Source organism: Salvelinus sp. IW2-2015, linkage group LG6.2 (assembly GCF_002910315.2).
Source record: "Salvelinus sp. IW2-2015 linkage group LG6.2, ASM291031v2, whole genome shotgun sequence".
In the NCBI taxonomy this organism is placed as follows: Eukaryota; Metazoa; Chordata; class Actinopteri; order Salmoniformes; family Salmonidae; genus Salvelinus; species Salvelinus sp. IW2-2015.
Window position 1 is genome coordinate 9,243,261 of NC_036846.1, and position 72,089 is coordinate 9,315,349.

Consider the following 72,089-nt stretch of genomic DNA (forward strand, 5'->3'; position numbering starts at 1 on the left):
CTGAGAAACAGTAAGGTGTTTATTTTCCATAGCACAGTGCAGTGTCTCTCCCTCCCTCTCGTGCTCCCCATCGCTGTCAGACACACACATTTGGTTTATCCTTGTGAGGACCAAACAATTGATTCCCATTCAAAATCCTGTTACTTAACCCTACCCTAAACCCAAACCCCTAACCCTAACACTTTTTCCTTGTGGGGACCAGCGAAATGTCCCCACTTGCCAGAATTTTCCTTGTTTTATTATTCTTGTATGGAATTCTGGACCCCACAAGGACAGTAAAACCAAAAACACACACACACACTCTTACTGTCTCTGTTCACAGAGCCAGCGTAAGTGCCACACGTCATTACCACAGAGAAGGCCACAGAGCAACACAAAAGAGGCCTGTCAGTGAGTTATGGTCCTGGGAGGAATAGGGAAAAGGCCTCATGACAAAGGGAGAAATCTGCCATGGCTGCTTCTGCCTCTCATCCAAGGTTTGGTTTCTTTCTCTTGCCCTCTCGATCTTTCATTCTCTCGCTCTCGTGCTTTCTCTCTGGACCCAATGCCTCCGTCATTTCCTCTCTCCCCTTAATCTGTCTGTCTCTCGCTCTGTCAGTCTCAGACTCTCTACTGTCTCGCTCTCTGTCTTTCTCTCTCACTATCAGATAACTCATTCCAACAGATTTGGGCAGTTATGGCAGGTAGGCTTGAAGATTTACTGGTGCTTCATGTCAAGAAAGGAAAACACAAAATATCACTCTTCCATCTCTAGCCCAGGCAGTGTCAACAGTTAAATTCCAGCTCATGAGCAATGAAGCCACTTCATTGATTAAATGCGGGAAGTTAAGACCAATAAATAACCTTTATAGATCACTGCTAAGTGCATTTTTTAAATGGCCAGTGGCCTGGAGATATGAGCTCTGCTGCAGTGAACTGACTGACTCCCCTGCATCAAGTCATTTTGAAAGGCAACTGCAGAGTCGTGGCCAAATAACTGCTTCAAATCCAGTCAATTCAGTGATATCAATGGAATTCAGATGAGAAAATCGCTAGTGTAAGTGGGGCATTTTGTCAGGTCGAACACCATATCCAGTCTAGAGGTCGACCGATTATGATTTTTCAATGCCGATACCGATTATTGGAGGACAAAAAAAGCCGATACCGATAAATCGGCCGATTTATTTAAAAAAATACTTAAAAAATATATATATATATATATATAATACACACACATTTTTGTAATAATGACAATTGCAACAATACTGAATGAACAATGAACACTTTTATTTTAACTTAATATAATACATAAATACACACACACGCACACAGCTCTGAAGTGACAATGATAGTAAAGAGTCTGCTTAGGAGACAAATACTCTCAACTGTTTGAATAAAAATAGAGTTTAAGTTACCTGTGATGAATGTTGAAAACAAAAACTTTAATTTCTATATGCAGGAAATCCTGACAGTCATTGATTGATTGTTTTTTATAAGATAAGTTTAATGCTAGCTAGCAACTTACCTTAGCTTACTGCATTCGCTAACAGGCAGGCTTTCCTCGTGGAGTGCAATGTAATCAATGCAAGATTGGGTCCCCCGAGCTGACAAGGTTAAAATCTGTCGTTCTGCCTAGGCCGTCATTGAAAATAAGAATGTGTCTTTAACTGACTTGCCTAGTTAAATAAAGATTAAATAGAGGTGTAAAAAAAAAATAATAATAATAATTTTTTTTTTAAATCGGCATATCGGCGGCCAAAAATACCGATTTCCGATACTTATGAAAATTTGAAATCGCCCCGATTAATCGGCCATTCCGATTAATCGGTCGACCTCTAATCCAGTCCATTCCTGAGTTGACTTAAGTTGACCCCCAACTCTGATATGTAGCCTCTCATGCTGTCTTGTCTCTCTGCAGCAGACATACAGTAAGCAATATGTTTGGAACATCGACTCAGAATAAATCACGGTCTCAAATCGCAATACATTCGAATCCAAGATGGCGTAGCAGTCGGACTGTGTGCTTGTCTTGTCTTGTCCCGTGTAAATAGTCCTCGTATTTTCGTATACATTTCGTATATATTTTAATTTCACTTTCCATCTAGGAACTGAATATACATTCCTACATTCCGCCTCACCCAATGTGGTACGGACCTGCTATTTTTTATACTTTAGAACCGTAACCCAATCAGAAGCTAGCCAGATAACTAGCTACTAGCTAGTAGTCAGTTAGCCACTGCTGCGGTCTTCACCCTTAACTCGGACACAGCCAGCTTCAGCTCGGGCCAATACCTGCCAGTCTGCAAGCGCATATCAACCCAGAGCATATAGGACTGCTTTTTCTCTACCACATCACCGGATCCTGACGCAAGCTCTGGACAATTACACCGTATCATCACAGCTAGCTAGCTGCAACCGAGTGGCTACTACTGGCTAACACCTCTGTCCCGAAGCAAGCACCAGTTAGCCTTGAGCTAGCCTCGAGCTAGGCCCATCTGCCGGCTAGCCGAAGAGGTCTACCAGCGAATTCTTGGGCTACAATACCTCTTTTGCCAATTGGACTGGACCTTTTTTTGCCGACACAGAGCCCTGCCAATCCATCACAACTGGTCTAAATCAGCTACAAGCTAATTTAGCCATTTTTTGCCGCTGCTAGCAGCTTTTACCTTCTGCACAAGACACCAGCCCTGTTATTAGCCTGGATATTACTCACCAATTTACCAGCATCGGACTGTCTCTCGACAACAACGCCGGATTCCTGCCGTAATCCCTGAGCCACTACTTCTGATCCTCACAGCTAGCTTGCAGCTAGCGCAGCTAGCGCCACTGCCACGAACTAGCACCAGTTAGCAAACACAATTCTACAATTCACAACCTCTCTTTCGCCATCGCCATCCGGCTTGGATTCTCTGTCGACACGACCACGTCTGAGCAGACCCCCTCCGTCTGAGCAGACCACCCCCCGGGCTACTAACTTTAAACGCCGCGTGCTAGCTTAGTGGAGGCCTCCCTGCTCCATCTACGGCTGCCCCCTGGACACTATGATCACTTGGCTACATAGCTGATGCCTGCTTGACTGTCCATTAATTCACGGTATCCATTCTGTTTATTTGTGTTTTATCTGTCGGCTCTGTGCTTTAACTCAGGATCTGTGTGTAGTTAATCCGACCCTCTCTGCCTAGTCGTCGCCATTTTTACCTGTTGTTGCTGTGTTAGACTAGCACCCTGTTATTGCTGCTGTTATCTTACCTGTTGTTTTAGCTAGCTCTCCCAATCAAGACCTGCAATCACTTTATGCCTTATTGTATGTCTCTCTCAAATATCAATATGCCTGCATACTGTTGTTCAGGCTAGTTATCATTATCATTGTTTTGGTTTGCAATGGACCCCGTAGTTCCACTCTCCGTTACCTCTGATACCTCCTTTGTCCCACCCCCCAACATGCGGTGACCTCACCCATTGAGACCAGCATGTCCAGAGATACAACCTCTCTTATCATCACCCAGTGCCTGGCTTGCCTCCGCTGTACCCGTGCCCCACCATACCCCTGTCTGCACATTATGCCCAGAATCTATTCTACCACGCCCATAAATCTGCTCCTTTTATTCTTTGTCCCAACGCTCTAGGTGACCAGTTTTTGATAGCCTTTAGCCGCACCCTCATCCTACTACTCCTCTGTTCCTCGGGTGATGTGGAGGTAACCCAGCCCTGCATGTCCCCAGTCACCTTTATTTGTTGACTTCTGTGATCGAAAAAGCCTTGGCCTCATGCATGTCAACATCAGAAGCCTCCTCCCCTAAGTTTGCCTTACTCACCGCTTTAGCACACTCTGCCAACCCTGATGTCCTTGCCGTGTCCGAATCCTGGCTTAGGAAGGCCACCAAAAATTCTGGATTTCCATACCCAACTATAACACTTTCCGTCAAGATAGAACTGCCAAAGGGGGAGGAGTTGCAATCTACTGCAGAGATAGCCTGCAAAGTTCTGTCATACTTTCCAGGTCTATGCCCAAACAGTTCGAAACTTCTAATTTTAAAAATTAATCTCTCCAGAAATAAGTCTCTCACTGTTGCCGCCTGCTACCGACCCCCCTCAGCTCCCAGCTGTGCCCTGGACACCATCTGTGAATTGATCGCTCCCCATCTAGCTTCAGAGTTTGTTCTGTTAGGTGACCTAAACTGGGATATGCTTAACACCCGGCAGTCCTACAATCCAAGCTTGATGCCCTCAATCTCACACAAATCATCAAGGAACCCACCAGGTACAACCCTAAATCGTAAACATGGGCACCCTAATAGACATTATCCTGACCAACCTGCCCTCCAAATACACCTCTGCTGTCTTCAATCAAGATCTCAGCGATCACTGCCTCATTGCCTGTATCCGCCACGGGTCCGCGGTCAAACGACCACCCCTCATCACTGTCACAACGCTCCCTAAAACATTCTGCGAGCAGGCCTTTCTAATCGACCTGGCCCGGTACCCTGGAAGGATATTGACCTCATCCCGTCAGTTGAGGATGCCTGGTCATTCTTTAAAAGTTACTTCCTCACCATATTAGACAAGCATGCTCCGTTCAAAAAATGCAGAACCAAGAACAGATATAGCCCTTGGTTCACTCCAGACCTGACTGCCCTCGACCAGCACAAAAACATCCTGTGGCGAACTGCAATAGCATCGAAGAGCCCCGCGATATGCAACTGTTCAGGGAAGTCAGGAACCAATACACGCAGTCAGTCAGGAAAGCAAAGGCCAGCTTTTTCAAGCAGAAATTTGCATCCTGTAGCTCTAACTCCAAAAAGTTCTGGGATACTGTAAAGTCCATGGAAAACAAGAGCACCTCCTCCCAGCTGCCCACTGCACTGAGGCTAGGTAACACGGTCACCACTGATAAGTCCGTGATAATCGAAAACTTCAACAAACATTTCTCAATGGCTGGCCATGCCTTCCTCCTGGCGACTCCAACCTTGGCCAACAGCCCCGCCCCCCCGCTGCTACTCGCCCAAGCCTCCCCAGCTTCTCCTTTACCCATATCCAGATAGCAGATGTTCTGAAAGAGCTGGAAAACTGGACCCATACAAATCAGCTGGGCTTGACAATCTGGACCCCCTATTTCTGAAACTGTCCGCCGCCATTGTCGCACCCCCTATTACCAGCCTGTTCAACCTCTCCTTCGTATCATCTGAGATCCCAAGGATTGGAAAGCTGCCGCGGTCATCCCCCTCTTCAAAGGGGGAGACACCCTGGACCCAAACTGTTACAGACCTATATCCATCCTGCCCTGCCTATCTAAGGTCTTCGAAAGCCAAGTCAACAAACAGATCACTGACCATCTCGAATCCCACCGTAACTTCTCCGCTGTGCAATCCGGTTTCCGAGCCGGTCACGGGTGCACCTCAGCCACGCTCAAGGTACTAAACGATATCATAACCGCCATCGATAAAAGACATTACTGTGCAGCCGTCTTCATCGACCTGGCCAAGGCTTTCGACTCTGTCAATCACCATATTCTTATCGGCAGACTCAGTAGCCTCGTTTTTCTAATGACTGCCTTGCCTGGTTCACCAACTACTTTGCAGACAGAGTTCAGTGTGTCAATCGGAGGGCATGTTGTCCGGTCCTCTGGCAGTCTCTATGGGGGTACCACAGGGTTCAATTCTCGGGCCGACTCTTTTCTCTGTATACATCAATGATGTTGCTCTTGCTGCGGGCGATTCCCTGATCCACCTCTACGCAGACGACACCCATTCTATATACTTCCGGCCTTCCTTGGACACTGTGCTATCTAACCTCCAAACGAGCTTCAATGCCATACAACACTCCTTCCGTGGCCTCCAACTGCTCTTAAACGCTAGTAAAACCAAATGCATGCTTTTCAACCGTTCGCTGCCTGCACCCGCACGCCCGACTAGCATCACCACCCTGGACGGTTCCGACCTAGAATATGTGGACATCTATAAGTACCTAGGTGTCTGGCTAGACTGCAAACTCTCCTTCCAGACTCATATCAAACATCTCCAATCCAAATCAAATCAAGAATCGGCTTTCTATTCCGCAACAAAGCCTCCTTCACTCACGCCGCCAAACTTACCCTAGTAAAACTGACTATCCTACCGATCCTCGACTTCGGCGATGTCATCTACAAAATAGCTTCCAATACTCTACTCAGCAAACTGGATGCAGTTTATCACAGTGCCATTCGTTTTGTTACTAAAGCACCTTATACGACCCACCACTGCGACCTGTATGCCCTAGTCGGCTGGCCCTCGCTACATGTTCGTCGTCAGACCCACTGGCTCCAGGTCATCTACAAGGCTATGCTAGGTAAAGTGCCGCCTTATCTCAGTTCACTGGTCACGATGGCTACACCCACCCGCAGCACGCGCTCCAGCAGGTGTATCTCACTGATCATCCCTAAAGCCAAAACCTCATTTGGACGCCTTTCCTTCCAGTTCTCTGCTGCCTGCGACTGGGAACGAATTGCAAAAATCTCTGAAGTTGGAGACTTTTTATCTCCCTCAACAACTTTAAAAAATCTGCTATCCGAGCAGCTAACCGATCGCTGCAGCTGTACATAGTCCATCTGTAAACTACCCACCCAATTTACCTACCTCACCCCCCATACTGCTTTTATTTATTTACTTTTCTGCTCTTTTGCACACCAGTATCTCTTCTTGCACATGATCATCTGATGATTTATCACTCCAGTGTTAATCTGCTAAATTGTAATTATTCGATTTATTGCCTACCTCATGCCTTTTGCACACATTGTATATAGATTCTCTTTTTTTTCTACCATGTTATTGACTTGTTTATTGTTTACTCCATGTGTAACTCTGTGTTGTCTGTTCACACTGCTATGCTTTATCTTGGCCAGGTCGCAGTTGCAAATGAGAACTTGTTCTCAACTAGCCTACCTGGTTAAATAAAGGTGAAATAAAAAAAATAAAAAAACATATAGAATCGTGAGAAACACAATACATATCGGCACCTAAGTATGGTGATAATCTCGCATCGTGAGGTCCCTGGCAATTCCCAGTCCTAGTAGGCAGATACAAAATGTCACCCTACATGCACTAATGACAAAATGGTTTTGTTAAGAAAGGACACTGTGACCCATCTCAAGCCCTGGCCAATTAGGCTTGAGGGAACGCCACGTTTGAACCATATCTGGAGGGGTCTTTTATCTGTTCCTTCACCATTGACTTTCGTGGGGGTTTACCGGGAAGTACGCCTCATATTTGGCTTCCCCCATCTGCTGTGGCGTGCACAATGAAGCGCTTGTTTGTCGCAGCCTGTGTCCTCTCTCTGGCCGTTTTGTCTTCTTCCTGAAGCCACAGACGTTCCCAGTGCCATCCCATTGAAGAGTCTCCGGACAGACTGACTCGTCTGTGTGTCAGTGTATGTGTGCACGTGCGTGCGCACGCGCGTTGATAGCAAAGCACTAGTGGACTGACTCCATGGGAACTCCACAGCCGGCTTTACACTGTACAATAATTACACTGATAATGTAATTATTGTGGTAATGTAGACATTCAGTCATTCAACGAGTAATTGRGGATAATACATGCCATTCAGTGTATTGAACTAGGCTGATGATTAAAAATGGTGCCTATCTTTCCCATTCATTTAGGCTTGATACGTGCTTCCAGTTTTCAGAATAAGATGTGCTCGCAAGCAGTTGCCGTGTCGTGGTCATCAAGTCTGCAGTATTACGTTTATCAGGTAGAAAAAGTTTTAAACTTCATTTCTGAGATGAAATATCTAGCTTCCTCTTTCTCCAGTAAGAGCGACAACCTCAAAGAACACAATGGAGGGGGTGACAGCTCTGACCTGGTATCGACATATGAGAGGTATTAATATACAGTAATTGCATATACATTAGAGTGTAGAATATTAAAGCAATTTCCTCTAAGCAGAAGTAGTCCTTATGTTCCTAGTGTAATGGGTATATGATAGACAATGAAAGTTGGCCTGGTACTCACCTCTCTGACAGCCCTCTCAGACTCCCCTACATATTTACTGACTCTGGACCCTGAAAGACCGAGAGGGAAGTTGGTTCTCCTGTCCAGTAATTCATTGTAGTACCAGGCGATTTCCGTACGAGGAACCTAGTTATACAGTAGGCTATAACTATTCATTCATATCATTATAACACAAGTAATACATGCTCAATAACATTTAACCTAGCTAACCACAAGCAAAACTAGACCACTATCTAATATCTGACAGGAACACACCTCAATGAACAAACCACTGAGAACTTTTTGACAACCCGCCAAGAAATCTCTCAGAGATTAAAGGGATAGTTATTTAAGTGGAAGAGAGGGAAAAATTATCATTAAGAAGGAAGGCAGAGAGGACAAAGGAGGTAGGGTAAGTAAGGTTGATGGGGCCACTCTGCACTCTCCCTCCCTCCGAGGCGGATAAACATCCACTCAGGCCGTCGGGACGCACTTCCTCCCCCTGCAATCCCCCCTCTTCAACACCTCTGGGCTGGCAGGGAGACGACGCCTTTTGTCTCCTCAGAACACGACAATGTTGTGGAGACTGACTCATTCATCTGTTGATTTCTCTAGCCAGCTACTCACTGGGAGGGTTATATTCTATGTAGGTACATTTCTATTTGGCTAGAGTAACAGTCATATTGGTGTGTGAAAACATTTTGATCGAGTGTTAGGGTTTTACTGTACACGACGCATCTAGTAGTATGCATCTAGAAGTATGGTGAAGCAAGGGTGATGTGTCGGAGTCAAAGCTAACACATTGGGGGAAAATACATTATGATTTTGTCATTGAAAAAGTATTAGCCAACTTCTTACTATTTTATTTTGCTTAAACATCAAGTGTAACATAATATGAACAATTTGGGTTGGACGTTATTCACAAAAGCATCTATGAGAAAAACCTTTAAGAGAATTTTACACTGTAAGCAGTCTTTAAAAGGTAAGTCTTCCTTTGTTATATTACAGTCTATCCACTATCTTTTACCACTGACCCAATCGAATCAGGCTGGCTGACAGTTTCTGTCACAGCCCCATCGCACCCGGCAACAGCTTCCAAAATAATCGGCAATTAACAATCAGTGAAGTGATCAATCAATCTCCATCAAGGGGCCTGGACAGAGCAGGCCGAGGGAGAGGGGTGGGATGAGGACGGTGTCGTGGATAGTTGTGAATTGGGGTGGAGGGAGAGAAGGGAGAAGACGGGATGGGGTGATGAATGAAAAGGACAAACATGGGGTCAGAGGGGTCAAGTGAGGAGGCCTGTAGGTCTGCCTCCAAGGAAGCCAAAGATTCTGAGGTCCTTGAGATAATCAGGGACACATCCCTGTTTTTTAACTGGGGTAAAGCCAAGACAATGGCTGCCAGTGGTAAATCACTGGCCATAGCTAAGTACAGTATGTTTCGGAAAACGGAAAGAAGCCGTACTAGTTTTACTATCTATAGTTGTAGAATCTCCCTAGTTGTGGAAACGTCAAAGGTCCATGCTGTCAGCCATAAGAAAAGGAACTGTGCTTGAAGGCAATGCACACAATGCAACTGCAAAACTAAAGTATGCATTAAAGGGGTGGGATTTAGGGAACCCTGTAGGTGTAGAAAGGACTAAAATGGACTCTTCCCTACCTGTACATTGACCATCTGGTGGAGAATACAGGCAACAATCAAACTTTGAATGATCATCACCTTAAAGACAAGGAAGTTGAGTCCGTTCCGTTGGCCAGAGCCTTGGTGATCATGAAGCAGCCTGGGATCCATAGAGGAGTACTCCTTTACGGGGCTGGATGCCCATGCGGGTGAAGGCCTCGGGGTGCCTGAGAGGCCACTCCACCGCCTGCTTACGTTTCGGCTTCACCTGCTCCATGCCTCCCACATCCGACCAGCGCACCTGCAAGGGAAACAGACAAACAATTCGGACACAGCTGGAAACAGAGAAGAATACAGAGGTTTCATWCACAATGGAAAGAGAGACGTCCCCAATGGGCTGTATGGGGTGGCAGTTTTAATGGAGCATGGTGTCCAGCAGTGTTATGAAAGCTTCTTTAGAAACCGATTCAAGAAAACTAACACCTTTTCCATGATCAACGATTTTCAATAAAAAAATTATATCCTCATCGTGGGGCAAGAAAGTTGTGGCTTCAGTTTGTCCAGTGTTTATTTCTCTCTACAGCTGTAATAAATCAATTATCCAATCAAATAAATCAATGAAATACTGTTGGTATTTTTGCTCTGTGCGAATTATTTGGAATAATAGGCATACAGTACAAGAAAATGAAAATGTAGTATACGTCAGGAAAAGTATTGGGCCCGATCTGGGCTTAGGGTGAATCAGCAGACATTGAACAGAGCCAGCAGCTGTCCCTTTGACAGATGACGGGCCGAGGCGTACGACTACAGGAGATAAAACAGATAAGGAAAGCAGGGGTTGGCCAGAGCAGTCCCCCCCCCCCTTCATCAGCATGACTTTTCGTCTGTCTCCCCCCCCTCCGTTCCTCCCTTCCTCTGTGGTAACACATCCCAGGCAACCGGCGCCGTCTCCCGGGAACGGAGCACCTAATGGAAACCTGGCATCCGGCCACATACTGTAAATACCACATGCTGAACAATTTATGGAGAGAGAGAGGAGAGAGCGATGATAAAGATGGTGAGAGGGAGATGGGAAGAGAGAGCATGGGAGAGAGCATGGAAGGAGAGTGCGAGAGAGAGAGAGACAGCCTCCTCCTGCCAGAGTCTATGGGGTGTAAATCAAATCAGGCAGCTTCAGGTGCCAGGCTAGCAGCAGATGTGCACAGTAAAGATTTATACACCTCTTCTCCCCCTCCCCCCTATTTTGTTTTGTTTCTGTTCAGGTTTCCTGCAGACAAAAGAACATAGCGCTGGCGTAACAAAAAGGCACCATTAATTCCAAGGTGCTTTTGTCACGAACATGGCGGATGTGGAATTAGAGGGCGCCGTTTGAGTCACACCTTGCTGTGTCGATTTCATTCCCCCTGCCTCTTTTTCTCTCCCCGAGACCCAGTTATTATCTTTTACTGTTGTTGTCTGAAGTTTACAAGGAGCCTCTCAGGGTCCGGGCTTTGATGGGGTTGCTGGGGAGGTGGGAGAGGAGGAGGGTGGGAGGAGGAGTTGTGGTGGGTACTTCTCCTGACAAGAACTTGGGAGGAGAGAAAGATGAGGAAGAAGAACAACGGAACGTATCTCTGGACCAGATCAAAATATTAAAGGTCCGGTCGGCCTGAGAGAGAGGCGTGCTCTGCTCTTGCTTTCGCCTCACCCGGGATCCACTGGAAGTTTCTTATATAAATGGATTAGAAACAAATGTTTGCACTCATGTGGATATAATCAAGTCCGAGCTCTGCGGCCGACCCTTCAGCTGCAGTGCACTGGGGGAAGGAAAAAACTAAAGTCCCTATTTTGTTTCCAGGAACTGGCCGCAAGAACTGAACGTCTCGGGGTGAGCTCAGTGCAGAGGAGCATTAGGAGGAAGGAGGAGAAGGGCCTTTTTTTCTCTCGCACTCTCTGGCAGGAACCGACATCGACCCGATCTGCTTTCAATTAGTACTGGAGATGATGATAGCCTCTTCCTGTCCGTTATGTCTTGCACATGCAAAGTCCAAAAACATCATGGATGGCTGTCCCCCCATCTCCCCCGAGTGTGTGATTCATCTCCGTTTCAGGGAGGGCAGCAGTATGGCCTGTGGGTCATTTCCATCCGACGTTTCCTCGGTTTAAACCCCGCACGTCAACAAAAGTCATTGGGGATCTGAAAGCATCTTGTCTAATGCACAAATTACTTAATGCCTCACTGTACTATTGGTATAATAAATTGACTGGTAGTCCAATGAGTAATTAAGCAATTTTCGCTGCTGAGAGATGATGCGGGGCGGCAGGGTAGACTAGTGGTTAGAGCTTTGGACTAGTTACCGAAAGGTTGCAAGATCGAATCCCTGAGCTGACAAGGTACAAATCTGTCGTTCTGCCCCTGAACAAGGCAGTTAACCCACTGTTCCTAGCCTGTCATTGAAAATAAGAATTTGTTCTTAACTGACTTGCCTAGTTAAATAAAGGTTAAAAAAATGATATCTTTCAATCCCTGAGGAAGTTTGTTGAAGTTTCTGAACATGAGACTAGAAGACACTTTCCATTGTGCCGGTGACATCAGCAGAGTTGTTGTTCCATCTTTTGTGTCACTCTATAAGTCTAATGGCGGTTAAAAGGACATTTTAATGCCGACCTTGAAAAGACTAAATTGGTTTCTAAACTAAAAAGGAAACCAAAGGGCCATAATCCAAACATACCTTGGGGACATCGATGGCGACCTGCCTCATGGCACCTGGTTTGACCTCCGACATGGCCCACTGAAGGTCCTGGAAAGTGACCGTCACTGTCCCCATTAATTGGAGGTCCGATGGCTGGGAGCCACTTGCCGAGAGCACTCCTCAATGCATTCAGCCCTGTAAAAAGACCAGAATGATATCAACATATTTGTTGATGTACCAAGGTTTCCGAATCTCTAGGTTTGGGGTGGTATAAAGAGAATAGTGCATGGTGGGTAATAAGAGAGACCATTCTGATAAAGAACTTGATTGTTAGAGATGGACATTTTGTAAGTCTAAGATGTTGTGATGATGTGTACAGTTACTAGGAGGAAAGATGCCCTAGCTGCAGTAAGTCATGTTTGAAACATTGATAGTTATGGCCTGAGGGGAACATCAAGACTGTTGTTCAGTATTGCCACTTTTCTCGAGGCTAGTCTTCAGAGACAAGACATTGTCAAAATGTCAACAATAGGCTAAGCCTCCCTTTCCTCCTTTTTCTAACGACAAGCCTTTCAGTGACGGACAGTTTCCCACATAAGTCCTTGGCAGCCGCTCCACGTCTCCAAACACACACTTACTTTCACACAGTAGAACTTTCACCTCACCTCTCAGGCTCCGACATGTCGTGATGACGAATCCCTGACGAATGCCTAATCTCTAAATGAACGCTATTTTCCTTCACTCTTTCAATTCAACAGGGAACATTGGACACGCACAGCCAAGAAGAAAAGCTGGAGAGGAACTTTAATTGACGCTTTATGTTTGAGATTAACTCTCTCTTGACTCGAGGCAACTCCGTTACCTGCCGAGTAGAGAAAAGGACACAAAAGGACAACCGTACAAATAAATTCATCTGTGCATCAATATCAGCGGAGGATGTTGAGTTTGTGTTGGGCATTATAGAGTAGGCCCTTGGAATGCTGACTGACTGTACAAGGGGCCAGGGTGATGATAGCTTATGAATAGGCCACATTGGCACTGGCGACGAAGATAGGGAGCAGGCTAGAAGGAGGAAGGGAGCGAGAATAGGGCTTGACAATCACCTAGGCTACATTAGTGTCATTGACAGGTCAGGATTAGAACAGGGAGAATGCCTTATTTTCCAAGTGTCTCATGGAATACTGTGGGATTTGAATTCTAGATTGGCTATTCTTTAAGATTTCGGGAAATCTCTAAGATCCTCACAGTGCGTGTTTAACACAAAGGAGAAAGGGTTCTTCCTGTGGGTTGTGGGTAATTTGTCTTAAACAGTCTATGTTTAAGACTAGACTAGATAAACATGTCACGAGTCCAGCCAATATGAGATAAGTGAAATGATGTGCAAGGATCAAGGGCAAAGCACATTCTGAATAAGGCTGGTGGAACTCTTTGTGCAATAGATCGTTTTTACAAATATGAATGTGAAAATGCTTAATGAAAAGCTGCTGCTAAGAGTAAATCAGCCCGACTTTTAAAGAACCCTACCCCACAACATTGCAGAAAAACCTGCACTCGACTAGAGTAGCCTCCACTCATAACCATTTGTTGTATAKATTCCAAAACATGCAGGTAGGATAGCAGGCATTTGATGAACAAATTGCATGGTGGCTGAAGGCATGATTACAACTGACGCACTGAACCCACAAACAAAGTTTTCTTCTCAGGAAAAACTCAATTTCAGCCCTCTACCCATCACCACCCTTCTCCTCCTTCCCGCCCAGTCCAAGCTCCGGTTAAGATGGCCCTAGCTCCAACTCAGCCTGGAGGCTGGGGCAAGGGACCGGGGGGGACTGGGGGCCAGGGCAGACGAGAGAGGATTTACGATCAGACAAGACTACATCCTGTTTATATGTTCCAGGATACGAGGACTGAAAAAAGGGACGGAGGGAAAAAAGAAAAACACAATTAATGCGGAGAGAGACAGACGACAGAGAGAGAGGAGCCAGCCAAGGTCAGTGTGTTCCAGGTCCCGGGCCCTGGCCTTGCTGCGTACAGTCTCCTCTCCCCTGAGTCCCCCCACATCACATCAACTTAGCCTGACCTGGCCTGGCCCTGCCTGATGACATGGACGTCTCTTCTCTTCTCCGTTAAAAGCTCCAGGAATCTTCGTCTAGCAGCACAAAAACATCTGCCTCAGCCTGGGACCATGCACAGAGTAGAAAGGAGGGGAGGCAAGCACATTTTCTGGGGAGAGGGGGGAATGTGGGCTACCACATCTGCTACCCAGCCGTCTCTTCCCCCGTAACTCCCCTCATGGTCTTCTCCTCCACTGCTCAGCCTCCTCATCAGGGATAGAGGGATGGTCAAAGGGTAATGGAGGTTAGGCCTTGGTTCATCAGGCCACATCTATTTGCCTTTGAGAAAGAAGTTCACTTCACAGTGGGGTGACCATGAAAGCATTCGCACCCTCTCACCTTACTGTTCACTGTCAGAGGTGTTCAAGTGCATAGTCCAAAACGTTTGTCTGTGGCGCTTCAACACAATATTGTCGACGGTATGAGAAAGAAAAGTCTGCACTCATAAGGCTCAATCTTCCTGGATTGACAAACGTTTCGTCCAGCTAATGATATTTCTCTCACCAATCGCTGGACACAACATGCTACAGTGGTTGAGGAATAACCTACTAAACAAATACACCTAAGGAAAGACAGACAAACACATCCCTAGCAAATGCCTAGTTAGCAAGTATATTCATGAGCCTGATTAATGAGGTATCCAGCCTGGAATCTGGATAGCCAAAAGGCTAAATAAATGTAATTCAACAATGTACCTCAAGCATTTTCGCTTCAGGGATTCTATCCTCTGGCTAGGCTTGGCTCGATCCCAGCACACATTTGGTTTAGTTAGGAAAACATACGATGCCCTGTTAGGAGTGAAAAAAGAAGCAACACAACAGAGTTAAATTTGAACCTCATGTGGACGCTCTTTCTTCCCACTTGTTCTTTGCTGAATGCTTCAAATTCACCAGCAATCTGCGGGGATTGAGAATGGGGGGCCCCTCCACTTCCATGAATGCGCATTGGAAGAAAATGCAACTGGACCCAAAATAGGTATGGGACGGCAATTACTTTTATCATTGCTAATATTGGCTTGGGGAGGAAGAGCAGACAAAGTGAACATGAGGGCTGTGGCCTGGTAAGAAGAAGGGATGTTCCCAATTATCTGGCCCCAAAACACGCCCTCCCCGACTCAAGGCCTTTTATTAAGAGTCAACTCCAGCAGCCCTGCTCTCACCCTGGCCCTGAGTATTAAAAAGAAACAACCCCTTGAGTAAAAACAACATTATCCTCCGATAGAACGTAAGCCAAGTCCACAGACCACAAGGTAAATATATCGAAGACACTGGTGCATTCTACTACAACTAACACCATTCAAAAATGACTACCGTGGATGAATTTGGGCAGTTAAAGCCTACCGTTTTCAGACAGGCAGAGGAAACTGACAGAAGTCTAGTTGAGGTGAAGTTAGGTTCCCCCTGCTGACCTCAAGGGCGTCTTATTATTGTCTTGATAGGATAACAACAACAACAGTAAGTCATTTATGTAACTAGATATGTAAGTGTCCATCTGCACTCCTACAACACGTTCCACACTTCCTTTAGACAGGAAAACACCCTCCAGAAGTAGCCTACTTAACACCACTCCCCCTTCCCCAGGCACTTGTCAGCAGAGCTGTGTGGGTCTCAAGCGACATTGTCCTCAAATGAATTGTGAAATACTTTTGGCATTACACCATTAAAAAACAGGAACATTTTCATTACTCCGAGGGGCTTCCGGAACACTCTTTGCACCTGTATTTACAATACCCAACATCTGTTCCAACTCTGAAAAACTGCAATAACATGTGCTCTTAAAACACACAGACAGAGAGTTACACAGACAAGAGAGATAGACAGTGAGAGCAAGATAGACAGAGAGACAGTGAGACAGAGAGAACGAGAGACACAGAGAGAGAGGTTTTATTGTTTATTTCATTTTTGTGTATTATCTACTTCACTTGCTATGGCAATGTTAACATATATTTCCCATGCCAATAAAGCCCTTAAATTGAATTGAGAGAGAGACAAATGGACAGAGAGAGAGAGAGAGAGCCGGAGAGAGAGAGAGAGAGATAGTAGATGAGTAGAGGAAGAGAAGAGAGTGCGAAGAGTATTGGAACAGAGGAGTAGAGAGATGGACAGAGAGAGTGAGATTAGAGTAGAGAAGATGACAGATGAGAGAGAGAGATCGGACCAGAGAGCAGATTGAGAGAGACAGAAAAGGAGAGGGGCAGAGAGAGAGAGAGAGAAGAGAGAGGACGAAGATGACGAGAGAGAGAGAGAAATGACAGAGAAGAAGAGGCGGGAAAAGTGAGAGAGACAGAGAGAGAGAGAGAGAGAGAAGGAAGGACAGAGAGAGAGGAGAGAGAGAGAGAGAGGAGAGATGACAGAGAGAGAGAGAGGACGAGAGATGGACAGAGAGAGGCAGGGAGAGAGAGGACAGAAGAGAGAGAGAGAGAAGAGAGAGAGGAGAGAGAGAGAGAGAGAGAGAGAGAGAGAGAGAGGAGAGAGAGAGAGAGAGAGAGAGAAGAACCAGGACAGCTGGAGAGAGATGCCAGGCAAGAACGCGACAGGAGAAGAGAGAGTACAGAGAGTTGAACATGTCGAGTGCGAGGAGGAGAAGAAAAAGAATCGGTACATACTGAGACGAGGAGAGAAAGACGGAGGGACAGCGTAGAAGGAAGAGAGATAAAGGTACGAGAGCCTAGGCGACGAGAGTTAGGAAAGAAAACAGGTTATTCGAGTGCTGAGAGTATAGTAAGTCGGATAAGAACAGTGTGTGAGATAAAGGAGAGAGAATAAAGAGTAAAAGCAACGGAGAGGTATGGATGAAGACGAGACAGAAAGAGAGAGCATGACGAACAAGTAGTGGGAAAACGGACTGGAGCCGCATTTAAGGGAGGCTAGCATGAGGGATTGGACAGAGCAGAGAAGAGAGAGTTCGTAACAAGCCGAAAGATAAAGACGGAACGAGCGAGAAAAGTGAAGCAAGAAAGATTGACCAGACAGAGAGAGAAAGATTGGACAGACAGGAGAGAGAGCGAGAAAGCTAAGACAGAGAGAGAGTAAAAGAGAGAAGAGAGAGAGGACGGAACAGGCGAGCAAAGAAAAGAGACGGCGCAGCGGCGAGGAGCTAAAGTACAAGAGGGAGAGAGAGAGGGACAGGGAGAAAGAGAGAAAGATGGACAGAGAGGAGTAGAGGCTAGAGTTAGTTAGAGAGACGATGAATAGAGAAGAGCACAGTAACGGGAACACATCGAGAAGAGAACGCGACAGCTGAGATAGAGAGACCCAGATAACGAGCAGCGGAAGAGAGAAGAAGGGAGCGGCAAACTCAGCCAGAGAGAGAGAGTAAAGTACTCGTATGCATGCTGTTTTGTCTAAGAGAGAGAGAGAATAGAACGGAGACAGCAGCCGATGGTTTTGTGGAAATCGGAGATGAGAGATAGAATCGGACAGCTTGTAATTGGGAGAGAGATGGGAATATAGACAGGAAGATAGAGAAAGAAGCCATGACAAGAGAGTAGAGAGAAGAGCTGGACATGTAGAGAGGAGAGAAAGACGGGATTCGATCAGGCATGACATTATGCTGGAGTAACCTTCTGGCAAAACACACCTTAAGATTATATTTATATGTGGCGCGCGAACTACTGCTGGTCATACCTTGAATATTGCAAGTACTACTGATTAGACAACAAAATAAGACCTTTTATTCACACCCACACACACACACACTCACACACACAACCACACACACACACCAGCTGACCATTCATAGCACTCACAAGTCAATCCACACACAGCAGCTACAATACCTGAGACTAGCATCACACAGCACACATCTCAGATCAACCTGCAGCGTTTGCAGTTTGTGTGTTTTATCGTCCGATTATATTTTTGTTTTATTGACATATTTCTTTATTTCTATGCTTATTAATTAGTTTGGAAAATTTACATACTATGCTTAATTTTTATTGTGATTTATATCGTGTATTTCAAATAATCAATTAATTATAAATGTAATTGGTGTGTTGTAGATCATACTAATAGTTAATACTTAACTAATATTCAAATATACGTATACACCACACTACTCCATATATATCTATATCTTAAGTTATTTACGTATAATTATATAGAAATATATATTATATATAAGTGAGTTAATTTTGAAGGTTGCTTTCCACAAATTGTCTCTTAACTCAAACCGTGATATATCAGATTATTAATAAATGAGGAATCATATGAAACTTCACAAGCTCTTCGGAAACAAGAGAAACAAAATATCTCAGGGACTATACTCTCTCACATTTGGTGGTATAAAAAACACACATCCAGAGATTTGATATAAACATCAAGGGAACGGAATCATAATCCTACTGAAACATGGTGTCATGGAGACCATAGTTACTCAGTGTCCCTCAAGCTATAGAGAAAGTTTACTACCATCAATCAAACATAAAAATGTTAAACGGGGCCGAGACTCGGGTGGAATCACATTTGTGCATAAGCAGGATTTAAGCATGATGAAAATGACAAAAAAAAACAAACCAAACAGAGCAAGTCTTCTCATGCTTTGTTGATTTCATAAAAATAAGCCTTGCGACTCAATTGTGGCATGAGGGTTGCTATCATATGAAAATTGGATGGAAAGGTGTGTGGGGGAAAAACATACGCAGGACATTATAAATCCATGTACACAAACAACAAGTGTGCAGTTAAATAGGCAAAAAAACCAGATGATTTCTTCCCACAGGGCCGTGGGGGTGAGACAGGAATGCAGCTTAAGCCCCACTCTTCTCTCAACATTATCATCAACGAATTGGCGAGGGCACTGAGAAAAGTCAGCACTGGCTGCCTATAGAATCTGCTGGCCTCAGCGATTACGTATGATATTCTGAGAGCAATTTGTCTTTTATGTTTTGTCACTGGTGATACTAGAATGCATGTGTCACTCAGACAAGGGAGGCCTAACAGCAGGACTAGAAAGTATTTCTGCACAGCAATTTCTGCAGGATTCTTGGGTCTTTGCCGGTAAATCTGGAGGCAGTGAACCAAACACAAAAATGATGTTTCCAAAAGAAGGGTCTCAGTTTGCCAGTACATAGAGGCTTGTACAAATACGAATAACCATAGTATCTAGACACTTGGCTGTCCTCTAAAGAGCACACATTAGAAACCAGTATTGCTATTGCAGCGCGGTTAAATCATCGAGAAGAGTCGGTGTGGCCATCATGTAAGTCTTCCATCATTAGCTGTGTAACTGATTTTTGAGAGACAAGTGGCAAGAAGGAGCATCTATTGCCATTTAAAAGGGATCATAAAGTTCAATGGCTTTAGAATCTGGCCTAAAGAAAACTGACTTGTATTTCAATTTTATCGGAAACCCATTGCCCTTTATGGTTGTGAGGTCTGGGGTCCGCTCACCAACCAAGAATTCACAAAATGGGACAAACACCAAATTGAGACTACATGCAGAATTCTGAAAAAATATCCTCCGTGTACAACGTAGTACACCAAATAATGCATGCAGAGCAGAATTAGGATGATACCCAGCTAATTATCAAAATCCAGAAAAGAGACGTTAAATTGTACAACCACCTAAAAGGAGGCGATTCCAAAACCTTCCATAATAAAGCCATAACCTACAGAGAGAAGAACCTGAAGAAGAGTCCCCTAAGCAAGCTGGTCCTGGGGCTCTGTTCACAAACACAACCCACAGAGCCCCAGGACAGCAACACAATTAGACCCAACCAAATCATGAGAAAACAAATAGATAATTATTTTCAACGTGTCAAGTAATTAACAAAAAACAGAGCAAACTAGAATGCTATTTGGCCCTAAACAGAGAGTACAGTGGCAGAATACCTGACCACTGTGACTGACCCAAACTTAAGGAAAGCTTTGACTATGTACAGACTCAGTAAGCATAGCCTTACTATTGAGAAAGGCCACTGTAGGCAGACCTGGCTCTCAAGAGAAGACAGGCTATGTTCACACTGCCCACAAAATGAGGTGGAAGCTGAGCTGCACTTCCTAACCACCTGCCCAATGTATGACCATAATAGAGACACATATTTCCCTCAGATTACACAGATCCCCAAAGAATTAGAAAACAAACCCGATTTTGATAAACTCCCATATCTGCTGGGTGAAATACCACAGTTTACCATCACAGCAGCAATATTTGTGACCTGTTGCCACAAGAAAAGGGCAACCAGTGAAGAACAAACACCATTGTAAATACAACCCATATTTATGTTTACTTATTTTCCCTTTTGTACTTTAACCATTTGCACATCGTTACAACACTGTATATATACACACATAAAGAGATTTGTAATGTCTTTATTATTTTGGAACTTCTGTGAGTAATGTTTACTGTTCATTTTTATTGTTTATTTCACTTTTGTATATTATCTACTTCACTTGTTTTGGCAATGTTAACATATGTTTCCCATGCCAATAAAGCCCCCTTGAAAAAAGAGCGAGAGCGAGCGAGCAAGAATGCTGCCATTAGGTGAAGGTAAGGACCAAGGTTAAAGAGTACATGGCAAACATTTCCGGATTTTATAAACAGAGCCCCAAAATAAACTTCACATACTGACCCGGCAATATTCATGTAGCATGTCTTAAAATTCCAAAAGTGTCTTTAAAAGGACAGGGGAGTCAGGAAAAGGGCTTTATATGGACGGCTGCCTCTGTAAACACACATCTAGCATTTAGCACTGTTTGTCTCATTCATGTCTTTGCCGCAAAAGTTATGTCAAACACAATACTCACCTCATTTCTCCCTGCCATTTTTTCCCCCCTCATACCTACGCAATAAAGTAATCGCCATTCCAAAAACGGATTTCCAGAACTCCTCAGCAAGGTCACTGTCTGGTTACAATGAATAATCTTCAAACAATAAATTCCAACGTCTCGATCTGAAGGCCTAGAGTTAAAAAACAATACCTGTGGCACAACAAATCTATATATCAACTAAGCTAGCTAGGCATACATGAACCCTAACACAAAATGTAATTCAAGTACTTTTTGGACAAACAAAAGCATATAGTTTAAACATGGCAATGTGTATTTAAAAATGTAAAAAAGTTATACTTAACAACCAATAGTCTAAGCACAGTACATTGCTCCTATTCCCCTACTAAAGGGGTTCCCTGTTTAGAAGGCTTTGTAGTGGGTCCAGATGTGGCACACAACAAATTACACTGTTTAGACTGAAGAAATGACTCATCTGCCACAACTAGGATCAGTTCACCAACACAACGACAACAAAGACGCCCAAAACCCTGGGAGAGACAGCATGACAGGAAAGCTGACTGATCTCCACTCAAAACAGTGGAAAACCACCTAGGGATAATCATGGATGGCTACAATAGAGATTGATTTACCAAAACGTCTGTTCAAATCAATAGGCCTACAATAGGCCACCTTTCAATTGTTCTTCATGAGGTTTATATAACTAACTCTTCACCATCAATGATTTCTCCATTTATATGTTATTAATTGTGAAATGTAATTACGGCCCAAGACAGAGAGAGGGAAAAAGACTACTTTAGGATTTTAGGAATATTGTAACTACTCCCTAAGACACGTCACCCATCAACTAGATTCAGCCCTTTTTGAGGGGATGTTCAGGGGGACAGAACATAATTAGAAATAATTTGTTGACTGAAAAATTGACTGCCAGAAACCAAACAGACATAATATTTAACTGAAACAATCATTTTAATCCTTGCTTACATTTGTATACGATCACATCTCTCTTTGGAGCAGATTTCCAAAATGAAAATCACTTGGAGCTGATTTGCTGGTGTTTTTAGTCTTTCATGTCTGACCATTCAACTGCGGGCAAAATTTGGCCCTTGGGGAACACTGCACTAAGACTTCCAAGCACTTCAACTAAGTATTATGTTCTAATGTTCTCCACTAGAGGTTTCTATTGAGTAAGTCAGAATATACTTGGTCTAATGAATTCTACTCATAGGCTGCAATTGAAGGCTGACCTATCCTGCAATCTAGCATAGTCTCACAGTGAATATGGTGCATAACAGCTTGTGTTGACTTCCAATACCACTTGTATTCTACGACATCACTGTACTGAGATATTACACAGCCTAAGACGCTTCAGGAGAGCAGACAAGTGGGGTAGCAAGGCAGAGGTCCTGGGTGAGTGAGTTGAGAGAGCGAGTGAGACAGAGAGGGAGAGTGAGCTGAAGAGGAGAAGCTACAAATAGCCTTATGCAGCCGGGTCTGGCAGGGCACCATTGTACTGGATGTGTGTGTGGGGGGGGTCCGGTCGTGTGTGTGACACCCTCGCTGCTCCCCCCATCTTTACAGGAAGAGGGGCTGCAGCGAGGCACGTTCCCCCTTGCAGGTCATTGTTACCAGAAGAGGACAGGGAATTGGGGGAAACAACTGGGGTTCCTTGAGATGTTTTCATGACGGCAGCAGAGGAAAAAACACATCAACATGGTGATGGATGGACAGGGTCTGCTAGGGGTCTGTCCCTCAACTCAACAAAGACGACAAGGTTGTGTATGGCCATCTCCATGATGTTGTTATTACATTGTACGTGCTGAAACACACAAACATCCTACAGTTGTCCCCCCCTTAGTACAATACAGTAGTGTTAACCCTTTTTATAGGACAGACGAGGGGTAATCAGAGTGGGTTGTGATGGGTTCATTTGACCAATTGTATGAAATAGCATTACTGGTACGTATGGAGCTATTAACTGAGCCATGACATGGTCCGACACGGCAAAGAGCTCCAATCTTCTCTGGAGACTGGTCATTTTTCCTGTGGCGCACGTGAGGTTCTGTGTTTGTCTTGTGCGTTGTGTTTCGGGATCGGACAGAGGGGGGGGGATCTCTTCCCTCCAGGGGTTTTCTCTGAAAACACTGCCAGTCACGTCTGGCCTCTACAGACGGTAAATCACGCTCTCTGCCAGAGCGCTTCTGCGAGCCGAGGTAGTAGCCTCCTCTGGAAATGCAATATGCCATATCCCCGGGACCACCCAGGAGGCTCTCAGCGTCTCGCACACACACACACACACACACACACACAACTGACCACCACAGAAAAACCCCAACATCCTGGTTTCCTGACACTGTTTTCCCGGTTAGGGGGATTGGGTTGCAGGGTTAAGGCTGTATGGGCCATGAGGAATTTCACAACAAGTAAATGGTATGGGTTTTACTTTAAAGAAGGTTTTTCTCAATGGGATCCACAAGCCAAAGTACAAGCACACTTCCTTAAGTCAGGAGTCTCAGAGGGTTGGTGTGGTGAGACACTCGGTCTTGTAGGCCTCGCAGTAATCCAGCTCTAAATAAACCACAATATGGAGTGGTGAGAAACATGGCTTTTTCATATACAGTAAGAGTCAAAGGTTTGGACACATTCATGGGGCGGCAGGGTAGACTAGTGGTTAGAGCGTTGGACTAGTAACCGAAAGGTTGCAAGTTCAAATCCCCGAGCTGACATGGTACAAATCTGTCGTTCTGCACCTGAACAGGCAGTTCCTAGGCCGTCATTGAAAATAAGAATTTGTTCTTAAATGACTTGCCTAGTTAAAAAAATTCAAGGGTTTTTCTTTATTTTTATCACGTGAAAGATCAGGACCCTGGGACTGGATCCTGAACTTCCTGACGGGCCACCCCCAGGTGGTAAGGGTAGGCAACAACACATCTGCCACGCTGATCCTCAACACTGAGGCCCCTCAGAAGCGCGTGCTTAGTCCCCTCCTGTACTCCCTGGTCACCCACGACTGCGTGGCCAAACACGACTCCAACACCATCATTACGTTTTCTGACGACACAACAGTGGTATGCGTGATCACCGCCAACGATCAGACCTGGCAGTGTGGTGCCAGGACAGCAACCTCTATCTCAATGTGAGCAAGACAAATGAGCTGATCGTGGACTATAGGAAAAGGAGGGCTGAACAGGCCCCCATTAACATTGTCGGGGCTGAAGTGGAGCGGGTCGAGAGTTTCAAGTTCCTTGGTGTCCACATCACCAACGAACTATCATGGTCCAAACACACCAAGACAATTGTTAAGAGGGCACAACCCCTTTTCCCCCGTCAAGAGACTGAAAAGATTTGGCATGGGTCCCGAAATCCTCAAAAAGTTCTACAGCTGCACCATCGAGAGCATCCTGACCGGTTGCATCACCGCCTGGCATGGAAACTGCTCAGCATCTGACCGTAAGGCGCTATAGAGGGTAGTGCGTACGGCCCAGTACATCACTGGGGCCAAGGTTCTTGCCATCCAGGACCTTTATAGTAGGCGGTGTCAGAGGAAGGTCAGCAATCGGTACCAGAGCAGCAAGCGGTACTGGAGCGCCAAGTCTAGGACCAAAAGGCTCCTTAACAGCTTCTACCCCCAAGCCATAAGACTGCTGAACAAGTAATCAACAGCATACCTGAACTAAATGTCCACCCAAACTATTTACAATGCCCCCCTCCCTTCCATTTGTTTTTTCACTGCTGCTACGCGCTGTCTATTATCTATGCATAGTCACTTTACTCATACCTACATGTACAAATTACCTCGACTAACCTGTACCCCCACACATTGACTTGGCACCGGTACCCCCTGGATATAACCTCATTATTGTCATTTTATTGTGATACTTTTAATAATTTTTTACTTTAGTTTACTTAGCAAATATTTTCTTAACTCTTTCTTGAACTGCACTGTTGGTTAAGGGATTGTAAGTAAGCATTTCATGTTAAGGTCTACACCTGTTGTATTCGGCGCATGTGACAAATAAAATTTGATTTAGAGAGCTGGGTCCAGGGCGTGGGGCCAGTTGGTGGCCCCTAGGACCAGCAGCTGGCCTGAGTGGCCCTCCTGGAGGAAGAGACAAACCAGGACAGTTAGGAATGTTACAGTGGTATGAGAATGTGCATTCAACTTTGTCAACTTCCCTGGTAAAACAGGCGTTAAATCAATAAATGAGGGGTTTGAATGTAAGAGAGCAATTGGAACAGTAGGATGAAGCAAGTATGCTTTTAAGTTAGTATGACTGTGCTTGAATTTGAGCATGTAGTTGTAATAAATTATTAATCAATAATCTTAGCCCTAACCAATGACCCCGACACTAAAAGCTCAAACATAAAGGACATTTCCAGACCATAAATGTGTCTGAAGGCTTAATAAATTACTGGTTTACATCTTCTGACACTATCAGGCATTATCTGGCAATACAATATTAATAGTATAACAGAGCTCCTTGTACTATGTTCTAAAATAGGTGGTCCGGCTGAGAAATAATGCTATTTCCACCTCCCCCTATGCCACAGGCCCAGCAGAGGGACCAAAACACAAAATAAATTACAGTGAGAGTGGAGAGAAGAATTCTGGGAGCAGGAAGTGCTTTCGCCACATTCCACAGCAGCAGGCCCTTGGTGGTTGGTGACCTTGGATTATACAACAAGCCTTAGCATCGGTATGGAAAACAGATAGCAGGAGGGAGAGCGGCTGCTTCAGTGCACCATCTGCACCAAGGAGCTGGGTTGGGGAGATGAAGATATACTTGGCCATAACGTGATGCCAATTTGGCACATCATGGCGACCAGCGGTGATGGGTTTCCCAGGCTCCCTGTGTTCTCTAAAGGGGCGGAGGGCGGCTGTCGAGCCGTCTCTGATCGTGGGCCTGCGCTCTCTTTTTCTCATTAGACTGATTCGCTGACAGAACAAAAATCAAGATTCAGCAGACACTCAGCAGACAGAGGGAGAATGTCTGAAGGATGTCCAGGAGAGAGGGGGATATTTTGGATGTCAGTCTGCATTTCTAAGGCTGATATGTATTTTTTCTCTCAATATTTACCTTTGAGAGGCTCCTGTGAATATCTGCCTCAATCTGACCTCTGTTTCACCATAAAATCTGTAAAGACAGGTCGAACATGATAACAAAATAAACTTGATATCCACTTGATATGGATGTACGAGCATCACTAACCCTCAATACATGATCTTGTACTTGGTACCCAACCACATTTTATTAGGTAGCAATAATATGACCATACTTGCTCATGATTTATGGACGGTTGATTACGGTCATATGTGCCCCGACCTCATTGGCTATGGCTCATCCAATCATAGTCTTTCCTGTTCCCGGGGGGCCATAAAGGAGAACCCCCCTAGGAGGTGTGATTCCTGTACGCAACAATAACATAATCAACATCACATAAGCACAAAAATGGAATCAAATGCATAAAATCAAAGTTCAGTTTTGAGATATAGCATATTGTTTTTGATGAAGAATTTTCCAATTCAAAGGAAAACCATATATTTGTGTACCGTAGTTGGAGAAGTCTCTCTCTGGATCATACTGTATATGACTTTTGATCTCGGGGCTGCCGTATCCTCCTCCTCTTGAGCCTCTTTGTGCCCGTCTCTGAACTTCACCTTATTCTCCACCTCTAGACTGAGACTGCCCTGTTCAGACTCAGCGGGAGTCTGGGGGTTGCCGGGGAGAGTTGGAGGGACACATGGCACACAGGCGGGCCTGCAGGGGGTACTGGATGCAGGACCAGGCTGCCCCGGATCCCTGGCCTGCACCTCAGGTCCATGGAGGTGGAGCCCTGGGCGGAGGTGGAGCCCAGGGCGGAGGTGGAGCCCAGGGCGAAGGTGGAGCCCAGCGCTGAGCTCGTCAGAGGCCTCCTCTGTATCAGGCTCCAGTCCCGGGGTATGCAGGGGTCTCCAGGGAGAGGCCGTCGACCCCCGTCATCCGCAGACTACACGCTCCGCCAAAATACATCAGGGAGAGTAAGTTTCCAGAGAGTGGGATCTTTCCATCTGAAATATGAGTGTATGGTAATGTAATGCAAAGTGTTACATTACATATTTGGCGCGGCTGGTAGCTTAGTGGTTAGACCAAAAGGTTGCTGGATCAAATCCCAGAGCTGACAAGGTAAAAATATGTCGTTCCAATCCTAAACAAGGCAGTTAACCCATTGTTCCCCGGTAGGAGGTCATTGTAAATAAGAATTTGTTCTTAACTGACTTGCCTAGTTAAATTGAAAAAATAATAACATATCCCCTGTTATGTAGTCCCACGAAAAATAAACTCTCTCACCCGGAGAAAGAAGTTACTGCATTCTTCCAAATGGAACGCATCATCCTTCTGACTGCATTTACCATTCATCATGCAATTAACATAACCGTGATGGCATTTCTGAGTCATCACTCAATTGACTGTCAAACTGTTGTTGCAGGTGTCTCACCAGCAGATGGCGACATTTATCTATAAGTATAAAACATTTTATGGCGTATGGCTGTACAAGTAAAGTGAGGTTAGTCTTAAGGCTTCCAATGCTTCAGTTTGGCTGGCACCTAGCCAAACTCGGCTAAACTCCAAACGAGTGTTCTTCGAATACTCCCTTAAAATACCTTCACTTGAAAAAGCAGCAATAGTACTGTTTGTCCATTTTAAGATGCCGTAGCCAGAGTACTTCCTCAAACTATACAATATTTGGTGCAGTATTTCTCAAGTGAAAAAATGTACATGAAAGTGAGTCGTCTTTTGTTGAATGACAACAAACACTTCATTGAAGAATCTGTACTGTTGACCTACGACCAAGGAAGGGGCATAAACTTTGGGTACAGAAATTAAGGTTGCCTCAAGAATTTTTTGGGTGCACGAGCACACAAAAAAAACCTTGCCAAAGACCAAAACTAACAAAAACGTCATCATAATATATGCACAAACTGTTCTGAATTGTTTTGGATAGGAGGCATGCAGACGCCTTTAAACCTACTACTTTACCTGGTGGAGAGATGCACATCTTCTGCCTGTAACACAGGCCCTATCAGGGGGTGAAGAGTCACTCCATCCCCAGGCTTCACTTTCAGGCTGTTCTGAGTACTTTTCTGTAGGCCCACTTTACTCCCGGGGAAAGATGATGCCGGCCAGACACACCTTGAAAAAACAAACACAGCATAGAAACTTGGCCTGGAAATAAACTGACAGCCTTTGTGTCAGTCTAATATTATTCACCATATCAACTGTGTCTGTGTCAATTGTTGATATTGTCTCCCCACAGTGCAATTCATTGTCAATAAGCACATGCACATATACAATATTCCATTATGTTGATAAACATTGTTGACATACCTCCTGTTGCCCAGTATAGCTCGACAATAGGACTGGTCATCCTGCTTTTACACTCAGCCCTGCTGATGTCCTGAATATTTTGGGAAGTTTATAATCTGCTGTACACAAATGTTTAAATAGAATGTTAGGACTTTCTAAACTGCAAAAGAGAACGTTTTGTCAAGAGTGAAATCGCTGGCATACCACACATCCCTGCAGGGGGAGGGGGGGCTTTCTTGTGAAGTTGGGGGCCGCTGGAGGTTACATGCAAGGCAATGTATATACTCATTGCAATTTTCATCCATCATCAGCAGGTAAATGCATGCCTCCATGTTAATTAGTGTGTATATTTATTTTACCTTTATTTAACAAGGCAAGTAAGTTAAGAACAAATTCTTATTTTCAATGACGGCCTAGGAACTTGTTCAGGGGCAGAACGAAAGATGTTAACCTTGTCAGCTGGGGGATTCGATCTTGCAACCTACTGGCCCAATGCTCTAACCACTAGGCTACCTGCCACCCCACGTTATCTTTGGTCTCTTTGTTGCCTATCTGATTAATGCCCTCCTTGCCTAGTCMGTCAGTTTTGGTGGGTGGCCCTCTCTTDGTAGGTTTGTGACATCTTTTGGGGGCGGCACGTAGCCTAGCGGTTAAAAGAGCGCCGGCCCAGTAACCGGAATCCCCGAGCAGATTAAACATCTATTGATGTGCACTTAAACCGGAATTACTCCTGTTAGTCGCTCTGGATAACTGCGTCTGCTAAATGACGAAAATATATGGTACATGAAATGTACATTCTATTCAGGCATGATATTATTTAAGAGCAACATAACTAGCTAACTAACGTTAACTAGCTACTTTTCTCAACTGAGTCAATACCTGTAAATTAGTTGTTGTTGCGATTGCTGCCTCGTGCCCCGAGCTTTGTAAGCTATTTAAATCACTCGAGCCATCTCTCAGTTCCCTTGAGTTGTCACCATCATTGACTCTCCTAACTTTGCTTTTGTTTTTCTTTGTCTTTAATCCATCACAGTGTGCATGTGAAACAGAAGCTTTAACACCAGCATGGGTGAATCAACTGAGATAAACGTACTGGTTAAAATTCAGTCGCGCTTCTTTTACCGTAAATGCCGTAGTAATTCTGCTTTGCTATTCTGTTGTTCTATTATGATGCGTCAGAATACATATATATATTTTAAACATAATATAGCTTTGAATGATATTATTTTACTTGCTAGCAACTTACAAAAACACAACATAATGTAGCAAAGATGTCCACATAAATGTGAAGTAGTATATAACGGTATTTATGCAACTTCAGTGTTTACTTTATGTATTTATGTAACCCGCGTAATTTTCAGGGACGCTTTTTCATGAAAATATATTTAAAGGCTTTTATAACATGTTAACTCTTACTTGCAAACTACTACATATAGTAAGAAATGCGCTTTCAAATAAAACGCTTCGCCTTACGGATACTATAGGGTCATTGGGGGTTGGTCGAGAATTCACATGCTCAGCAAGCCGGTTAGAACTACAGAACGAGCATGGGAGGAATGTCATTGTTTTGTCTGGGAAAGTGCACATATTCGGCAGATATCAGCGAATGAGTATTTAGTAATTTACTACGAGGTAGGTAGACCTGGGTGTCAAACATACACACACTGAGTGTACAAAACATTAAGAACACCTGGTCAGTCTGTCATGGAAAGAGGTGTTATTAATGTTTCTATACTCAGTATATATATTTGTTTTTACTCAAACCATCCGCTATATATTGGGTGACATGAAAATATAGATCTTTGGCTACGCTCACCAGTGGTGAAAAACGAATATATACTGAATAAAAATATAAATGCAATAATTTCAACGATTTTACTGAGTTACAGTTCATATAATGAAATCAGTCAATTGAAATAAATGTATTAGGCCCTAATCTACGGATTCCACATGACTGGGCATTGGTGGCATTTTTTACATATGCACAAAAATCGTATTTCTCGGAAATGTTGTGCACAAATTTGTTGACATCCCTGTTAGTGAGCCTTTCTCCTTTGCCGGGTGGCAGTATGGCTTCATGTGCCTATCTCTTTCAGCCGTTGGGCCGCAGCTGCCTCTGCTCATGGCTTCACCTACCACCACGCCAAACAGGACCGCTCAATTCTGTCAATGTGGCTGGGAGATGGGCAGAGCAGGCTGCTCGGGTTTGCTACTCATGAGATTGGAGTGGCAGACCTATATCACAGGTTTATACTGCTCAGGATCTGGTCTGCTTCAGGTATCTTAAAGCCTTTGCACACATGCTTGTGCAGAAATATTCACGGGGCAAATATCAGTTATTTCAAATTTAGTTTGTGTTTGACATGCAAACAAATAGACTTGGGCTGTGTGGGGGTGGCAAACAATGTTCAGGGAAGGGAACAGCACGTTGGATGGCAGTTTTTGATTTTTTATAAACACCAACACAATCATCCACCAGGTGGCATGCTGTTTCCTTTATCCCTCCCCCAAAGTGGATGCAAGCATGTCAGAACATGTCTGTGGAAGGAGGATGGCCAAAACCTGGTCCACATGGTCTGATGGCATGTTGCCAACAGTGACTTGCGGGACCCCACCATTGTGACTGTAAGTGTTTTTAGGACTGATATGTGTTGGAGTACACACCAACACAACACACGGGGTAATTTGTGTTAGAGTTTTAGTGTCAAACCGAGCAACCAGCTCCTTTCCCTGAAGATATTTTGGGGTCAAAAACGAATTGGTGAGTGTACCAATAACCTTGCCACTTAGTTAGGTCCAAAAATATTGGCACTGTTGATAAAGATTACTAAAATAAATATGACAAATAATGAGCTATATTGCATGTGAAAAAAATGTGTGACGAATATATTATGTTATACAAATACATTTGCTCAGAGAAAGAGATTTTGTTTAATAAGTAGTATAATTTGTTTTGAAAAAGATAGGGGTCAAAATTATTTCCACGTCTGTTTTCAATACCTTTCAAAACGTCACCTTCCGAGGATAATGGCACTGAGCCTTTTTCTAAAACGTTTTATGAGAATGGAGAACACTGGGAGGTTTGTTAGACCACTCCTCCACACAGAATCTTTTCAGAACCTTGATATCCTTTGTCTGCGCCAATGGACTGCCCTCTTCAATTCAAACCACAGGTTTTCAATGGGGTTTAAGTACAGACTTGATTTTGTGGTCATTTAACCATTGCGAATGACAGGCACATCGATCTGCAGGTTGAACATGGTGAGATTAAAGACTCCTAAATTGATAGTGTTAGGATTTATGTTTATGCACTATAGCCTGTTAGCATATTGTTTTGTTACACACACACACAAACAATACAGATGTGTAGACTGACCAACATTGAGTGACAGGCCATAAAAGCTGTGGTCAATCTGGAGAGGGGGGGGGGGGTGCATCTCTCTAGGCCAACCAGGGAGGGTAGATTACTGGACAATACCATATTAGGAACTGTTTCAGTGTAGAATCGACAGACACAAGACGGATCTAATCTACACAACGACCAGATGCGGACATCTGAAAGAAGGGGACCAGTCTGAGTAACGGTGATAGGCTGGGCAAAGTCTAAACCGCGCTCAGCCTCTACTGTGATAGGCCAACAGACGCGTTGGAACTACGTCATCACGGTATAAGAACAGCTGTTTACGTACTTCCTGCGAGTTCCCTGATCTACCCTGCGCGGAGATACAGTGAACCCGTATATACGAAAATTGCATTTGCCATTTATTGTTTGCGTTAATTAAACATAATTAAAGAAAGTTAGCAGACCYTGCTTTTTATTTATCCTGATACCGGATGTGTTACACGCAGCGTTCACAATAGTGCAGTTTGTTTAGGCGATTTTATAGCTAACTAGCTACTTTACATGCTAATATTGTCTTTGGTATTATTGTAACCAGCTACGTTTGCTAGCTAGCCAGCCAGACAATAAAGAGAGCATTGCATTTGTATTCGACTTGAGCTGCAACAGATTTCCACATATTTTCCCCCATGTTGCTACCAACCTTATTATAATACCAAAATGAAACATTTGTTCACAAAAAAATATTATTCTCAGTGTTATTTAACACTAAATTTAAAGGAATGAGTCGTTTTGGGAGAATTTTTCCTTGATTCGGGACCCAAGCTGTCAGCCACAGCAGCCAACAGTTTTACATGAGAGGAAGTCCCTTCGTTGATTACTTGGTTTGCTGCGTCATTCCCGAGTTTACGAACAGACGCAGTCACTGCCTTTGGAGGAAAATGTTCTCCCCCTCCACAGCTAACCTAATTATAGCTTCTCAGTCCGGTACCCGGGCAATCTCCTGTGATGTGCCCGGTGCCGGCTGGGGATGACATCAATTTCCACACGGAAGGCCAAGTCGGGGAGTAGACGACCCATCCCTCGTCACACATCTGGGGGATTCATTCAAGGACTAGAGTGTGTCCTGGTGGGACACCGTCCGGAAAAAACAAGGGCCCATTTCCTTCTCCCTGGAGCTGTCAACAGAGGCACATAGCTGGCCCTCTTAGTCACAACCCACTGGGCACAAACGTTTGTTCAACATCTAGTTTTGATTTACATTTGGTTGAGTTGTCAACTAAACGTGAATTTAACGTGAAATCAACAAAAAGGTTAAAAGTTGGGTGAAAAAATATGAAATTCCCTTACATTGATTACTTTTTTCAAATCGAATCAGTTTTCCACATTGATTCAACGTCATCAAATTGCATTTTTGGGTTGAAATGACATGGAAACAATGTTGATTTACCCATTTTTTGCCCAATGGGAACCTGTTGAAAAAGGAGTTTAGTTATCAAAAAAAGACTGTGCTCCCACTAGGCCAAAAGGGATGGCAAACGTTTCACAACTGTTACCGAGTCACCCTCTCTGTTTCACTACAGACTATGTCAACACAGACTGTACAATGTAGGAAGGACCTTGACATTTGTCACTACCTTTACTCACTTAGGATGAGTTATTGATAATAAATTACAGTATTACCTTGTTTTCTAGTCTGGCCTGGCCATGGTGGTATATATAGTCCAGCATTTGTTGACGCAACTAAGTATACCTCACTGTAAGAGAATAGCGTCTGAATATCGGTCAAGTTCCTGATGTTTTTCGAGTTGTTGTGATGGCTCCTCTCTCTGGCAGGCTGAATAAAGCCCGGCCCCAGGGCACTTAGTGCTCACTCCACGTGGGTCAGTTTAATGAAACCTTTTCATGTTCTCTCAAACCCAATAATAATTACCTGGTCGGAAGTCAGTTGTCTGGAAGCTGCCGTCAAGGTTCTTTGGAGTATGGACCAGCACATAGATACTAGCCTTCTGGAATGATTGCATAATTATCTTTATTAGCATGTTGTTATGATGATGGTTGGTATTTACTGTAGTTGGCTAGTAACTTTTTTCTATCCATCAAGGTGCAGTCATTGATTAGTCAAATGTTAAGGTTGTCGTCGTTCAAGATAAAAAACAAGGTACTGGACTGTTTCTCTGCCTGTCATGTTTTATGTATTACATAAGGCTCAACTTGAAACTTGTTTTCTTTTATGAGATATGTCGACTTCTATTAGGGACCAATCCTTAAGAATCTATTGGACACACTGTCACATCTGCTCCTGCTACGCCCTCTGGTGTTCATCCAGTGTTTTCTTTACCTGCAGTTACTCCCCCAGTACACTCTCTCGCCCTCTCTGTGTGATTGTGTGGTTGGAGACAGGTGTGCTGGAGTCAGAGCAAATCCCTTCCAGCTGCAACTCGTTCCATAATCAAGACCTCTACAAATATTCAGTCCTGCCACTTCCACTCTGCCAGATTGTAATCTCTGCTCAGTCAGTTATTATTCTAGCCATTTATGATTATGCAAGATCCTGTTACGCTGTTGTGCCTGTTTCCCTGCCTGACACCGTTTATCCTCTCATTGAATTTACTGCTCTGTCTCTTGCTCCAGTCTCCTGTTCCACATCTCACCACCCAACTACCTTGCTCTGGATTTTACTCACCATCACTACCTTGGATTCCCCTTGGGATCTGTTTAGCATTTTCTACTCAGCCAACTCCAACCTCTGTCTCCACATTGGTTTTTCTGCAACTCATCCGAGCTTCCAACGGATCTGCACTCCATATCTCTCTGTGTAACAAATATTTTGGTTCATTCATCCCTGTTTCCTCATCTGAGTCTGCTCTTGGGTTCCCCGGTGTCGCTCCGCTTAACACACACCCGTGTGTCAATCTAATGAACATAATTTAAAAAATCCCCCTAAATCTATCAGTTTAAAGTAGAGATAACTTTCAGCATGAGCTGCGTCTCAATCCACTGCATCCGCCTATGTTGGTCTCCCGCATCTGTGGTGGAAGGTGGCTGAGCTACAGTGCCTTGCAAAAGTATTCATCCCCCTTGGTGTTTTTCCTATTTTGTTGCATTACAACCTGTAATTTAAATGGATTTTTATTTGGATTTCATGTATTGGACAGACACAAAATTGTCCAAATTGGTGAAGTGAAATGTAAAAAATAACTTGTTTCAAAAAATTATATAAAAATAAAAAACTATAACAAAGTGGTGTGTTTATGTATTCACCCCCTTTGCTAAGAAGCCCCTAAATAAGATCTGGTGCAACCAATTACCTTCAGAAGTCACATAATTAGTTAAATAAAGTCCTTCTGTGTGCAAGTGTCACATGATCTGTTACATGATCTCAGTATATATACACCTCTTCTGAAAGGCCCCAGAGTCTGCAACACCCTGCAAGCGGCACTATGAAGACCAAGGAGCCCTCCAAACAGGTCAGGGACAAAGTTGTGGAGAAGTACAGATCAGGGTTGGGTTATAAAAAAATATCTAAAACTTTGAACATCCCACGGAGCACCATTAATCATTATTAAAAAATTGAAAGAATATAGCAACACAACAAACCTGCCAAGAGAGGGCCGCCCACCAAAACTGACGGACCAGGCAAGGAGGACATTAATCAGATGGGCAACAAAGAGACCCAAGATATCGGGGTGGCAGGTAGCTTAGTGGCATTGGCCAGTATCCGAAAGGTTGCAAGATCGAATCCCCCAGCTGACACGGTAGAAATCTGTCATTCTGCCCCTGAACAAGGCAGTTAATCCAATGTTCCTAGGCCATCATTGTAAATAAGAATTTGTTCTTAACTGACTCCTAGTTCAAATAAAAAATAACCCGAAGGAGCTGCAAAACTCCACAGCGGAGATTGGCGTATCTGTCCATAGCGTACACTCCACAGAGCGGGCTTTGTGGAGAGTGGCCAGAAAAAAAGCCATTACTTAAAGAAAAAAATAAGCAAACATATTTGGTGTTAGCCAAAAGGCATGTGGGAGACTCCCGAAAATCGGTCTTCTCCTCTGTAGTGTCCTAAAGTTTGGCCCTACTAACATATAACCCACGGTTACCTTCAGACGGTACCCATACAAATGAATGGAAGTATGGAGGTCGTTTTTCTGGCAACAAAAAATAAGGGGTTAAATATTGTCCAAAAAACAAAATATTTCCCAGCTTTCTTATATCTCCTAGATATAGGACAGACACTTCAAAACCGTATTCCTTATGATATATTTGTTGACTCTTTTTTGCCATTAATGAATGTGTTATTCAAAGTGTTTCTATGGTTATAGTAGTAAGGACAAATTCTATATTTTATCAAATTATTTGTATGATCCATGTAGCCATCTTTAAACAATTCCATATGTTAGCTTAGTGACCCCCCCCCCCCCCCCTCATGCACACCGGTTGCGTCAAGCCGTATGCGTTCTGGCAGAAGTCCATTAAATTAATTGGGAGGCAAATCGCGCTGCTGCGACTCATCTGTAGGACTAGTTTGTGGTGCTTGGCACTGCTGCAGTGTGTCGCATGCATTGGATTTTTTCAACTTGCGCTTGCTTCACCGTGCGGTACCAGTAGAAAACCCACAAAGAAGTTTCTAATGTGTAGTGTGACAGTTTTTGTTGTGATGCGGCACATGGATTGTGAAGACTACGTAAAATGTACCGTACAGCAATAACCTGTGTGCACGCAGTCTTAGACTTTCAGAGGTTAAAAGTGTCAGTGTAGGGAAGTACAACTAAACCATTGTGAGATTTGTTACTGAAACTTAAGCTTTTCAGCCACAGTGATACTGTCTGAACTCTGGAACTCAATGTGCCTCTTCAATCGACACTGAGCGGTAAATGGCTGTAGTTGTTTTCCTTCCTTTCCACTGTTATAAATGGCTATCATTATCTGTGTTTATTTAGGCAGGTTTCCTGGCATCTTCTGGCCCTCAGCCTGTCTCTCTCCATGGGGAATATTCATCTCCTCTCACAGACTTTACCTTGACTTCTGCTGCAGCACCGTCTCACTTAGCATAGCTCCCCACAGCATTACGCAACCTCAAGCAAACATCCTTAACTCCTGCTTGTGTGTGCTGAGTACACCAAACATTTCATACATTGCCATCATCTGTTCTCTTAAAGACTTCACCGGTATTTCTGAAGCAATTTGCAGTGTGAAGGTATCAAAACAGGACTCAATGGCAACTCTTTGGTTGAATATTTCTCAGTGTACCCAATCACTGCAATAAATGTCAGGCGCAGTGCTTACATTCACTGTAATATTTTATTTATTTTATTTATTTCACCTTTATTTAACCAGGAAGGCCAGTTGAGAACAATTTCTCATTTACAACTGCGACCTGGCCAAGATAAAGCAAAGCAGTGCGACAAAAACAACAACACAGAGTTACACATAAACAAACGTCAATAACAGTCAATAACACAATAGGAAAAAAACTGAAAAATCTATGTACAGTGTGTGCAAATGTAGAAGAGTAGGGAGGTAGGCAATAAATAGTAGGCAATAAATGGTAGGCAATAAATAAATAATTACAATTTAGCATTAACACTGAAGTGATAGATGGGCAGTTGATGTGCAAGTAGAGATACTGGGGTGCAAAAGAGCAAGAGGGTAAGTAATAATATGGGGATGAGGTAGTTGGGTGTGCTATTTACAGACTGGCTGTGTACAGGTACAGTGATAGGTAAGTTGCTCTGACAGCTGATGCTTAAAGTTAGAAAGGGAGATATAAGACTCCAGCTTCAGTGATTTTTAACAATTCATTCCAGTCATTGGCAGCAGATAACTGGAAGGAAAGGCAGCCAAAGGAAGTGTTGGCTTTGGGGATGACCAGTGAAATATACCTGTTGGAGCGTGTGCTACGGGTGGGTGTTGCTATGGTGACCAGTGAGCTGAGATAAGGCGGGGCTTTATCTAGCAAAGACTTATAGATGACCTGGAGCCAGTGGGTTTGGCGACGAATATGTAGTGAGGGCCAGCCAACGAGAGCATACAGGTCGCAGTGGGGGGTAGTATATGGTGCTTTGGTGACAAAACGGATGGCACTGTGATAGCAAACTGGATGTAGTCTGAGTAGAGTGTTGGAGGCTATTTTGTAAATTACATCGCCAAAGTAGAGGATTGGTAGGATAGTCAGTTTTGACGGGGGGTATGTTTGGCAGCATGAGTGAAGGAGGCTTTGTTGCGAAATAGGAAGCCGATTCTAGATTTAATTTTGGATTGAAGATGCTTAATGTGAGTCTGGAAGGAGAGTTTACAGTCTAACCAGTTGAAGCGTTGAAGCTCGTTTGGAGGTTTGTTAGCACATTGTCCAAAGAAGGGCCAGATGTATACAGAAGGGTGTCGTATGCGTAGAGGTGGATCAGAGAATCACCAGCATCAAGAGCGACATCATTGATGTATACAGAGAAAAGAGTCGGCCCAAGAATTGAATCCTGTGGCACCCCCATAGAGACTGCCAGAGGTCCGGACAACAGGCCCTCCGATTTGACACACTGAACTCTATCTGAGAAGTAGTTGGTGAACCAGGTGAGGCAGTCATTTGAGAAGCCAAGGCAATTGAGTCTGCCGATAAGAATGCGATGATTGACAGAGTCGAAAGCCTTGGCCAGGTTGATGAAGACGGCTGCACAGTACTGTTTTTTATCGATGGCGGTTATGATATCGTTTAGGACCTTGAGCGTGGCTGAGGTGCACCCATGACCAGCTCGGAAACCAGATTGCATAGTGGAGAAGGTACTGTGGGATTCAAAATGGTCCGGTGATCTGTTTGTTAACTTAGCTTTCAAAGTTTTTAGGAAGGCAGGGCAGGATGGATATAGTTTTATAACAGTGTGGGTCTAGAGTGTCTCCCCCTTTGAAGAGGGGAATGACCGCGGCAGCTTTCCAATCTTTGGGGATCTCAGACGATATGAAAGAGAGGTTGAACAGGCTAGTAATAGGGGTTGCAACAATTTCGGCAGATCATTTTAGAAAGAGAGGGTCCAGATTGTCTAGCCCAACTGATTTGTAGGGATCCAGATTTTGCAGCACTTTCAGAACATCAGCTGTCTGGATTTGGGTGAAGGATAAGCGGGGGGGGGGGGGGGCTTGGGAAAGAAATGCTTATTGAAATTAGCTATAATTTATCGGTGGTGACAGTGTTTCCTATCCTCAGTGCAGTAGGCAGCTGGGAGGAGGTGCTCTTATTCTCCATGGACTTTAGTGTCCAAACCTTTTTGGAATTAGTGCTACAGGAAGCAAATTTCAATTTGAAAAAGCTTGTAGGACGGCCGGGTGTTAAAGCATGTCCCATTTTAGGTAATCTAACAGTACGAACTCTGAAGATAGATGGGGGGCGATCAATTCACATATGGTGTCCAGGGCACAGCTGGGGACTGAAGGGGGTCTATAACAAGCGGCAACGGTGAGAGACTTCTTTCTGGAGAGGTGGTGTAACGGAGAGGAGGACCAAGGTGCAGCGTGGTAAGTGTTCATTATTTTAACAACTGAACACTGAACAAAACAACAAAAAACGACAAACGAACAGTCCTGTAAAGTGACGAAAAACACTAAACAGAAAATAATCACCCACAACTCAAAGTGGGAAAACAGGCTACCTAAATATGGTTCTCAATCAGAGACAACGATAGACAGCTGCCTCTGATTGAGAACCACACACGGCCAAACACAAAGAAATAGACAACATAGACATACAAACATAGAATGCCCACCCACATCACACCCTGACCAAACAAAAAATAGAAACATACAAAGCAATCTATGGTCAGGGCGTGACAGGTGGATTTTTAAAAGTAGAACCTCGAATTGTTTGGGCACAGACCTGGATAGTATGACAAAACTCTGCAGTAGATTGCAACTCCGCCCCCTTTGGCAGTTCTATCTTGTCGGAAAATGTTATAGTTAGGGATGGAAATGTCAGGATTTTTGGTGGCCTTCCTAAGCCAGGATTCAGACACTGCTAGGACATCTGGGTTGGCTGAGTGTGCTAAAGCAGTGAATAAAACAAACTTAGGGAAGAGGCTTCTAATGTTAACATGCATGAAACCAAGACTTTTACAGTTACAGAAGTCAACAAATGAGAGCGCCTGGGGAATGGGAGTGATACTGGGGGCTGCAGGGCCTGGGTTAACCTCTACATTACCAGAGGAACAGAAGAGGAGTAGGATAAGGGTACGGATAAAGGCTATAAGAACTGGTCGTCTAGTGCGTTCGGAACAGAGAGTAAAATGACCAGATTTCTGGGCGCGGAAGAATAGATTCAAGGCATAATGTACAGACAAGGGTATGGCAGGATGTGAGTACAGTGGCGGTAAACAGACGCATTGAGTGACGATGAGAGAGGTTTTGTCTCTAGAGGCACCATTTAAGCCAGGTGCGGTCACCGCATGTGTGGAGGGTGGAACAAATGAGCTAGCTAAGGCATATTGAGCAGGGCTGAAAGCTCTACAGTGAAATAAGACAAAAATCACTAACCAGAACAGAAATAGACAAGTCATATTGACATTAGGGAGAGGCATGTGTAGCCGAGTGATCATAGGCTCCAGTGTGTAGCTAGGCGAGCAGGAGACACGGCGATTCAGACAGCTAGCAGGCCGGGGCTAGCAGATGGGCCTCAGGGGGACGTCGCAATGGAAGGGCCTGTTGAAACCCCCTCGGACGGTTACGTCGGCAGACCAGTCGTGATGGATCGGCGGGGCTCCGTGTCGGCAGCAAAGGGTCCAGGCCAATTGGAAAAAGAGGTATTGAAGCCCAGGAATTGAGTGGTTTAATATGACCATCAGTCAATTTATTCAGACAATTACAGGATCGTGGCGTGCCATTTATGATACGACAGTAATACTTCCACTTTTGCCTCATGACATCACGTCAGCAAGTCTGTCCCGAGTTACTAAACATCACTTGTAGGAACGCTTACAGAAGAATACGTTTCAGGGATACATTATTTCTGCAATTCTAGTTATTGTAGGAAACAGTGTTTGGGAAGTAAGAGGAGTGTCATCATTTACTGGAAGAGGGCCTCATACACTCAGTCTGGCCCTTGGCCATTGGCAGAGTTTGGCAGGCTAAGGCCATCCAGAGCTTCTCTAGGGTTGTGTTTCCTGAAAGTGAACCTCTCTGGGCCATTATCACTGACATCTGCACCAAGACGGCAAACATAGCAGACAGAAAAGAATGCCTGGTAATTGCGTTGTAGCTAGGTGATTTGTGGCAGAGACAAAGGATTTGTAATTTGCTGTATTGAAATCTGATGAAATAATGTGCAATGGGTTGACGTAGGTTTTAGAACAATATGAGTCATTGGCTGTTGATTTGGGATAAGAATTACGATCATGATTCTTAATTGCTATTTGGTCCATTTGTACTTTTCTGACGTGTGATGTGCTTATAACCATTAGGCCAACCTGTATCTAGAACCACAGCCACTTTACCAGAGCACAATTTGGTAAACCACACAAAACTTTATCTATATTGTTAAGAAACGTTTATTCTTGAATTTTCCTACCTTGTTGCAGATATAAGTAGCTTCAACAAATATTGCACTGTAGGTATGTATGTTTACAAAAAGAAATCAAATTATGAAAGCTTTACAGTTCATCAAAACTTTGAACAAGATCAAGCAAATCAAATACAGAAAAATATTGTTTTATAATTGCAAACAAAAAGTAGAATTTTAATTAATCAAGAGCTACAATAAATGTATACAACTACTTCACCATTTAAACAGCAGCGATCTGTCTTTAAATATAGTTTAAGAGTGGTGAAACTAAACACCAAACTTAATTGCTTAGATTTTCTCAAGAATAACAACATACAATCACATCAAAATTAATATTTAGCGCATCGGGCAGAATCCTATCTTTAGATCTGAGTACAAAGCATAACTTTTAACATTAAAGCATACATTTGACAAGTGTGAAATAGGTGGATGTAAGTTAGGATTTGTGCCTATGCACATACAATTGTAACATACTTATCAATGCTGAAGGACACTGGAGTACACTTTCACAAATAAAAGACTTGGATGCAGCCCATTCAATTTGCATCCTAATTCAAAGTATATTATTGTGACTTAACTTCAGACAGTAAATGCATGGAAGTTCCCTGGAGGGCTCTCGGATCCAGGAGAAAACATTGGTCAGTGATGCAACCACATAACGTATACCATACATAGACAATATCTAAATGCATACACACATACATATTCATAGGAATGTTTACTTTTTGAAACTGCCTCCTCAGACATTCATATGAACTACACTCAAGCATATATCTAAACAATTTTAAGACTTAAAACAGACTTCAAATAAACGTTTTACTAGTTACAAGTTCAACTTGTTTTTTTTAAGCAGCTTTTGATACAAAGCCCCACCTACTGAAGCAGCGTTGTATGTGATTAAAGTACAATCAAATTCCCTTTTTAGAACCAAATTTCATTTTCATGAATTACAATGTAAAAATGTTGTTAAGGGCGCTCACATTGTATCACACAATTTTTATTTGTGTCCAGTGAGCATTATCATGCATTCAGATAAGATGTACAGTAATGGGGTTTTCAAAACAAAGATGTTTAAAGAACAGTACAAACATATAAAATCTCCTTTTGTTCTGTTTGTTTATTTTCCAAGCCTTCACTGCGGTCCGTGAGGTCGTTGAGGAGACGGTAGTCCGCTCAGAGTTCAAGTCCCTCCTGAGCATCCGGCAGCAGCACAACCTCCCAGGTGCTTTTGGTATGTCCGACATGTACATCATCTGCCGCCTCAGCCCCCTCACATACGACATCAACTTCTGCACCCAGGAGTGCCTGCGCTGTGAGTGGCTGGAGCTAACCAAGACTAGCTCCACTACTCCTATCACTAGCCGCCTAGCCAGGCTTCTATTTCACGGCCTGAACCAGGGCTTCGACAAGATTGACCTGGCTATGGAGGAGCTGCCAGCTGTCTACTCAGGGAGGTTCTACCAGCTGCACCACAGGGTGCTGCCTCAGCACTTAAACACTAGACCTGAGGATAGGACCTGCCTAGCCTAGTGCATCGATGCTAATGGCACGAACACGTCAGTGCTATTCATATGAGCATGTGGATGGCCTTTTACCATACTACTTGAAGTGTATATTTTTGACAGACTGGAATAGGTTTTTCTGAACTGTTACACGGGAACGAGGGTGTAGCCAATGGTACCGATGATGACCACTGTAAAGGACATTTTTCACAAATCACAAGACGTACGTACCTCTTGTCTGTAAAGATAAAAAATATACACAATTTGAAGAAATAGGCTACTCTGTTTGGGAAGAACCTCAGGGCCACTAAGCTCTAAAATCAAATTAATCATTCATATGTTAAGATTGAGAGGTGCAATATCATATACTGTAGTATTGTACTAGGTCTACTGTTTGTGTTGCAATGACTTTAGAGTAATGGTGTGCTCGATTTATCTTTGCCAACCCAATGTTCTATTTAAAAGCTGTATCAAGTAAAGTTGTGGGCATGACCAAGCTAACCTTTACTGCAGTGCAGTAAAAAGTACATGTTTAAAGCCCAGAGCTACTAAGTGGCATCTTGTGTGTTATCACTTTCTTTTTCGTCTTAAATAATGTACCTTCAAAATTGTTAAACCAAGACAAATAAGCAGAGTATCAAAGTAAACTAGAATATTTGAAGCAGCTCTAGTCAAACTCACATTATATAGTTGAATTGAATTGCCGTTAAAGTACCTAACTACAGGATGATTATGTCGTCACAGTCATTTAATAGGCTCCATTGTATTTCTTCATGTCCTGTTTGTTTGTGTGCAGCCAGGCTGACTTTAAGATTGGTACGACAAGGTGAGCTCAGCGTCTGGCCGACATGGGGAGAAAGAGAATGGCTTTTTGGCCGGGTCCAGTTTTGGATCCTGACTTGTACTGGCCAGTCCTTTTCAGTGCCACATACATTTCAGGGTACTTTCGAGAGCGGTAGGTGTTGTAGTTGTTACTCTCCAGCCTCTCCACAAAGTAGCATTCATCTGTTGTCCGTCTCTGAAGAGAGAGAGAATGTTCGAAAGATATGAGATAGCAAATCAGAGATCAATTTACAATACATTTGTTCATCCAGTTCTATTATTCTTTGATATACTTGATCCACTTTCATATTGTTAACTGAACCAATGATAAATGTCAATGAAACTCTTTTGAAAACTTGTCATTGTCTTATGAAATAAAACGTAATGGGCAGGATTCTCAAACCCAGATGAATAAACCTACTCTTGAACTAAAAGCCATGTTCAATGGGGAATGTCCACCAGTGACAAGCTTTGGGCAATGATGGTTGTTTATATTATAAAAAAAGATCCACATTTCATGTACATAACTGGAGTTTAGCCTCGGTCTTAGCGGCCAGGGGAAAAGTTGAAATAAATGTAGTTGAAATGTCAACACAAATGTTTAGTCATTGTGATATCCTCTAAATAAGCCATTTCATTTAGACATAATTAAATATAGTTGATTTTTACATGCTCTGTGGAGAAAAGGGAAAAGCTTGCAAAGCTGACAAAAAAATTAGAATAATTTGATTAATCCAGTAAAACACATCAGACCTCAATACCTCCATTGTTTCAGTGGATATTCCAGAACAGTCTGAGCTCCTGTGTCACGTTCCTGACCTTATTTCCTTTGTTTAGTCTTTGTTTAGTTGGTCAGGACGTGAGCTGGGTGGGTATATTCTATGTTTTGTGTTTCATTGGTTTAGGTGTGTATTATTGGCCTGATATGGTTCTCAATCAGAGGCAGGTGTTTTACGTTGTCTCTGATTGGGAACCATATTTAGGTACGCTGTTTTCACTGTTTGTTTGTGGGTGATTGTTCCTGTTCATTGCGTTTCTTTGTTTTCACTAGGTTCACATGTTCAGGTCTGTAGCGTCGTTGGTTTCATTCTGTTTATTGTTTTGTTCGTGTTTATGAAGTGTTCCAATAAATATGGAAACGTACCACGCTGCGATGTGGTCCTCCTCTCTTCCACCTAACGACGAGTGTTACATCCTGTTTAATGTCACACACTAATGAAGATATTTTTCAATAGTTTTACCAGATGTTTTGCCAAGTCAAAGATGTGTGAATAATCCTACATTCTTAAATTAGTAAAACAAATTGTCAGTTCTAGTGGCCGTGTGCAAGAAATAGATTTGCTCATGTCCAATAGAAATGAAGTAACTCCCAGTTTTCTACCCTCTGACAGGTTTTTGTTATTACATTTTTGTTATTACATGAAATAATGGAAAATATAAATGATTATTCCTGTCCACGCTGATTTTGTGTTCATGTGGAAGATCTTATGACATCAATCACATCTGGCTCAAATATCTCTTGATAGCAGGGCCAACAGAATTCCCTGCCCTATCCAACAACAGGGGGCCTGTTGTCCATTCAACCATGGCTACCTAGTATAGAGGATAACTTGTATGGCCCTACCTAACCCTACATGGAAGCAATCCCTGGCACTTATAACAGGCACACAGAATAAAAACAGTTGGAAGATAAATTCAGAGGGTAGCAACACTGGGAAAGATAAAAGTGTATTAATTTACATCGACTACAAAGTTCAATCCCTACGACCTAATATCTGAATATATATAGACTATCCATGCCGACATGGAAGGCAGTGCTAAAATGGAAACGTAAAGTGAGAAGTAATTGTTAAATGACTAGAGTGTATTAGAAAGTAAGCTCGACCTATACAGATGATCATGTGCATAAAGTTGGTGAGTGGGGCTGAATAAGGACAAGTACAGAACAACATACAGTACCTCCAGCTTCCAATTTAAACCTGAACACAACAGTCTATTTACAAAATGCTAACACCAAACTATAGCTTTACCCCACCCTGAGAGAACATGTGAGAACAGATCCTGGATGATTGACCACATCAGTGAAGGTGCCATGTCTGTAATGTGTCTGCCAGTGTGTGTCCATTGCCTAGTCTGGTTACTCATTAAGGAGAGACAGGAAACACAGCAGTCAGTTATCTGCTCTGACTTCTGCAGTATCCCAGAAGTACCTCTGTTCACTGCTACCACACTAACAAGTGTAATACGAAAGCAAAATCTGTTGTCAGTGTATATGACAAGATAATATTTGCTTTCAGCATGAACTTAATGAAAACCCTTCATCTTAGGCATGGGACTGTCCCTGTTAGAGTAAAGCATGAGTTGTAGACCATGACAATACCAAAACAGATGGAATTGAGTTGCTTTGGTAGCTGTAAGGAAGGTAATGCTTACTCACCGCTCCAAACAGTCTTCCATCTGCATTCATGGCCAGATAGCGGTTGGCTGAGACCCCTTTGATTACTACTTCCCCCACTGAGGTCGCCTGGAGTTGAAGCTTATCTGAAGAGGAAAAATTACTTTAGTCTCAGAGTGAATTGATAGCAACTCCATTGATGCTAGTTGTTAGTGGTGTTGAACAAGGACGGATAGAGCGGACTATTATACTGAACAAAAATATAAACGCAACATGTAAAGTGTTGGTACCATGTTTCATGAGCTAAAATAAAAGATCCCAGAAAAGGTCCCATATGCACAAAAAGCTTATTTCTCTCAAATGTTGTGTACAAGTTTGTTTACATCCCTGTTAGTGAGCATTTCTCCTTTGTCAAGATAATCCATCCACCGGACAGGTGTGGCATACCTAGAAGCTAATTAAACAGCATGATTATTACAAAGGTGCACCTTGTGCTGGGAACAATAAAAGGCCTCTCTAAAATGTGCAGTTTTCACACAACGCAATACCACAGATGTCTCAAGTTGAGGAAAAGTGCAATTTGCATGCTGACTACAGGAATGTCCACCAGAGCTGTTGCCAGAGCATTGAATGTTCATTTCTCTACCATAAGTCACCTCCAATGTTGTTTTCCAGTATTTGGCAATACGTCACAACTGCAGACCGTGTGTAACCATGCCAGCCCATGATCTCCACATCTGGCTTCTTCACCTGCGGGATTGTCTGAGACCAGCCACCCGGGCAGCTGATGAAACCCTAATAAAACCCTTTTGTGGGAAAAAGCTGATTCTGATTGACTGGGCCTGGCTTCCCAGTGGGTGGGCCTAAGTCATCCCAGGCCCACCCATAGCTGTGCCCCTGCCTAGTCATGTGAAATCCATAGATTAGGGCCTCATTTATTTATTTTAATTGACTGATTTCCTTATATGAACTGTAACGCAGTAAAATCGTTGAAATTGTTGCATGTTGCGTTTATATTTTTGTTCAGTATATAACAGAGGCAAACAAGTTAATACAATATTTTTTTGTAAAACTTCAGATAAGCAAGATAACCATTCGAAGTTGTGGTTCACCATCGTTCTTCACAGTTTTCACATTTTGAGAAACAATATTAATAATGCCGTAATAGTTATTGAAAGCTTGTAGTTGGTTGAAGCGATCATCTTGTAAATACTCCAAACGTTTTGTGGAGTCAGATAAGCCTACGTGTGCTGCGCCAACGGAGCATATTTGAATAGCATATTTATAGCATAGTTAAAAAAAAACGAAACTAAAATAGAGTTCTTATCAAACAGACCTCATAAGGCAAGATAGTAAATGATGATACATTGTAAACTTCTATATAAGAGGCATCTGTGTGCACTTAGGGTTTGTTTAATGACTAATGTCATGAAGATCCATTCCTCTCTGAAGGAATACATAATTAGTAGTTGTTGCATGCAAGGGAGCATCTAGTGTTTACTGAACATCTGTACAGCAGGTCTAGTGATCACAGCCCTAAGTGAAACTTTCGGCAATGGTTTATTTCATCATCGCTTGCTTTAATCATATTGAGGAAGCAAAGTCCTTTTCAATGGTTCTATTTGAATGAATGGTCATGACAGAAAGTGTAGTTTAGTGTATGGGTTTAGTGTGGTGTATCCAGTTTAGTGTATGGGTTTAGTGTGGTGTATCCAGTTTAGTGTATGGGTTTAGTGTGGTGTATCCAGTTTAGTGTATGGGTTACTACTACGCTTATAGAATATTGTATATGCCTTGTTGATTGAAGATAAATGTTGCTGTAAAGTAAATGAGATGCTAATTGTTTTTCAATAATCGAAATGGCCAATGGCCTTTTCATTAAAACTAGTCAGTCTCTTGTCTCCATTCTTACTATAGTAGTTCATTGCTTGTGATGATTTTTGGACAGCTGTTTGATAGCACCTGTTCTAAGTCCCATCCCGTATCTGTCACTCAAGGATCTACTGAGCAGTGCTTCCTGTGACGAAAACCCCCTCTTCTACATGGGCCCCTTCTCCTCCTCCCAATTACTGATGTAATCTGAGAGACATACACTGAAGAAAACACAACTAGATAGTGAGTTATGAGGTGGTTTCAATGTGTGAGGTGGTTTCAATGTGTTGTTGCATGTTAAATTTAAAGCTAATCAATGATACTTTAATATTATACTGAATTGATAAGAACACAAACCTAGTGTTTCAATTTCTATCAATGGCCTTTATGTGGACTCGAGTTGGTCTATCTGTGTTAATGCACATTTCACACGAAACACGAAACATATTTTAATTCTGGACATTTGAATTACATGTGACGTAATAGCAGTGACATTTAAAGAATGGCCATGTTACACACATCAAGATGACTTGAATGAGATCAAAACCCACCACATTCACGAAAGCACTTGCAAAGGCGAATGTAAAAGAACTACACGAACGACTGTCATTTGAATGCTGTAGAAGCCATAAATAAACACACTCATTTGTAAAATTCCCTTCAGTCCTCCATGATTTCCCTCACGGTTACGTCCCTGTTACCCTTTAAACGCATAAAGAAGCTTAGTCTTCCATGCAAGGGTTTGGAACTACTTACTGTGGGGGTCGTTCTTATCTCTGATCCCGTCTACGCTTCCGTTAGAGTTTATCCTCAAGAAGTAGCCTCCGTTTTTACAGTACAACCTCTTGGGCTCCTTAAAGTTTCCTGGAAGGAAGCCGCCACTGCCTCCATCTTCAGGTGTGGCGGGTAGAGTGGTGATTTCTCCTGTGGCCATCTCCTCTTCCCTGCTGCTGCTGTGTGCTAGCAGTGCAGCAGCCCCACAGTAGCCTTATGCTAACTGCTGTCCCCTCCCTCCCCCAGCGAGCCTCACAGAGCCTGATTTTAGTTAACCCCCAGGGTCAGATAGTTTGTTTGAGAACACCCCTCTGGTGCAGCATGCCCTCTACTCCCAAACCGAGAGGAATCTAAGCGCTAGCAGCACTTGGAAAGGAGCTTGTTAGCCGCGACAGCAAGGTCCACCCCTCTCTGGCCTCTTCTCGTTCCTTTAAGAAAGTGCTAAGAGTTGATATTCGAGTGTAGTTTGGATGGGGATTTGTGTGTTCCACCTTCCATCGTCTTCTTCCTCCACTCTTAAGCGCTGAAATGTTTACAGCAGGGCAGCTGGCTGAAATATGGGGAGACTTTCCCTATGGGCCTCAGTTCGCATGCGCCCTCCGAGGCAAGCACACACACACACACACATTTGCACAAGCCCACTTTGACGTTCTAACTGAACCAGCCAACCCTACACAGCACAAGCAGAGAAAGGAGGGTAAGACTGGGGCTTACTGATTGAACTGCGTCATAAGAGACCCTTGGCTTGTGCAACCTGAGTGGTGGCTTCAGCTTAGCTTCTTAGAACTTCTGGGTAGAATCAGTGATTCTGTGCCACATTATTGAAGAACAAATGAAATATGCAGCAGAAAGTACAATAGAGTAAATTACAATAGCTTGTCTAATTGAATTGAAGGAAATATGTAAATATTGAAGATTTGAAAGGATCCTTCACATAGAAACTCTATTTTGAGTTGTGAACAGTATGAAGCAGCTCATTTCAATTATACCATTTCAATATGTTTTACTTTTAATCAACTTTAACCAGAGTCAAAACTATGAATGTCTGTTTTCAAAGTGTGCACTAGACACATACCAGAACACAGATTACTGTATTTTGATTAGATGCATGCATATCAATGAAACATTAAACCACAGGCCGACCACAATGGCTCAGCACAAAATAATACTTTCTATTCACTTGGCTATCCTCAGATGGACTGATAATCGTTTCAGAATCATTCCGTGTTGAAACTGTAGGTCTTTGTGTGGGCATTGTGTGCCAAGGGAATCATTTTCAGACACTACTTCACATACAAACACATTCATCTCCAGGTACACTGTCTCACTCTCTGTTTGCCATGATGAAGCATCAGGCCTTGGTTTGCTTCAGACACTCCTCCAATGTAGGTTGGGTTGTGAGCAGACATTTAAAAAAAATGGCCCTAGTTAGAACTTCCAAATTTGCCACTAGTTTGGTCCGACCCATTTCCTTCTCAGATGTCATGTTTTCATTGGTCATCACACCCCCACCCATTCACAGCAACACAACCATTGAGTGATGCTCGAGTTAAAATTCCTCTTGATTCCAAAGTAAAGCCCTCACCGTCTCTGTTACGATCCCTATGGAGCACCTTTGTTAGACTATGGCCAATGGAAATATGGTCAGTCAAAACAAGGTGACAAGCTCATAATTAAAGTTTACCGTTACATAAAAACAAGGCAGCTCCTGGGACCTAATAAGAAATGTTGACATTGTTGTCCTTTTCACATTTCCAGGGTTGTGGATTATACAGATCTGACAGACACATTTACTTTGTCTAGAATAGTTTATTTTTCTGCAAACTATTCTATGTTATGACAAACAGGACCAAGCAAGTCATGAAACCATGTCCTGTTGGCTGGGACTTAGACCTATGCAGTGTTCGAAGTGCAGACACATAGGCAAATAACACAAAGGAAGCAAATAGAGACTCATGCAAACACTGGAAGAAAAAAATGATTTCCCTCGGCCATATCAGTGACACTTGAACCGTGCATTTATTGTTCATTGGGTTTTAGAAGATGAGCTATGATCTTCCATTTTTGAATGCAATACTGTGAAATCCACCTCAATAGCCTATAATGCTCACTTTGTAGTCAGTGATAAGAGGTTAATAAAATATGACATGTCACATGCTATGCTTCTGGGCTCCCGAGTGGCGCAGCGGTTTAAGGCACTGCATCTCAGTGCTAGAGGCGTCACTACAGACCCTGGTTCAATTCCAGGCTGTATCACAACCGGACGTGATTAGAAGTCCCATAGGGCAGCACACAATTGGCCCAGCGTCGTCCGGGGTAGGCCGTCATTGTAAATAAGAATTTGTTCTTAACTGGCTTGCCTAGTTAAATAAAGGTTCAAAAAAATGTTTTAATCAAATGCTTGTTCTGTAACTTTGGCTTTGGGTGGAACGTATAATATAACTTGTGTACGAGGTGGGATGTAAGATGATTTACATGTAATTCTAGGATGGGGATAAGCATGAAAACATTTACTGAGATCTGAACACACAAGCACCTCAGTGACTGGATTTTGACATGTTTATTGATATAGCCATAGAGTTGGAAACCATGTGAAATGGATTAACGTTCATATCCTTTGTCTCCCCCATGTGGTAAAATGTTGCTGGGCCAGTGTAATTTACTAATGGCTGACAAGCTCTAATAACTTAAATTATACCTCAAATTACAAAAGTTTATTCATTTTTCTGCATATTTGGATTCAAAGAATAAAACACATTTAGACATGTTATGCATTTCATGATAATATACAAAAATGATAGTACGCAGAAATGTGTTGACTTAAAACGATCAAAGCACCATAACATTTGATTGCCCCTCCACTTGTTTAGGATCTATGCCAGTAATGATCTCAGTGTCTGTCTGTAACACAAGGAAAACAAGATCCAGGGCTTTCCTCCATGCTTCAAACTTCACTGTCATATTGTCATAGACCTTCCCTGCACTGCGCTTCATATCTGGGGACATCATACCATCCTCGGTGTCATCTCTCAATAGCAGTCTTGAGAAATTAGCATCTAGAGATAATCCCCCATTGAAATCTTTCAGCTGCTGATTGATTGTAGTCCAAGCGTCCACTTTTGAACATGTTCCACTGTTCAACATCAGAGTGGAAATGTAGTCCATCCAACCATCTGCCATGAGTTGAAACACATCAGCCCTGTGTGGGTTTCCTGCTCTTCCTTGTTTAGCTTGTGGGGCAGAGGTTCCATCTTTGCCTCTTGTTTGCTCACCATTATCTTTAATGTGCTTTTGAAGGGTTTGAACACAAAGCAATTCAGTCTTTCCAGCACCGGGGAGTAGTTTCCTGTCTTTCAGTGTGTGGTGTAGGCGATAGGCACAGCCCCAGAAACAGTCCTCCAAGGTCTGCAGCTTGCTGTGCACAGAGGTGGTGAGGACCACTGTGACCAGCGCAGTGCGATCAGCGACAATGTTCACAGCCATTGATGCTCTCCTTCCGTTGCCCCTGCAGTCTCTTCACATGGAGACTTGTACTCCGGTGCCGACGCAGTGCTTACTCAGTTGTGTGGCATAGGTGACAGGGACAGCTCCTGTTGTTTCTGCAAAGTCCTTCAAAATGTCAGGCTTCACCCTCTCAACCACAAGTATACGGTGACTCATGCAGTGCTGGGTGAGTCTTTCACTCGCCTCTCCATTGACTAAAACTAGATTCACATTGTTTTTCAACAGAGTTGTTAAAACATTGTCTTCCCAATCATCTTCTTTGCTGAGGCCTTTCAAGTCCAACTTGTCGGTCACTTGGCTGATGTCATTCTTGTTATTGAAACCAAGATGGCGATATTTTTCACTGAGATCTCCATTAATGAGAACAACTTGCCACTTCTGTTCTTTCATGTGATGTACAAGGGAAGCCTGCTCTGCAGAGAGCAGAATAACACAACCTGGTAAAACACATGAATGGTCCTCTGACAAGCCTGGCAGAGTGCACGTTACCAGCTTGTTGACATCAAATGTTCTACAGCTGTCACCGCTTCCATTGTTCTTTGACTGTATCTTGCTCACCTCAACCACTAAGCTCATTGCAGCCACACAGCCATGGCTCACAGCTTCAGCGAGGTGAGGAATATCAACTTCTTTAGAACTCACTGCATGGGAAAATAACCCTGGTGTGGTGTTCTCATCAGCTTTATCATTTGCACAAAAATGTCTGCTGTGAGTGAGTTTTATTCTGCTTTGTTTCTTGTTGTTAAGGGCCCCATGGCTAGAGTTCATCCCTGTGACAGGGTTACGTAACACTGTGTGTGGAGAGCCCTGGAGTACTGATGTGCCACTATCAGAAGCAACCGGTCGAACGTCTTCAATCGACACACTGTTTGACCTGCAGACTTCGCAACATATATCCAGCCCTTCAGACATGGCTGACACAATATGTGGGATTGAAATGCCTCTGTGGAGACATTCGAGGGCAGCCCTGCTCCAGACCCCAGCCATAAATAGCAGGCACCCCGCACCTGAGTGGAAGACCTTCTGGTGAGCTTGGATTGTCTCATTGGCCAGCTGACCTACAGAGCAGGTCAGGTCTAAGTGCTCCAAGACACGGAAACATGTGCACACCAAGGACGACTCCCCGGTAGACTCGTCTTGAATAAACTTGTGGTTTTTATTGGGGCCCAAAAAGGAATGTGTGACAGCCGCCAAAGCTGTGAGCTGCTGCAGTCCAACATGAAGTCTTTGACTAATAATTGTACTTCCCATTTTCTGTGACGCCTGTAAGATAGACATGTTAGGAATTTTATATTAGGGTCATTCTGTGTAAAAATAGAACACATTTCCAAACTATTTACCAGAAGGATCATTAATACACAGTAAGAGATACAGCAATAAATACTTTGGTGTAGTTCTGCAGTGTAGCTGGCTAGCATGCTAGCTAGCTGTGATAGCTAACATCAACCTGGTCCTGCCCTAAAACATCGGATAATGTACATTGAAAGGCTTAGCTTGCTAGGAAGATAATATGAATTTAGCAAATCTATAGCACAACACAACGATTAACTTACTTTTTCCTAAGAACTTTGTGTGGCGTGCTACAGTTCCAGGTTCTCTGTGAGCTTCAGCCTGGCTCAAGCTCTGCTCCAGTTGTAATCCGTGTGTGCGCGTGCGCAAATAAGCGCCCACTTGTTGCTAAGAGACAAGAAAAGAACCAAACGGTCGCCGTCGCTTATGTCCCACCCACTTACCTCACAATTGGTCAAAGCAAGCCCTCATCGTCATTTCCTGAAGGTTTACTCATTTTCTGATGGACTGTTCCCCTGTCATTTAAAATAACGCATACCACAGTAGTTTTAGGCAAGCTTTGTTTACATGTCGCCTGATACACTTCGTTAAGTTCAAATACACCTATTTTGTTCGTCGCAGGGCTGATATTTGGAGATGGTATGTAGCTCTACTTTAGTAACTGTTATCAATAGTTTCCTAGCTAGTCAGCTAGCAGTTTCTATTTGTCCGTTGAGCTAGGTAACGTTACACAGATGGGTTTCAAGCTAGTGAGCTACTGTAACGTCACCCAACTCTTTGCAGCAGCAATTCTGCAACGTTGTGGCTAGTAACGTTAGCTAGCTGGTGGCAAAAATAACGTTAGCCTTTTAAGATCACTTTCACAGGGTTTAAGCCACTACAGCACTTCCGTTTGCTAAACGTTTGCATGTAGCTAGATAGTTAAGTTGGCTAATTGCGTTAGCATCATTGACTTGGGGCCCAAGTGCCATTTCCTTGATAGTTTCTCCAAGTAATTTCCTCCCCCATGCACAACATGTTTTCAGTTTTAATGTGTACCATCTCACTGAGCAGCAGTGCCCAAAACAGACCCTTTACCAGCCACATGGTGTTCATATCCAATTTATCAATGCACTTCAGAACAGCAGTATACACAGAGTGCATCAAAATCTGCTATTCTGAATAGATGTTAAATCTGACCTGTTACCAGCATTCGGCTGGTAGGACCGGCACCGCATCAATTCAAGCTACATAGGGTAACATTAGCTGGCCATCTACAATAAGGCTTATTGTGATACTATCAATGTTTCCCTTATGATCAGCTTTACAGGTAAACTCTGACAGTTTGTTGTTATGTTACAGGCTTCAGGCTACCGAAAACCCAACACCAATTCCAACCAGAGGAAAAAGGCAGGTCCTAAACCAGACTTGACAGAGGAACAAAAGCAGGAGATCAGAGAGGCCTTTGACTTGTTTGATACAGATGGCTCAGGAACAATTGACGTGAAGGAACTCAAGGTAGGTTATACCATAGAATATAAATGGTTCACTCAGCTAGTCACCATAATGCCATCCACTGTTTCAGCGTATGCTTAGTTTTCCCCCCAAAAAACTTTTTTATTTTGTTTCTTGAATATAAACAATTAATTTATTTCTGCTGCTCCAGGTTGCCATGCGTGCCCTTGGCTTTGAACCAAAGAAAGAAGAGATCAAGAAGATGATAGCAGACATCGACAAGGAGGGCTCTGGGACCATTGATTTTAATGACTTTCTCTGTATGATGACACAGAAAATGGTATGTATTTTCTTAGTCAAGAAGAGATTAAAGGATTGGTTCACAATTATACACTGAACAAAAATATAAACACAACATGTGTTGGTCCCATGTTTCATGAGCTAAAAAAAGATCCCAGAAATGTTTCATATACACAAAAAGCTTATTTCTCAAAAATGTTGACATCCCTGTTAGTGAGCATTTTTACATTGTCAAGATAATCCATCCACCTGACAGGTGTGGCATATCAAGAAGCTGATTAAACAGCATGATCATTACACAGGTGCACCTTGTGCTGGGGACAATAATAATAAGGCCACTCTAAAATGTGCAGTTTTGTCACACAATACAATGCCACGCCACAGATGTCTCAAGTTTTGAGGGAGCGTGCAATTGTCATGCTGACTGCAGGAATGTCTACCAGAGCTGTTACCAGATAATTTAATGTTCAAGCAGCCTCCAACGTTGTTTTCGAGAATTTGGTAGTACGTCCAACTGGCCTCACAACTGCAGACCGCGTTCTTCACCTGCTGGATTGTATGAGACCAGCCACCCGGACAGCTGATGAAACTGTGGGTTTGTACAACCGAAGAATTTCAACACAAACTGTCTGAGGGAAGCTCATCTGTGTTCTCATCATCCTCACCAGGGTCTTGACCTGACTGCAGTTTGGCTTTGTAACTGACTTCGGGGCTGACTTCAATCCCGGTTTCAACTGTACCGGGCAGATGGCAGACATCGCGTAGGGTGTCGTGTGGGCGAGCGGTTTGCTGATGTCAGCGTTGTGAACAGAGTGCCTGATGGTGCTGTTATTGTCAAATGAACACAATTGTATTTTATCGATGGCAATTAAATTCCCAGAGATACCGTGATGAGATCCTGAGGCCCACTGTCATGCCATTCATCCGCCGCCATCACCTCAGCATAATAATGCACGGCCCCATGTCGCAAGGATCTGTACACAATTCCCGGAGGCTGAAAATATCCCAGTTCCTCCATGGCCGGCATACTCACCTGTCCCATTGAGCATGTTTGGGATGCTTGTACGATGGCGTTTTCCAGTTCCCGCCAATAGCCAGCAACTTCGCACAGCCATTGGAGAGGAGTGGGACAACATTCCACAGGCCACTATAAACAGCCTGATCAACTGCATGATGCAAATGGTGGTCACACCAATACAGACTGGTTTTCTGATCCACGCCCCAAAAATGTTTTTAAGGTATCTGTGACCAACAGGTGCATATCTGTATTCCCAGTCATGTGAAATTCATAGATTAGGGTCTAATTTATTTATTTCCTTTATATACTGTGTGTTTCGGAAAGTATTCAGACCCCTTGACTTTTTCCACATTTATTTACATTACAGCCTTATTCTAAAATGTATTATATTCATTTTTTTCTCATCAATCTACACACAGTACCCCATAATAGCAAAGTGAAAACAGGTTTTTAGAAGTTTTAGCAAATTTATAAAAAATAAGAAACATATTTACATAAGACCATGAGACTTGAAATTGAGCTCAGGTGCATCCTGTTTCCATTGATCATCTTTGAGTTGTTACTACAACTTGATTGGAGTCCACCTGTGGTGGTGGACTCCACCTCTGACCATGAGAAACCAGATTATCTGACCTGATGTGTAACCAAGATTGAATTCTTTGACCTGAATGCCAAGCGTCGTGTCTGGAGGAACCCTGGTACCATCCCTATGGTGACGCATGGTGGTGGGGATGTTTTTCAGAGGCAGGGACTGGTAGAATAGTCAGGATCGAGGGAAAGATGAACGGATTAAAGTACAGAGATCCTTAATGAAAATCTGCTCCAGAGCTACACACAATACTCCATGATGAATTTTGCAAATGTATTAAAAATAAAACATGGATATATCACATTTTACATAAGTATTCAGACCCTTTACTCAGTACTTTTTTTGAATCACCTTTGGCAGAGATTACAGCCTTGAGGAGTCTTGGGTATGACGCTGCAAGCTTGTAACGTCTGTATTTGGGGAGTTTCTACAATTCTTCGCTGCAGATCCTCTCAAGCTCTGGCCAGGCGGTGTAAGGGCTATTTGACTAAGAAGGAGAGTGATGTATTGCTGCATCAGATGTCCTGGCCTACACAATCACCCGACCTCAACCCAATTGAGATGGTTTGGTATGTGTTGGACCGCAGAGTGAAATAGAAGCAGCCAACAAGTGCTCAGCATATGTAGGAACTCCTTCAAGACTGTTGGAAAAGCATTCCAGGTGAAGCTGGTTGAGAGAATGCCAAGAGTAGGCAAAGCTATCATCAAGGCAAAGGGTGGCTACTTTGAAGAATCTAAAATATATTTTGATTTGTTTTACACTTTTTTGGTTACTACATGATTCCATATGTGTTATTTCATAGTTTTGATGTCTTCACTATTATTCTACAATGTGAATAATAGTAAAAATAAAGAATGAGTATGTGTGTCAACTTCTGACTGGTACTGTGTGTGTGTGTGTGTGTGTGTGTGTGTGTGTGTGTGTGTGTGTGTGTGCGAGAGACACACACACACACACAGACTACGATTCAAAAGTTTGGGGTCATTTAGAAATGTCCTTGTTTTTGAAAGCAAAGCTATTTTTTTGTCTATTAAAATAACATCAAATTGATCAGAAATACAGTGTAGACATTGTTCATGTTGTAAATGACTATTGTAGCTGGAAACGTCAGATTTTATATGGAATATCTACAGAGGCCCATTATCAGCAACCATCACTCCTGTGTTCCAGTGGCACGTTGTGTTAGCTAATCCAAGTTTATCCTTTTAAAAGGCTAATTGTTCATTAGAAAACCCTTTGGCAATTATGTTAGCACTGCTGAAAACTGTTGCGCTGGTTAAAGAAGCAATAAAACTGGCCTTCTTTAGGCTAGTTGAGTATCTGGAGCATCAGCAAAGTGCCATTGGAACACAGTGATGGTTGCTGATAATGGGCCTCTGTACGCCGATGTAGATATTCCATAAAAAATCTGCCGTTTCCAGCTACAATAGTCATTTACAACATTAACAATGTCTAAACTATTTCTGATCAATTTGATGTTATTTTAATAGACAAAAAAATAGCTTTGCTTTCAAAAACAAGGACATTTCTAAATGACCCCAAACCTTTGAACGGTAGTGTATATTAGTACCAGTCAAAATATATATTACTGTTGGCACTAGAAAACACAAGCATTTCCCTGCACCTGCGATAGCAAATCTGTGTACATGACCAATCATTTTTTATTCGAAATCTTTTGGCAGGTCTTTGGTTGGAATTTTGTCTCCTCGCTACATAATCTTGATATATTGTTTTTTTTTTGTTAATCAGAGTGAAAAAGACTCAAAAGAAGAAATCCTAAAGGCTTTCCGCTTATTTGATGATGACGGCACAGGAAAAATTTCCTTCAAAAATCTCAAGAGAGTTGCCAAGGAGCTAGGTGAAAACCTGACAGATGAGGAATTGCAGGTATGTTAGGATGTAACTTGTTGGCGTTCTGCTCACATCTAAACATACTCAATGCAGAAATCCTGACTGTTAAAACAATGCATCTTTCAAAGGAAATGATTGACGAAGCAGACCGAGATGGAGATGGAGAGATCAACGAGCAGGAGTTTCTAAGGATAATGAAGAAGACAAGTCTATATTGAATGTCTTATGTTTCCCAAGGTTTATCTCCCACTGCTGGAACAGTCTCACTTAGATGCCTTTTGATTGTTTTAAGGGTACTTTATGAAATAGCATTTCGTGTTTTTTTTATTTTTTATATGGCTTGTAAATTTAACAGATCTACACACAGATTTTTGAATGTTTTAGATGGTTTTTTAAATATTTCATATTTTACTTATCTTGACTATTTTAATTAAATCATAGTTAAAGTCTAAGTTATGGTCTCCTCTTTACCATGGAAGTGAAATGATATTGTTTATTCCAAGGACACTTGTACCTATTACTGTATGGCTCCTATGGCTATTTGGTTCCCTCTTGTGACATATGAAATGAAGTGCAGCTATAATTGTCTTAACTTAGACATATGATTTAGCTCTTTTTCTCAAGTTCAGTTACAGTTTGCTTATTAAAATAGCTTTTGATTATACACTTCACATTATCTAGACAAACTTACAGCTCTGAATCAAATAAATCAAATAAACATAAGCTATGGCAGCAGGTAGCCTAGTGGTTAGAGCATTGGGCCAGTAACTGAAAGTTTGCTAGATTGAATCCCCGAGCTGACAAAGTAAAAATCAGTCATTCTGCCACTGAACAAGGCAGTTAACCCACTGTTCCTAGTCTGTCATTGTAAATAAGAATTTGTTCTTAACTGACTTGCCTAGTTAAATATAAAAATATGGCTGGCTGAATGTCATGACTAAGTCACTCTCGGATAACTCCATGCATGGTATAAGAAATGACTGTGTTGAATGTAAGATGAGTAACTGTCAGTAAAAGTGATCACTGGGTGAGTCAGTAACCATAACTAATTTGGTCTGGCTTATTCAGACAATGGCAGACTGCCATCCTGCTCCCACAAATGCTGGGTCATTATATTGTAATTACATGGATCATTACATTGATTTGAACATTTTACAGGGTCTTGGCCGTTTGACTTACAGGTCTTTCTTTAAGCAAGTCATCTGAGAACCAGTATGCCTGGCTAACAGGCCAAAACACAGCAATACAATAAAAGAAACATGGACGACATACATGATTTGATTTTAATGACATGACTACAAGCATAGCAATACAGAGATGTGCGGTGAGATGATCAGGCATGCAGATAAATCATGACACGTAGAGGTGTAAGAAAATGAACCATTCCGCTCTGCCTAAATAAACAGGATATAATGCTTACGTATTTTTCCAAGCCTCATAGAACTGTATTATTTTGAGAATGCTTGTTATTGTAAAAGTTCTGATAACCTGATTCAGAGATTGAGTCAGATGGAAAATATTAATCAAAGACATTTATCTCAAATGTGTTTCAAATCTCTAAGATGGAATTGCATTAGTGCATATTACAAACACAATATATCTGGGGAAATGTACCTTGCATCTGATGCACAAATGTGTATTAATCAAGTAACCAAAATGTATAACAAACCAGCAGAGAATATTGCATTTTGAGAATAGGTCCATGAGTCAAATCAGTCAGTCCACTTTCTCAACGTGACCATAGTGAGATTGAGAAAGGTACCCCCTCTGTCTAGTGTTTAGTGAACAGTCACCGTGCCCTCAGAAATATATTGTTATCCCATAAAAATGTCTAGTTAGTGGATAGCTGGAGATACTTTTGTATATATTGTGTTTGTTAAGCTATTTCAGCCATACCAATTGCTGGCAGTTATAAAATCGAGCACAGAGCCATGCAATCTTCATAGACAAACATTGGCAGTCAATGGCCTTACTGAAGAGCTCAGTGACTTTCAACGTGGCACCGTCACAGGATGCTACCTTTCCAACAAGTCAGTTCATAAAATGTCTGCCCTGCTAGAGCTGCCCCGGTCAACTGTAAGTGCTGTTATTGTGAAGTGGAAACATCTAGGAGCAACAACGGCTCAGCCGCGAAGTGGTAGGCCACTGAAGCGTGTAAAAATTGTCTGTCCTCAGTTGCAACACTCATTACCGAGTTCCAAACTGCCTCTGGAGGTAACGTCAGCACAATAACTGTTTGTTGGGAGCTTCATCAAATGGGTTTCCGTGGCAGAGCAGCCTCACACAAGCCTAAGATCACCATGCGCAATACCAAGCGCCGGCTTAAGTGGTGTAAAGCTCGCCGCCATTGGACTCTGGAGCAGTGGAAACGCGTTCTCTGGAGTGATGAACCACGCTTCACCATCTGGCAGTCCGACGAACTAATCTGGGTTTGGCGGATGCCAGGAGAACGCTACCTGCCCCAATGCATAGTGCCAATTGTAAAGTTTGGTGGAGAAGGAATAATGGTCTGGGGCTGTTTTCATGGTTCGAGCTTCGTTCCAGTGAAGGGAAATCAACGCTACAGCATACAATGACATTCTAGACCAGGTATTACCAAACTGGGGTACGCGCAATGCCCTCGGGGGTACGCCAAATAAAAATGTTATTCACATTTGGGTGAGTTTTTTTTCTTGCCCGAGTAGCCTTGTTTCACTGCCAAAAATGAAACCATCTAGTGTTCACCGAAATAACAACACAATGTCAAATACAGGTAGCCTAGTCAAATAATTAACATCCAATCACATTAACCGTTACTCTCTCACGGGAATTCCACTAACGGTCTGTATGTAGCCAAACGTAGCTGCTGCTCATGTTGGTATCTGTACTAATGGCGCAAAAGCCATGACAGGGAGACATAGTGGAGTGGTAACGAGCATGCAAGCAGTTGCTCCCGACGCCACTTGGGTACACTGCAGCATCCCCCGAGAGGCTCTTGCTGCCAAAGGAATGCCTGATAGCTTGAAAGAAGTTTTGGACACTACAGTGAAAATGGTTAACTTTGTTAAAGTAAGGCCTCTGAACTCGTGTATTTTCTGCACTATGCAATTATATGGGCAGCGACCAAGTAACGCTTTTACAACATACAGAAGTGTGCTAGTTGTCAAGGGGAAAAGTATTGACACGTTTTTTTGAATTGAGAGACAAGCTTAAAGTTTTCTTTACTGACCATAATGTTCACTTGTCTGACCGCTTGCATGATGACAAGTTTCTCACACGACTGGCCTATCTGGGTGATGTTTTTTCTCGGCTGAATGATCTGAATCTGGGATTACAGGGACTTTCTGCAACTATGTTCAATGTGCGGGACAAAATTGAGGCTATGATTAAGAAGTTGGGGCTCTTCTCTGTCTGCATTAACAAGGACAACACACAGGTCTTTCCATTGTATGATTTTTTGTGTGCAAATTAACTCAAGCTTACGGACAATGTCAAAAGTGGTATAGCGAAGCACCTGAGTGAGTTGGGTGCGCAATTACGCAGGTACTTTCCCGAAACGGATGACACAAACAACTCGATTCGTTATCCCTTTCATGCCCTGCCTCCAGTCCAATTACCGATATCTGAACAAAAGAGCCTCATCGAAATTGCAACAAGAGGTTCTTTGAAAATTGAATTTAACAGAAGCCACTGCCAGATTTCTGGATTGGGCTGTGCTCAGAGTATCCTGCCTTGGCAAATGTTGCTGTTAAGACACTGATGCCCTTTGCAGCCACATACCTATGTGAGAGTGGATTCTCTGCCCTCACTAGCATGAAAACTAAATACAGGCACAGGCTGTGTGTGGAAAATGACTCTCTCCAATACAACCCAACATTGCAGAGTTATGTGCATCTTTTCAAGCACACCTTTCTCATTAACCTGTGGTGAGTTATTCACAATGTTTGATGAACAAATAAGGTTTTATATGTAAGATGGTTAAATAAAGAGCAAAATGATTGATTATTATTATATTATTATTTGTGCCCTGGTCCTATAAGAGCTCTTTGTCACTTCCCACGAGCCGGATTGTGACAAAAACTCACACTCATTCTTATGTTCAATACATGTATCGTATAGTGTGTGTGTGGCTTACAGCGATGGCAAAAAACAACATTTGAGAGTGCGCTGACCCTGGTGCTAGAGGGGGTACGCAGCTGGAGGTTGAATGTTTGAAGGGGTACGGGACGATAAAAAGTTTGGGAACCACTGTTCTAGATGATTCTGTGCTTCCATCATTGTGGCAACAGTTTGGGGAAGGCCCTTTCCTGTTTCAACATGACAACGCCCCTGTGCACAAAGCTAGGTCTATACAGATATGGTTTGTCGAGATCTGTGTGGAAAAATTTGACTTGCTTGCACAGAGCCCTGACCTCAACCCCATCGAACACCTTTGGGATGAATTGGAACGCTGACTGCGAGCCAGGCCTAATCGCCCAACATCAGTGCCCGACCTCACTAATGCCCTTGTGGCTGAATGGAAGCAAGTCCGTGCAGCAATGTTCCAACATCTAGTGGAAAGCCTTCTCAAAAGAGTGGAGGCTGTTATAACAGCAAAGGGGGGACCAACTCCATATTAATGCCCATGATTTTGGAATGAGATGTTTGACAAGTGTCCACATACTTCTGGTCATGTAGTGTATATTCACCTAAATAATGTGACCTAAATTACTAGAATTCTTTATGAATTCTCAGCTAAGATCTTATCTTTGAAATGTATTCTAATTGTACATCGGTCATAGCACTATCTCTGCTGCATCCCTAGTTATAAATTATGTGGTTAACTGTATGGATAAAAGGCAACATTGGGGTGCCCTCTTCAATGACCTGTCAAAGGCTTTCGATACTGTTGATCACTCACTGTTAATTCGGAGGCTTTCCTCAATTGGCCTAGTCCAGGCTGCATGTAACTGGTTTAAAAATTACTTGACAGATAGAACTCAATGTGTATCTACTGATGGTGTTAAATCAGGTTTCCTGGATATCACGAAAGGTGTCCCGCAGGGGTCGATTCTGGGTCCTGTACTTTTGACTGTTTACATTAGGCATATCGACTTGTAACCTGCACTTGTATGCCAATGATACTGTTGCGTATGCGATTGCCCCCACGGTTGACCAGGCTCTATCTGAACAAGTCTGCCTTCATTGTATTACAGAAAAACTTTGACCTGAAATCAGTATTGAATGCAGGTAAAACTAAGTATATGTTGTTGTCTATAGCGCATAAATATGAATGGTGTCCATATTTAGCGTGTCCCTGCATAGAAATATCTGGGCATCTGGATGGATGAAAAACGGTCATTTAAAAAGCATATTGATGAGTTAGTTCAGAAGCTGGGAATAAAAATGGGTTTCTTCTAGAAATAGATTCTGCCTCTTGCTAAATAGTATTAAGCAGATTATTCAGTTAACGTTCCTATCGGTCGTAGACTATGGCGACATCATCTATATGAACATAGCTGCCACTTCATTAAAGCTGTTAGAGGCAGTTTATCTTCGTGCACTGCGCTTTAGTACAGGCAACAATTTTAGTACTCATCACTACATTCTCTAGCAGAAAGTTGGTTGGCCCTCTTTGATGTCACGTAGATTGATACATTGCTATTTTTCCATTCATAAAGCCCTTTTACAAAAAGTCCCCCTGTACCGAACATCTTTACTAAACATTAGACATAAAAGTTACCACACCCGGTCTCAGGGATGGCTAATTCTGGAAATTCCTTTGGTCTCTACTGAGTTAACTAAAAGCTGATTTACCTTTCTTGCACCTTATGTGGAACAATTTTCAAAATGTTCTTAAATTTGACATTCTGGTGCCTCTAGGGAAATTCAGAAAGCTGATTGAGGACCTAATTACTGATGAATGTGTTTGTTTTTTATGACCGTGTTTTTCTTTCTGCTTGCATTCTGAATTTTCTGTAATTCAGGGCTCATCTGTAGAGACCTTGGTCTCACTATGACTGAAATCAAATTTGATTTGTCACATGTGCTGAATACAACAGGTGTAGAAGACCTTACCGTGAACTGCTTACTTACAAGCCCTTAATCAACAATGCAGTTAAGAAAATATTTACTAAATAAAGTACATATTTTTTTTATTTTTATAACAATAACGAGGCTATATACAGGGGGTACCGGTACTGAATCAATGTGCGGGGGTACAGGTTAGTCGAGGTAATTTGTACATGTAGGTAGGTGTAAAAACAAAACTCCCTGATAAATTTAGTGTTATTCTACTATTCTTGTGGTTGAAAATCTTGAGTTCACCAAGTTGTTGAAGGACTCCCACACCCAGGCTGCTTTTTCTCTATTCCCATAAATCAAGCCATTTCCCAAGCACCAAAGCGCTACTGCCCTTTCATCGTTGCTTGTAAAAGATGGTAGCCGTTAACTCCAAAGGTCAAGTATGTGTCATTGTTATGACTATTTAGAAGGAACCATTATTTAAACAGTGATATAAGCTAAAGTAGAAGTGGCACATTGGTCTTGGTAGAGGTTTACAAAGGGTGATTTCCTTAATGGTATGTATGTCTTTATTATGGAACTCTCCCATTCTGTTGAACCTTCTAGAGTAGCTTGATTAGAAAGTACTGTATGTGACATTCTTGAAGTTCACCAGATCATTTTAATGGTCACTTTCAAGCTCTGTATTAGAAATTGGAGAGGTGTCGTTATTGGAAAATATTACATTTGCTGAATGAAAGTATTTAGAAACAGACCAGATTTGAAATTGTAAATCGGTTTGAGTTTGAGGTGTTTATCAAACCACTTTTGCAAGAGGATGTACAATTATAAAACATGGGACAAATATCCATCTTTAATTAATAAACGTGTATTTATCAGAGTACCATGTTTAATGATGGCTGTTGTTGCATGATGGTTATTCATCACTGTGTATGAGGTTGTTTAAACTGTGCATGTCACCCTTTCCTTTCATAATAAAAACGTAAGGAAAATCAGATAGAAAAACTAATAAAAACAAACATTTTTGGACAACTCAAACAAACAGAACGAGATTTGTATGTAATTTATGAATGTTCAATTGAGGAGTATAAGAGGTTGATACTATAATGCATACAGGCAAACAACAATGAATGGAAAACAAAGCAGCAGGCTGTAGTAGACTACTTATTCACAGTAGGAAAATGGTTTCAGTTCAATAAAAGAGATATGTTGACATGTTTGTGTTTAAGATTTGATCTAAGTGAAGCAAGCCTTCACCTTGATAACCTTTTGGAGGCACACATAGGTACCTATTATGTTAATAAATGTATGTTCCTGAGTAGGTTGAACCAATGGTTCCCTTTTAATGTGGAGGACCAACAGAGGCGATCCCCCACCCACGGAATTCGTTCTTCCGGTATACTTACCGTAATATTGGCCATTTGTTGTTCTGTTTTCTCATTTTGAATCATTCTGAAAGCAGGCACACCTGACCAAATTTAACCAACACAGTTCCAGATTGCATAGTCCAATTTGATTTCACAATTTAAAAAAAAATCATAACAAATAAACAATCACAAGCCGTCATATTGGCTAAACGCCCAGTATGTTGAGTGTTATCGTCAGCCTCTCCGGAAATGCTCACTAACACTTTACAGTGAGGAGACCGCAGTGTAGGAAATATCTGTAGGTGGGAGTACAAAGTATATCTGTCACAATCAAGAAGTGTTTGTATTTCATGATTGTTATATCATAACCAAATGAAAAGTCCTGTCCTAGTTCAATAATGACATGATTAGCCAATGCAACAGAGATACACTCACCTATGTATTTATTTGAACAGTGAAACAAAAATGTGTAAATTTGGCTCTATACTCCAGCATTTTGGATTTGAGATCAAATGTTTTATATGAGGTGACAGTATAGCATGTCACCGTTTATTTCAGTATTTATTCATACATACAGTGCCTTCAGAAAGTATTCACACCCCTTGACATTTTCCACATTTTGTTGTGTTACAGCCTGAATTTAAAATTAAATTGAGATGTGTTGTCACTGATCTACACACAAAATCCCATAACGTCAAAGTGGAATTATGTTGTTAGAAATGTTTACAAATTAATTAAAAATGAAAAACTGAAATGTCTTGAGTCAATAAGTACTCAACCTCTTTGTTATGGCAAGCCTAAATATGTTCAGGAGTAAATATTTGCTTAACAAGTCACATAATAAGTTGCATGGACTCACTCTGTGTGCAATAATAGTGATGATTTTTGAATGACTACTTCATCTCTGTACCTGAGACAGACAGTACAATTATCTGTAAGGTCCCTTAGTCAAGCAGTGAATCATAAACACAGATTCAACAACAAAGACCAGGGAGGTTTTCCAATGCCTCGCAAAGGGCACCTATTGACAGATGGGTAAAAAATATGCTGACATTAAATACCCCGTTGAGCATGGTGAAGTTAGTCATTACACTTTGGATGGTGTATCAATACACCCAGTCACTACAAAGATACAGCCATCCTTCCTAACTCAGTTGCCAGAGGGAAAGGAAACCACTCAGGGATTTTACCATGAGGCCAATGGTGATTTTAAAACAGTTACAGAGTTGAATGGTTGTGCATAGGAGAAAACTTAGGATGGATCAACAACATTGTAGTTTCTGCACAATACTAACCTAATTGACATAGTGAAAAGAAGGAAGCCTGTACAGAATACAAATATTCCAAAACATGCATCCTGTTTGCAACAAGGCAATACTGCAAAAAATGTGACAAAGCAATTCACTTTTCGTCCTGAATACAACGTCTTATGTTTGGGGCAAATCCAATACAACACATTACTGAGTACCACTTTCCATATTTTCAAGCATAGTGGTGGCTGCATCATGTTATGGGTATGCTTGTAATCGTTAAGGACCAGGGAGTTTTTCAGGATGAAAAAGAAACGGAATGTAGCTAAGCACAGACAAAACACTAGAGGAAAACCTGGTTCAGTCTGCTTTCCACCAGACACCGGGAGATGAATTCACCTTCCAGCAGGACAATAACCTCGAACACAAGGCCAAATCTACACTGGAGTTGCTTACCAAGAAGACAGTGAATGTTCCAGAGTGGCCGAGTTACAGTTTTGACTTAAATCTACTTGAAAATCTATGGCAAGACCTGAAAATAGTTGGTTAGCAATGATCAACAACCAATTTGACAGAGCTTGAAGAATTTTGAAAATAATAAATGGGCAAATATTGTACAATCCAGGTGTGGAAAGTTCTTAGAGTCTTACCCAGAAACACTCACAGCTGTAATTGCTGCCAAAGGTGTTTCTAACATGTATTGATTCAGGGGGTTGACTACTTATCTAATTTGATAGTTTTTTCCCTTAAAATGTTAGGATTTTTCATCCACTTTGATATTAGAATATGTTGTGTAGATCATTGCCAAAGAAAATGACAATTAAATCTATTTTAATCCCACTCTGTAAAACAACAAAATGTGGAAAAAGGGGTGTGAATACTTTCTGAAGGCACTGTATCTGTTTTACAATTTAGAAATGAAAGCAATTTATGTATCTGTACAATTTATGTATTTTATGTATTTTGGATTTGATCTCAAATCCAAAATGCTGGAGTGTAGGGCCAAATTAAAAGTTGTAGCTTCACTGTCCAAATAAATATGTAGGGGAATGTACACAAAAAAACTGCAGTGAATTCCATTGATTTAAACTTCAAATTTGAAGTTAGATTTATCCATGTAATTCTTTATTTTACTCTGTTTAGGGTTGTTTAGTATGACCACAAACTCATTTACTTAGAGATTTATATCAACTAAAGACTAACAATATAAATTATTTTACCATCAAAAGGATTGATTGCCAAGAAAGTGGTGAGTAATATTTCTCAGGAGTCTCACTTACTTTATCCCCTCCCTTCAAGAACTTATTTAATATGTTTATCAGAAAACGGAGAAATTGTGCGTTGCACCAGATTTATATATATATAACCGTTAATTTCCATCTGTAGTCTCTGGGCAGATTACTTCCAAGCACCTGATAATAACAGATTACAAAACATGTGATCCCTTGAGCAAGAGCCATACAGTTGTATTTTGAATTCATGTGTTAATGCACATACACGGTCCATGCGCATCAACATTTTGATTCTATCTCTATTCTTTTGAATCAAACATTTTATACTACTGCCCTAAGTTTTATTGTACATTAACCATCACAAAATACGTGTACATCAACTGTGTACATTAACTATCACAAATGTTCTGAAAGTAATGAAGAGTAGTTCAGTATCTAGTTCCTTATTACGGTTAATGAAAATTGTCTGTACAGCTGTAATGAAGCCACATGTCTTGCACTGCGTTTAACACGGTTGACCACAGAAAACAACTCTCACTCTGATTTCACAGTGACAGAATTCTCCAAGACAGCTACCTCCACTCAATGCAAAACTGCTCACACTAGCATATAGCACACTATCACACCAGGTCGTATTGGTAGATTCACATGACTGGACAAGGAAAGTTGTGATTCATCTCGTGTCTACCTGAGGACAGAAATCCCTTCCATGAGTGATAACCAACTCTCAGACAACTAAATGTACTCCCTAGGAATGAAATAACAGTCCTACAGAGATACGCCTTCCAACAGGACGATAAGGGGTGCTCGCCATGGCCTTTCCCCTATATAATGACACTGAGTACTGCTAGTGTTACTCGCTTCACAGCTCGTAGGCCCAGTCCCCACCCACTATTTCCTTTATGCTGAAACAAAGACCAGAGCGACAGGGAAGGAGGGGTTTTCTCTTGAATCTGTCACAAGCTCACTTCCTCCTCTCAGATAGAAGCCAGTAGTACAGCATCCACTCTGTAAGAGGATGGAACTCCTTAGGTAACCTCAGACCGCTGACGCTGCAGAAACCGGCTTACGCACACTTGGACACTACACAGCTTCCTGTCTGACTAACACCTGAGGTTATCTCACATGAAATCATGGTGATGCTTGTTCAGTTTTCCCCAACAGGGAATTATTACGACACCGTTTGGAATCAAACAACAAAAAATGACAAGAGGTAAAAAATAACAGCTGAAGTGTTAAAGTACTGCTATAATGACAAATAGTTCATTGAAGATACGTTCCCCAAGTTAAAAAAAACACTAGCATTTTCCCCCAGTTTGATTATCAAATTAATAAGATTGGGTAAATTGTAAAGGTATAATTTGTATATTTTATTTGACATTTGTTCAATTTAAAATGTATGAATTAAGTGCCAGAGATAATGAAATTGTGAAGTGTTTTGAAACACACTCAGCCACCACAGATGATGTAAGACTGAACTCATTACATTCTTATTGACTAGTGATTCTATGATTCAGCGACCCCCACACCAACCTAAAGATGCAATCTTAACATGTGACAATACACAGAGAATACAGTACTGATGAACTTCAGCCAGGGTCCTACACATGCTGGTAACATCACCCCCTAGCTCGTATGTCTGTTTGAAATCAACAGCCCTCTCTCCAGCTTTCACTGGTTTCTATGGAATTGTTTGAGATTTCACCACTGTGGGATTGATGCGGAATTCTACCATAATTATCAAAACTATACATTTCCCAAAATGAGCAATACTACAAGGACAGACACTGATAGTAAAACATGAGCTGAATTTTATTTAGATTTCAGGAGTAATAAACAGCAGGCCTCAGTCTCGGGGGTAGCTTTCAGGTGGGACTCTGGTTTAAAGGGTTCCTTTCTGTTGGTACAAAAGTATATCCTCCCAGAAGAGGGAAATATTGTGGAGTTCCCTTAGCCATTGTAATGTCATTGTTGTAGTCCTTCAAAGAATTTCCTGTTGTTCCTACAGGTTATGCTTGTGTAGGAGGCCAACCACACACAAACAGCTATTTGATGTGTCTGCAGATACATTTAGGCTATTGTTACCTATAAAACCTATTAGATGTATAGGTCCTCTGATTCAGAGTGAATCTGCTCTGTAGTTTCCTGCCTTGTGTGCAGAAAGCATGCTTTCGTTGTCACTCTCGCTTCCGTACGCCCCACGCACCCACCACTTGATGCAACTCTGAGCTCACGCTGTGGTAATGGCCAGTGGAAAAGAAAATGTGTTTACTCATTCAATCACTTTCCACAGTTTTCCAATATCTCAAACGTGGTTTTCCTGTGTCCTGATGGACAAATATATAGGTAAGTTAGACACCTGTCCACATTACCAGTAAACATTTTGAACAGCATCCTTTGGGTAATTTGTGCCATCGTTAAAGAAAGTTAAGAAAAGATGAAGCTGCTTGTTTGTTGTCTTCTAGCCATCACCTGTGTTTTGGTGCATGCAGACAAGAGTAAGAGATTACTGAAGCTGACTGAAGTAATAAAGGAATTAAAAGCGCTCAACAAAAGTGTGAAGGTAGGTCAACCTGCAATTTATTTAACACTTTCTCAAAGCTTATGCGTTATAAGCGCTTAATGTATTTGATGGACTCTTGCAAGAAACCATGCGCTTTTATGAATGATTATAGCATGTTTTATTATGCATTATACTGTGTACTGCAATGCATCTATTGCCTTTTTACATTTATAAAGGCTGTGAATGGCTCAGAAAGTATTACCATAACGGTAATACTACATCTCTGGGGCTGATATGTATAAAATGCAACCTCAGTACCAACATTTTTTGTTGTTGTCTTGCAGCACAACAGTGTGATGTTGAACACTCCTTCAATGGATATGGAAGTAAGTGATTTTTAAAGGGAAATCCACTATAGCTCATTTACTTTGCAAACATATGGAGCTCATGCTAACATCAGTCAGAAAACTCACAAACAATGAATGGCCTCTGTTATTGTGGTCATTTATGCTCTCCCATCTACTGTATATTGCATAATGTAGGACGCTAGTACTAGAGCAGGCAAATGTGGTCTTGTGAGGTCAGGAAATAATGGTGTGATACATTATGGTAAAAAATGACACAATTAACAATACTATAAAGCAATAAACAGTGTAATTACATGTGTAATAGATTTGCATAAATTATGTGTATAGTTAATTAGCTATATCACCAATTATGAGTAAATACTTAGTTTTATATAATAGTCTAATTTGATGTAATTCATTTAGTAATCCTTTAGTCATTATAACAGGATGTGGAGACAGTAGAAAGGTACACAGTACTACATATTTTCATGGAAAACTATTTTGTTTTACTAAAAACATTTCAGCTAAATTACTAGCATGGATCAATTGGTTTTACGGTATGTGAATTACTAAATCAAATAAACTAACTTAAAGTATTAATGGACAATCTACAAAAAAAAGAAATGTGTTGGTTTTATCTTAGTAGGTGTAATACATTTACAGTGTTAACATATGATTAGAGTAGAGGCCCACACACTCAGAATCACAAACTCTTTCATAAAACAAAAACACTTGATAAGAGAATGATTTTT

The 72,089-nt window shown here is 42.3% G+C and overlaps 4 protein-coding genes, 2 long non-coding RNA genes and 1 pseudogene across 7 annotated transcripts in view; 2 read left to right on the plus strand and 5 right to left on the minus strand.

Moving 5' to 3' along the window:
- Positions 1-6,928: 6,928 nt before the first annotated feature.
- Positions 6,929-14,343, minus strand: LOC139027926 (ATPase family gene 2 protein homolog A-like; annotated as a pseudogene).
- A 7,541-nt stretch (positions 14,344-21,884) lies between these two features.
- Positions 21,885-29,718, minus strand: LOC111965555 (uncharacterized). Of its 2 annotated transcripts, XR_011480100.1 has the most exons (6): positions 29,306-29,718; positions 28,448-28,545; positions 28,100-28,252; positions 26,632-27,129; positions 26,159-26,487; positions 21,885-26,016 (listed from the first exon to the last, which is right to left on the minus strand). It is a non-coding gene; the product is annotated as an uncharacterized lncRNA (long non-coding RNA). The 2 variants fall into 2 exon arrangements; XR_002877530.2 differs by having other exon boundaries at positions 21,885-26,487.
- A 2,471-nt stretch (positions 29,719-32,189) lies between these two features.
- LOC139027973 (uncharacterized) lies at positions 32,190-33,613 on the minus strand. The gene is made up of 3 exons (XR_011480101.1): positions 33,450-33,613; positions 33,117-33,238; positions 32,190-32,944 (listed from the first exon to the last, which is right to left on the minus strand). It is a non-coding gene; the product is annotated as an uncharacterized lncRNA (long non-coding RNA).
- A 7,661-nt stretch (positions 33,614-41,274) lies between these two features.
- Positions 41,275-49,307, minus strand: LOC111965796 (fibroblast growth factor 2). The gene is made up of 3 exons (XM_023990100.2): positions 48,652-49,307; positions 46,066-46,169; positions 41,275-43,824 (listed from the first exon to the last, which is right to left on the minus strand). Exons 1-3 carry the CDS (start codon positions 48,827-48,829, stop codon positions 43,639-43,641), a joined length of 468 nt encoding a protein of 155 aa, XP_023845868.1. The 5' UTR covers positions 48,830-49,307; the 3' UTR covers positions 41,275-43,638.
- Positions 49,308-51,213: 1,906 nt separating this feature from the next.
- bbs12 (Bardet-Biedl syndrome 12) lies at positions 51,214-53,815 on the minus strand. Its single transcript, XM_023990101.2, is given in 2 exon segments — positions 51,214-53,436; positions 53,727-53,815. A coding segment is annotated over 1 exon segment (1,926 nt). The 5' UTR covers positions 53,425-53,436; positions 53,727-53,815; the 3' UTR covers positions 51,214-51,498.
- A 168-nt stretch (positions 53,816-53,983) lies between these two features.
- On the plus strand, positions 53,984-59,108 carry LOC111965799 (uncharacterized). Its single transcript, XM_023990103.2, has 5 exons — positions 53,984-54,102; positions 54,805-54,960; positions 55,109-55,237; positions 58,555-58,692; positions 58,785-59,108. The coding sequence occupies exons 1-5, from the start codon at positions 54,100-54,102 to the stop codon at positions 58,872-58,874; spliced, it is 516 nt and encodes a 171-aa protein (XP_023845871.1). The 5' UTR covers positions 53,984-54,099; the 3' UTR covers positions 58,875-59,108.
- Positions 59,109-70,730: 11,622 nt separating this feature from the next.
- il21 (interleukin 21) overlaps positions 70,731-72,089 on the plus strand; it is a 4,437-nt gene continuing 3,078 nt past the window's right edge. The window contains exons 1-3 of the mRNA XM_070444149.1: positions 70,731-70,833; positions 70,953-71,050; positions 71,335-71,376. Of these exons, the coding sequence (XP_070300250.1) occupies positions 70,731-70,833; positions 70,953-71,050; positions 71,335-71,376 (243 nt within the window). The remainder of the gene's footprint in view (positions 70,834-70,952; positions 71,051-71,334; positions 71,377-72,089) is intronic.

Bases quoted from the DNA above. Each gene is read 5' to 3' on its own strand.
- LOC111965799 (XM_023990103.2), top strand. The intron at 54,961-55,108 runs GTAGGTTATACC...CTGCTGCTCCAG, and splicing joins TTGACGTGAAGGAACTCAAG to GTTGCCATGCGTGCCCTTGG. The intron at 58,693-58,784 runs GTATGTTAGGAT...CATCTTTCAAAG, and splicing joins TGACAGATGAGGAATTGCAG to GAAATGATTGACGAAGCAGA.
- LOC111965796 (XM_023990100.2), bottom strand. From the start codon at position 48,829: ATGGCCACAGGAGAAATCACCACTCTACCCGCCACACCTGAAGATGGA. The intron at 46,170-48,651 runs GTAAGTAGTTCC...TTTCCTCTTCAG, and splicing joins AGATAAGAACGACCCCCACA to ATAAGCTTCAACTCCAGGCG. The intron at 43,825-46,065 runs GTGAGTAAGCAT...CTCTCTCTTCAG, and splicing joins ATGGAAGACTGTTTGGAGCG to AGACGGACAACAGATGAATG.